Raw genomic sequence first — 72,089 nt, 5'->3', positions numbered from 1 at the left:
CCTTTTTGTACCTGTTGTTGTTGATTCTTAGGGTTTTCTCTCAAAATTAGATCACCAAGTTGGAAGCCACATGGCTTAAATTTCTTGTTGTAGCTTCTAGATATATGTTGCTAATAAGCTCGAAGATGATCACACACCACTTGTCAATGTTCATCTAATAACTCTAGCTCTTGAAGTTGAGATATTATGTACTCATCATCAGTAATGAGGCCCTTTAAGGAGATTCTCAAAGTAGGAATCTCAACCTCAATTAGAAGCACAACATTCACTCCATAAACCAAAGAGAAGAGCATTGTACCCATTGGAGTTTTGATGCTTGTTATGTAAGCCCATAAAGTCAAATTAATATCAAGGTGCTAGTCCCTTCAAGATTTGTTAATTGTGTGATACAAGATCTTTATGATCACCTTGTTGGATGCCTCCACTTGACCATTACCCTAGGGGTAATAGATAGAAGACCAATGTTGCATGATTTTGAACTTCTTGCACAACTCCTTAAGATCCTTTTTTTTAAAGTATCCTCCATTATCAGTAATGATGGAGGAAGGTACATCATACCTACATATTATGTAATTCATAATGAAAAAAGCTATGACTTTTCCATTTTCTATAGAGAGAGGGATTGCCTCTACCCACTTAGTGAAGTAGTATGTAGTTGTAATGATGAACTTGTATCCATTTGAAGAAGATGGGTGAATCTAACCCACAAGATCAAAGGACCATTTCTGGAATGGCCACAATTTGATAGATGGAATTAGCTCCTTGGCTAGAGCATGAATAAGATTTCTGTGGAGCTAGCATTTTTTTTGTAGGACTTGGCATATTCAATTACCTCTTTCTCCATATTCGACCAATAGTAACTAGCAATAATAATTTTACGAGCTAGTGTGAAGATATTAGAGTGAGATCTATAAATTCCCTTGTGTACATTCATTTAATGTGCTTTTGGACTCATTAGGTTCTAGACATCTAATTTATGTTCCATCGAGACCTCTCCTAAACAAGTTGTCAAAATAATAACATACCATGAAGCATTGTGGATAAGATGACATTTTTTATTCTTGGTTAGATTGTCCAAAATTGTTTGGTCACACAGATAAGAGTATATATGGTGGTAGTGGGATGAGTCGTGTCCTACAATAGAATAGATCATCCAAAACTCAGGGGAATTATAAGCAGGGTAAAGTAACATTTCCACCAAGAACTCATGTTGAATATCATTCTCTGGCATCTGTAACATGGAAGCAAGAGTAGCCATTGCATTAGCCACTTTGTTGCCTACCTAAGGAATTTATTGAAAAGTGACATGAGCAAAGTATTTCTTTAGGTCATCCGCCATACATTTATATTGGATCAATTTCTCATCTTTTTTCTAGTATACATCATTGACATGGTTGATTATGAGCTATGAATCACCAAAATTTTTAATTCATCCACTCTCCATTCAACTATGATCTTAATGCCATTAATTGGGGCTTCATATTCTACAATATTGTTTATACAAGGAAACAAAATCTTGTACACCTTAGGCAATAAATACCTCTATAGTGTTATGAATAAGAGCCTGACACTAGATCCCTATTGTGTGAAGGAACTATCAAAAAACATCACCCAAGTTTGGTGTGTGAGCATTAGAATTGATTCATTAGGGAAGTCGATGCTTAGTCAAAGAAGACTCTACATCAGTGCTTCTGCTAATTGATTAGTGATTGCTTGTCCTTTGATATCCTTTCTCTCAACATATTGAATGCCAAATTTTCTTAAGATCATGAACCACTTAGTTAACTTTCCTATTAGAGATACCTTGATGAGTAAGTACTTTAGTGGATCAATTTTAGCAACTAGATGTGTAGTATGAGCAAGCATGTAGTTTCTCATCTTTTCAAAAGCAAAGATGATTACCAAGTAAGCCTTCTCAATGATATCATAATTCATTTAATAAGAAATAAGTGTGCAACTCATATAGTAGATACCTCTTTCCTTGTTATCATTGTCTTCTTGAGTTAGCAATATACCAAGAGATGACTCTATTGCTGATATGTATCAAATAAGAGGCTTTTCATAGATAGTCTTGGCGCTCAAAATCAAGGCCCTAATTTTGAGCACCATAGTGAATTTGAGCCCTATAAATGCTTTTATATGCCTATGTACCCGACTGTCAGTATGAGGCCTAAGAGGTGTTTAATGTTTCTAACACATTCCATTCAGCCTATCTACCTGTTCCTTATGGTCAAATCATCATTCTGAGCTATTCGGCGAAATCCTATTTTGAACAGTTGTCAATCTTGCTTTTTTCACCCGTGTCAGACGGCGATAAGAGGCCTTGTTGGTGAGTGAATATCTCGCACCCAAAAATGTGTGATGACTTACCCCTTTGAGAGTGTCTAATATCCATGCCTGAGAACCTATATTTCAGATTTTGAGTCATTTCAAGTCCATTTGAATAGGTTTTGAATCCCTCAAAGTTGGTCAGTTACTGTTTTCATGCTTTTGCACTATGTACCTAATTCTGGGAAGCGTTGTTTGACATGCAATAACTTTTGACCAGTTGACCCAAATGAGAAAATTCCTTTTGCATTGTATTGTAGACATCAAAGACTTGTTATGTTCCAAGTTTCAGCTTTTGACGAATTTGTTTGGTCAGTTTTCAAGCATGATTCCAAACACAATTTATAAGTTTTGACTGGTGTCAGCATTTGCAGATTGTTTGGTACCCCTGTTCATGGCGTCATATCTCCTAGTCCGCGATAGGTGAGATCAAATGGATTGTACCATTGTATTGTCCTCTAAAAGTACTACAAGTGTACCAATTTTTAGAACTTGATGAATCTGTCTTCACACTTTACTAGGGTCATTCCATTCACAAAAAATGATATGTTACTGATGTCCTTTGTCCTGCAAATCCAGATAGCGTACTTTGAACATCCGCCATTTGTGCCCAGTTATTCGTCATGAGCCAAAATTGCATAGTCATACTCACCTCATGACAAAGCTCCAATTCCCCAGTTTTCGTCCTTCCAAATGTCAGTTTGCCCAGTTTTTGGAGCCAAATCCGAACCCAGTTTGTTGTTTTCTGACGTGTTTGCTTGCAGGTATTTCTGAGAAGACAATTTTAACAGTCAATATATTTTGACTGGGAATTCGTCATGAGATGAGATTTGGCAGGATGCAAGTATGCGGAACAAAGATTCAATGTGCCAATTTTCAGAGCATGATCAGTTGTTTGGGTCAGTTTTTAAGCCCAGTCCAAACACCTCCTGGCACAAAGTTGATAGTTTGTAGTCAGGTGTAAAAGTAAATTATAAATTTTTTTCTGTGGTACAAATTGACTTCATTCAATAACCTGAGTGCAGTGGATCAATTTGAAGAATCAGTTGTTTGAAAATGAAAATTTTTTAGCCGGACCCACTTTGGGGCCCGACTAATTCTGCCAGGATTGACAGGTTTTGAGGCGAATGGAGGATTTTCTTAAAAGAGAAAAGTTATGCACAATTACAAGAAGAGAAAGGTGCATATAATAAAAGAAGTAGTATTAAACATTCATACTTCGAATATCATGAAATTATGGGGGTGTAGACTCCGTCATTTGTTTTAAACAAAGGCAAACTATTACAAAGATCAGTCCATCATGGTTCTCTTTGATCAATGTGATCTTATCGAGCTTGCTTAAAAAAAAAAATTGATGGAGTCAATTCCAGACAGGTATTAATAGAGAAAATTCAGAATTCTGTCCGACTCCAGATTATCAAGACTTCCCAATCATATTTGAGGGAATTTGTTTCAATATGCGAGAAGCTACAACTTGTTCCCAAAGAAGGACGTGGTGCTCATATTGAGAAGCCTGTTATATGCTGTTATAATGTTAAGTTTCTCAACCATGAAGAAGATGCCTCCATTTTGTAATGAAATGATAACAGCAGGAGAGGACACCATGAGAAGTTGTGGCAATAGATAAGATCAACCTCCATCTACAATAACCCATGCATAAAATGTAGAAGGATGGCATTAGATAAGAGGCAGAGGATGACTAAGGAGGCAGGGAGTTCTAAAAGCTCAAGTTGACAATTTGAAGGTATGGAACGATCCTTGCAGGGAGCCAACAAAATTCCTTGGCCGCAACTTGTAGGGAAGACATTGTTTATAACAGTATAAGGCATGAAAAAAGAATAATCAACGTTTAAAAAGGACCCAGAGTTGCCGGCAAGAAAAAAGAGACTTCACACCAAACTTGGAGCCACAATCAATGCACTGGACAGAGAAACACCCTGCGTTTTGGAACAGAGAATCACGCCAAGAACATGCAGTAAAATTTTGCCTCTTGTTTTGAAGAAAGAGGGCTCACGCTATTTCCAAAAGAAATAGACAATACATTCCAGGGAAGGCAGCATGTTCAACTCGTAGCGCATTGGAAAGAAGCCGCCCACCACTTGCAAATACAAGCTCTTCACGCAGCATGAAAGAGGAGGGAGCCTCATGTTTTAAGTGAGAAAGCACATGGAGAGGGTGCTTCTACATGATCAACGAGGAATCTATTTTAAAAGAGATCAACGTGGATGAAGCCGCAGTGAGGTAGCCACAGGGGATAGTCTAAACGCTTAATCCCACATTCATCGTGAGTGGATATTTTAGAGGTTTTAAAAGCAAAAGCACTCAACATAGAGGTTGTCTTAAAGACAGGCGCCTTTTGGAAAGGCTACGGCTTGGGTGTGGGCCTTGGACGACCCGCTGGAGGTCGTGACGTCATAATTTTAAACAAATATTCTGCCGCACTAATGTGATCCAGGTGACAAGATGATGACATGTGGCGAATCGAGCAGCCCTCGTTACCTTGCCATGCGAAGATGCTCGCTAGTTAGCTATAGCGAGATAGCAAGGCTGACGTGGCATGAGTTTTGAGGTGGCAGAGGATGAAATGTGTCGTTTCGTCGCCATGTCGCCAATGACGTGGAGGTTGTTGAGTTAGATAGCAACATAGCAAGGGAGAATCAGGAAATGACATGTGGCAAGTGGTCCCAGAGCAGTTGGTGACATGGAAGATGATGCCGACCATGTGGGCCAATCAAATGTAGCCATGTGGCATGGGTCAACAGAGCTTTGACCTCGAAATTGAAGAGTTGGACAAAATAAAATAATTTGAAAATTTCTTTTTAAAATTATTTTCAAAATATGCACGTTTTAAAAATTATTTTAAAAGAGATCCATTCTAATGTTCAAACATTAGATATTTTAAATTTTGAAATTTAAAAAATTAAATGTGTAGATATGAGTTTCTAAGCAGAGGAGTCATTTTCAAAATGACTTTCAGGAGGTTTTCGAGAGGCCAAATAGACGATGTTATATATCATCGAAATCGAGAGAAGACGAACTTTCCGATTCTGGAGTTGGTTTTTTCACAGGTATCAATCAATTTGAGCTACACAAGGTTTTCCATCAGGTACCTGAATCACAACTATATTCAGACCAGGAAGTTTAGTTTTGATTTTTTGTCAAGATAAATGACCTGGATATGCATAAAAGATGGTAATAATGCAGTCGGGGTTGAATTGGTTACATTAAAATCAGAAAAAACTCATAATTTCACCAGAATTGCATAAGGTTTCAAATATTTTAGTTGCAAAAGAATTTCATCATTAGGCAGAGATATTTCAAAGTAGTTGCAATGTAATGATGAAACAGAAAATCAAATCAGATGGGATGAAAGAAGAAAGAGGTTATTCAGTTGCCAGAAGATTGATTTTCAAGTGGACACTTGTCATCTTCAGTTTCAATCCAGGAATTCATCTCCTTGCTATATCTTTCTTTCTTTCTTCATTTGTAATGGTTCCAATTTTTGTCACTGAGAAACCAGTTGGTTCCAATTTCTGGGAAGAAAAAAGTTCATTGCTGTGATACCATTTGGGATCCCAGTTTTTGCACTGTGAGACCATTGGTTCCAGTATTTTGACATGTTTCCATGACTGTGACACCATTTTCTTCAGCAGAACTCTCATGTGAATAGAATTGTAGAGATAATATAGATAGTTCTGAGATATTAGGTTGTTTCATGTTTTAATCTTATGCATCTGAATGTATAGTTTCAAGGAAATGAATACATATGAGCAATAATTTCACTAGTTTTGTTTTGGTTTTTGTCTCCTGTCTCAGCAATCTATAAGTCTTATGTGGTTTTGGAACAAAGATTTGAGACCCATTTGCATCCCTTTCAGGTTGTATGTTTGATGTATTTTGATGTTGGACCAAAGGGCCAAGTAAATGCTCAATATGTTTAAACAAGGTTATTGGTTGTTTGAGAAGAATATTTTGTGAGAATGAGACCTGAATGAACACTGATGTCTGAATCACAAGGTGGTTGGATAGATCTGATGTCTGGGTATATAAGATATGCCCTGATGTCACAGATGTATGTTTTGAATTCATGGAATTTCCCAATGGAGTAGGCACTGATCAGTTATAGGATCACTGGTTATATTGTTGCATTTTTGAGGTTTTGTTGAATCAACATCAAAAATCAAATGCTTTTTCCCTTTCATGTTGAAGAGCTATAAACAGAATGCCCTCACTCAGCCTATGAATTTCATTGTTTTGCATCTAGCTACTGTAGATATATGTTATTTCATAAGTTATTAGGAGAAATAAGGGTTTCTATCTGCTTTACATTAGATTCAGTGTATGCTTTGACAACTGGTACCATATAAGGAATCTAGAGGTTCACCCGCCTAGGTTTTGCAGAGCCTAAAGTGCAGAAGGAGTATAGCCTTATAGTTGGCCTAGTGTTTGAATGGATGTGTTGATAATGGGAGTTAGCTGCCCCTAGATGCATTTTGTTCTCATCAGGGTAATTGGAAATGGGTAATGTTTTCAAACTCCAACAAAATGGCGACTCTGTTGGGGAGTTGCATATAGAAAGAATAAAAATCTTTGCCATGAAACAGATTGGATATAGCAAATATGTAGCAAGATGTGTTCCTTTTCCTTGCTGAAGTTTCATGTTCCCCAGTTAAGCTTTATTCATGATCAGCAGTAGGTTGTAAAATTGGATGAAAATTGTGTTCTATGACTGTCATAGGTCTATCTTCAATCAGTCTAGTTTGCCAATACTGTTGAGAAAGTTTTAGAGTGAAGAATTTGTTTATAAAGTGTAAATTCTTTTCAGGATGTCAGTGATCTGCAAGTTTCTCCTACATTGAAGGTCTGGTTCAGATTTGTCAAGTGACAAATTATGTTTTATTTCTCACCAAGTGTGAGTGGTGACTCTCAAATCTCTATACTAGTTTGTTCCTAGTTGATTTCACTGAAAAATTTTGAAGGACTTTTAGTTGTATGTGCAGATCTGAAGCTTTTGGTAATTTCTTGAAAAGGAGTTTCAAATTCTTGATAAGTTTTTAAGTGCTGGTTGCAATCTTCTATTATAAATAATTGAAATGTAAAAGTAGATCACAACAGTGATTATTTTATTCCCCTTGCAAAGAGGTGGTGACTCTACAAAGTTTGATCAGTGGTGTGAAGGAATTCTAGTCTTGCACCTGTGCCAAATCAGCAGATCGAAGTTCAGCATCAGCATTGGAGGTATTTTGATTTTCATGCTTCTTTTCATGGAAGTCAAGTGTTTTCAAAAGTTCCCTCTATTCAGTGATTTTCAGCACTAGAAAGAAGAGGTAGAAATTTTTTTTTATAATGGAGTCAGATCTCAGATCTGAGATTAGGTTGCCAAATTCTAAGAGTCTAGAAACTGTGAATAATAACATTGCTATGTTGAATACAATGGTTTACAAAAGGATTATCAATATTATAAGAACTGAAGTAGGTAGTACTCAAGGTCTAAGTGTCGAACAATGTTATTTAAGGCTTAAATCAGTAATTAGTAAGATGCCTTTTCATTGTAGACCTGAGGAATCTTCACTGCCTAGTGTTTTCCTTGATGTTCTAGTACCCGATTCAATCAATTGGCCAGAACCTATAAGATTACAAAAGTTTTTACAAATTGAAAGATTCATTCAGGAGATGGAAGATGATGATTACAGATTTCACATTATGTCTCTTGATGATAATGAGTGTGCTGAAAGCCAAGGTAGTAATGAATACAATGAGTCAATAGAGCAAGATAATTTGTCTTCTGATTGTGAAGAGGTGGATTCAAATGTTAATGAATCAAGTAATAGTGATCAGCATGAAAAGGATGGATATAAAAGAGAAGATAAATTAAGTTACAGTACATATGAAGTTGAAGAAAGTTGTAACAACAGATGATGAATGCACATCATGAGTTGAATGTCAAGACATTGAGATCTTCACACTAAAGATGCAAAATGAACAACTGCAAAATGACCTAAGAAGAGAGAAGGAGATTGTAGAGAGCTTCACCAAATCTAGTGAAGCCATCAAGCACTTTGAATAGCTGCTAAAGTCACCAAGAACCAGCAATGACACTTTAGGACTAGGTTACACTAGCACTAAAGAAGGAGAGTCATCAAAGACTGCAAAAGAAAGAAGTGACAATGGTAAGAATACTAAACCCACTTATCATTTTTGTGGTAAAAATGGACATACTTGTAATGTATGCATGAGAAAGAATGCCAACTAGCATGACAAACCTAAGAACATGGGTCACTATCACAAATGCAACAAGCAAGATCATCAGGCACAAGACTATAGGACAAGAACCATAAGGACACCAAGATTTGAAGGTTACTACTACAATTGCAAGAAGTATGGAAATAGAGCCTTTGAAGGTAGGCCAAAGCCTATGTGGTCACCAAACCAACTAGAAAATACCAAAATTCATGGACATCACTACAATTGGGACTGCAACACTAGGCAAAGCTATCACCTACAATAGGTGGTTGAGTTAAACCACTTGCTTCAGTTGTCTAACGATAGGACACTTTAGTAAGTATTTCCCAACTAAGTCAAAAGCACCCAACTTTGAGTTCAACAAAGGGAAACAAAAATTTGATGTTGAACACATCAGAGGAGACACGAATAGGACATGGAAGAGAAGAGATGGAGGCAACACATCTAATGGATGGATCACTTCACTCAAAAGGTCAAGTGGTCACACTTCATCCAACTAAGCAAGAAAAGGTATGTGGGACTGATATTCAATGCTTTATCATACATCAAGCCCCATAATAAATAAGTATTACGAAGGATAGCTTAGCATGAATGTACCAATGCTCTGTTCTACTTTAACTAATTCATCTCTTCCCCTGTTTCTCTACGTCACCCTTCTACTCTTTTTCTCTTCTAAACTCTTTCAACAATATCAACAACATGAATCATAAGGCTTTGTCCTTATTTTAAATGTTTTGTGACTTAGGGTTTGTTATGAATCTACGACTGAGATTCATTTGCTTTTCATCTTTAGCCTTAGAATTATTTCATTGATTGCATGAAGGGACTCTAAAATATTTGATCTTATCTTCTAGAACTCAAAATTTGTCTCTTAGCTAGCATGCAACATCATTTGCAACTGAGTTTGTGAAGGCACAAACTCATATGTTAAAATAGTGTCACTTGGCACTTACTATTTCCTGATGCTTGACACATATTGATTATTGGTGCTCAGAACATATAGGATTTTTGTCTTGCTTGGAACCTATACCTCACTTAGCACATGTACTGACTCAACACATATAGTTCCCTCGGCATCTATAGTCACTTGACACTTGATACTTGCTTGACACCTGTATTATACTTAGCATCAACTAAGAGAATTTGTTAAGTGTGTTGACACTCAATTTTAAAAACCAATCTGAGACCAACATTTACTCAATATATTTTTCATGTAATTCTCTCCCCCATTGACATCAATTTCAAAGGTTTCAATCACAAGACCAATTGTTACATACCAAATGCTAGTCAACTGCTCAAATCATGAACTAGCTCGAGTGTCCAAAGTCATTGTTCAATACCAAATACTTAGAGTCTTCTATGATTCAGTACATATCAAATACTCCCCTATACATGAAGCATGAAAATTTAGTCGAATCTAACCATAGTGCTCTCCACCACTAGACTGATGCACTCCTTGCATCAACTACTCTAAGGTAGGTAGGGGCATAACTCCTAGCATACCTCTTAGGTACTCAAAAGTATCTTTAGGAAAAGGATTCATAAAGATATCTTCAATCTAATATTTAGTACTTACATACTATAGCCTTATCTCTTTCTCTATTAGCTTCTCTCTCAAAATGTGACACTTTATGGATATGTGCTTTGTCTTAGAATGTAATACTAGATTCTTAGACATACTTACTGTACTTGTTTTATCATAGTAAATGATAACAAGTTCTATAAACTCAATTCTAATATCCTTCAACATTTTTTTCATCAAGATAAATTGATTACAATTAGATTCTATTGCATCATACTTTGCCTTAGCTATACTCTGAGATATATAGTCCTATTTCTTGCTCAACCAAGAAACCAATCTTCCTGCAAGAAACAATGCTCCACCACCAGTTTTATTTCTATCCTATATAATCTACATCAATATATGTGCATGAGGTGAAATCACTTGATCTATCATATCATATTCCATAATTAGATGTACCCTTCAAGTATTTGAATATCCTCTTTACCATTGCATAATGATACTCTTTTGGATCAGCATAAAATCTTGCTATAATCCCAACTACATTTTCTATATCTAGTTTGGTGTGAGTGAAATATTGCAATCCTCTAATTATAGATCTGTACTTCTTCTGCTCAATTGTAGGTGTCCCATCTTTATTGGATAACTTGTAACCATTTATCATGGGAGTACCAATAGGCTTGCAACTTTCCAAACCAAATCTTTTCAAAAAATCTTTCAAAAAATCTAATTTCTGAATAAATATCCCATCTTTGTTGTACGTAATCTACAATCCTAGGGAAAACTTCATTTCTCCTATCATTCTCATTTCAAATTCATTTTGCATCGCTCCACCAAACTTGTCACTTTCTTCATCATTTCCTCAAAATATTATATCTGTAGACACCTAAAAACTTTCAAAAAATAAAGTATTTTTATTTTCTGAAAAATTCCTAATGACATCATCATTTATTAATTATTTATTTAATTTATTTATTTATTTATTTTTATGCCATTAAATCCCTTTATCTTAATTTAAAATATTTAATTAAGGAATCCCTCCCAAAAATGTTTAAATCTTATTTAAACATTATTTCCTTATTTATTAATTATTTAATTAATAAATTGACCAAAAAACCCAAAATAAATAAAAATTTAATTTTTGCCCAAAACTTGGCCAATTTCTTTAAGACTACTAACCTCTTCCAAAATCTTCTAATCCTTCTTTAATTTTGATTAAAGGCTAATCCCATCATTTCCTACCCCTAATCCCAACTCAAAATATTTAATTAAGATTAAATATTAATCCTCATGTTTATTAAAAAAGTTTTTATAAATATCTCCTCAACCCAAACCCTTGAAATAAATAAAACTTTATTTATTTCCTAAAATCTAATTTATCCTCATCCTAAGAAGTTCTAGACTCTTCTAGAAAGTCTTCATCCTCATCCTAGGAAGTTCTAGACTATTCTAGAAAGTCTTTATCCTCATCCAAAGTCTAGACTCTTCTAGAAGATATCTTTAAACCTAATCCTAATCCCCTCCTAACCTTGTCACATTCTCTAAACATGGGTTAAGACTTACTAACCCAAGCCAAAGTTAACAAATATCTCCTCCTTAACCCACCCTCATTAACTGTCATCCACTTGCCTATCCCTAAGCTAATCCTAAACCATCCTAATCCATCCTCTAATCATTTGCAAAATCCTAAGCGAGCTTAAAACCTTCCTAATCAAGCCCAAGTCGAAATTCCTCTCATCTCTTTCAAAATATCCCAACCATAAAACTTTATGAAGCTCACTAGGCCATAAATGACTCTTCCAAGCCCTTTTATTGCTCTTACAAGCCATTATGAGGGTCTTTATGAAGATTTATCCCTTGAGCCTCCTTTGTTGACTCATCCTTCCCCTTTTCTCCATCCTCTCACCCTGTGACATGTGTCACTCCCTGATTGGCTGTAAGGAAGCACAATCCATGTGCTCTCCTCTCATACAATCTGAGCCCTCCATGAGCTTTTTTCCATCCTTGCATCTTAGCCCTCAATCCATCAAACCTCTTGCCTATAAATTGGATCCTTCCCCTTTGCAAAATAACACAATCCATGAAGTAAAGTCATAATGCCATTTTAAGAAGCCATTTTACATCAAAACCATACACTCACACCCAAATTCCAACTCCATTTGAAGCCCTTTTTGAAGCATAAGCTTGAGCATACATCCTATCTATTTAGACAAAGCCACTCAACAAGAGAGATTCTTATTGAGAGAGCCCATTAATGGCTTATATTCTTAATTGAGAGCTCATCTTAGTCTATCTTGAAGTTTATGAATTTTGTTTAGTTTGTAGAAGCTTTATTTAAATTTGGTTTCTATTAGCATACTAGCATTGCTCATATACATTTTGGCACGCCCGATGGAACCTCGCATGGGTCATCTTCATTAGCTTTTTTAGTCAAATTTTGTATGTCATTTGCTAATTGTGGCTAATTTTTCTTGTTTTTGTGATTGGTAGGATTGTATAAATTGGTTTTGTAGGTCCACATGAGCATGAAGAAGACAAAGGAACTCATAGTCTATCTCATAGTGTTTGCAGATTTTTCAAGCTTATAGGTGGAGAAAGCACTTGGAATTCTTCTTCCTCTTCTTGTCTATATTCTTCTTATTCCATCTACTTCTTCTTCTTCTTCTTGTGGGAGATCTTGGCCATTTTTTTTTTTTAAGGAAACAAAATCATACACACTTCTTTTTAGTGCTTAAAATGAACCCCTAAATCATACTTAAATCCATTAAAAACAAAAAATTTGCAAAAAAAAAAAAAAGCCTTTTAACAAGTGAAACTAAACCAATCCAATCATTTGCATCCTTGCAACATCAAAGTTTTAGATGCATTCATGCAAAGTTAGGAACACTTCATTTTTGGGAATTTAAAAAGAACTTCAAGTTTCCATTTCAAAAGGTTCAAAATCAACACTAAGTGCACACTAAAATCTAAACCAAACTCAAAGCATCAATCAAGGATAAAATGAACCTCATTTGCAAATATATTAAAGTTCTTTTAAAAATCTCATGAAAACTAAGAGTCCTAAATGATTGCCAAAATTGTCCTAAAAGCTTTGTTATTTTTTCCAAACAAATGTCTTGTTGCAAAATCTTGAATGTTTCTTAGGTTTTTCATGCATCAAAACAATCTAGGAATATCATTTTTAGGCTTAAAACATGCAAACTAGAACACAAAATCTTGAATGAAAAAAAAAGTCCAAAGAGTCATTTTAACTTTTGAGTCCAAAAGCAATCTTGAATGATCTAAGGTTAAAACAAAGCACTTCAAATTTCTTAAAACAACACACAAAATCTCAATCTTGAATGCTCAAAGAAAAAAAAACTTGAATGTTTAATCACTTGTCTTTGAATGCATGTTGCTAAAATCACTCTTGAGTGCCATGGATTAAAATCAAGTTTGTTTTTTTTATGAATGCATGGTTAAAACAAAAAATCCAATCTTGAATGCAAAAGGTCAATTAACCATTGCAATATCAAACACTTCATTTGGAGCTTTTAAAATTGAACAAAACAAATCTCTTTTCCACATGCAATTTAGGAAAAGTTTGATTTTTGGACATTTAAAAAACTTTGTTAAGTTAAATACAAATTTGCAAAAATCAATTTGAGTAGTTCCTTGGACTCACCTCTTTTCTAATCACCCATCAATTCAACCATTGGTTGCAATCTCAGCACCATTTATGGGGATGGATCTACTTGAAAAAGGTGTTAAATGTTCCACAATCTAACTCACTCACTTGGTCTTTGAACGTTTTCTTTAACTTTATCGAAATTCTTAAATGACCAAAACTCTAGATTAAATTGATCACACTTCAAGTTTGGGCACTAAAATTGAACAACTATTGACGTGGAGGGCCTCCGGGCACGCGCTTGACAATCGAGTTTCACAAATCTTTGTTTTGGGCTTAAAACAAAATCACACCAACTCTTGAATGCTTTAAAGGAAATTAATCGATACTTGACATGGAGGGTGTCCGGGCACGCAGGTTTACTTTTTGGTTGACCCTAACTCTTCTTCTTGTATTCATTCTTCGATCGATTTTTCTTTGTTGGCACATTTCAAAGTTGGAATTGTACATTGTCTCTTAAACATGAGTGCTTGCAAAGTCTAGATCAACACACGTAAGAGTCAGTTGGAAAAGGAACAAGCGTGTTTTTTAGCCCAAGGTCATCCAAGTCTTCTCTCCCCTTGTCATCTTTTGAGGTCATCTTGGGTGCATAAGATTAGGATCCAAAACCTTGTTTCTCTTTTTAGGAGGCCTGCTTGGGGATTTCATCACCCCTTGGGACGACCTCAACTCTAGCATTTCGACAAAGTATAAAGATCGAGAGGTGAATCGAAAGACACCTCTCTTTGGATCAAGATTTTGTCACTCAGGCTAAGCCTCAAGGAACTTTATACCCTTGAGAAGTGAAAGAGGAGAAGTGGGTTACCGCTCCTCTCGGCTGTGTGACATCTTTTTGGTTTCATCTACAGATTTGAGCCTCACGTACCTTGGGTATATTGAGGACTCCCTAGCTAAACCAATTGTCAGCCTTGTAGAAAACCATCTAGGGTGTTAATGTGTTTGAAGTGACTAATTGAAATATTTGTAAAACATACACACTCCTCGGTGCAAGTATCACATTCTGAGAATCAAAAACTTCTATCTGGTTGTTCCTATCTATTGCTTGACTTTTTATTTGTTGAATGAATGTTTTCCAAACTTGGTCAATACTAGCTTAGGGCACACTTAGCGTAGTCACTTCCTATTCCAGAAGTTGAACAAGTTGAAGCAAAATAACTAAGGTCTCTCAAAGCCAAGAAGATTCAAGAATTCATGTCAAAACAACCCAAACCCAAGAAAAAGTTCCACAAAGTTAAACTCAAACCATCTCAGGCATACCAAGAACTTTCAGCCAAGAGAAAGGAACTAACACCAAGTCCTCAAATTGCTAAACTCCAAAAAGTAGAGGACAAAGCTGCTGACGAAGCCCTTCAAGATGCCTAGTCAGATCGCACCATCCAATTTAACCAACATCCAGGAGTTAACAATGCTTATGCCCTACCAACTAGGCATGATTTCTATGATTAGACCCCCTTGTTTCTCCACATCTTCTTGCATAAACTTCACTTTTGCATTAGAGTCATCTTTGTAGGAAAGCTAGCCATCTTTAGTCTTCCCCTTAAGAATTTTAGCTCATCCATCTCATTTAGAATCAAACCATCTAGCCAGCAATCAAAATCTTCACATCCCAGCCTTCAAAATTGTTGTCACCTTGCCAAAAGTTTTCCATTCCTAACATCTTCCAAATCCACCAATCTCACCTAGGTTATCCCTTTGACAGAGCTTTCTCTAGGGTAATTTAGCTTTGTCACTTGTTATCCCTCATCACCTTGAGCTAAAGGTTGGGATCCACAAGTGGTCAATCTCGTGTTCTTCCTAAAGGATCATCAGTCTATCCTTAAGTTGACACAATCACCACCAAGCTTGCACATAGGAAAGAAGACCCTTCATAATTTGGCAACATATCTTTGAAGTTAGAATCCTCAACCCAATCCTCCTTAGGTTTTGTCATACAACTTTTCCTCAACCTAGGAAATCATTTGCATAGAAAAGCCTTCCTCTTTTTCCTCCATCAGCATTGTTGCATCTCATCCCTAGGAAACATTCTGCATTTTCATGCCACTCGTCACTCGCTTAGGCAAGAAGAAGAAGGAAACAATGGAGCCCTATCATTTGGATCCAATAGCATCACTCCCCTTGAGCACTCAACCATCCTTTAGCCTAGAGAATGTTATACCATCACCTACTGACATTGAAGCTTTCATGAACCAACCAGGAAATGCAGTATTGGTGAATGCCATTATAGACAAAAACAAGGAAACAATCATGGCTAACTTTCGAAGGGACAACATTAGAGCCTTTGACTTTGGAAGACCTCCCCCTTTATCAGATCCATCTCACCCCTTGTTTGAGCAACTCCCAGCACCCATAGGCTCTTATGATTCGAATTATCCTCAATATGTGCCAAAAGAAGAGCCTCAACCCACCCCATATGATCCAACAGACCCAAACATACCAGCCTCCACTCAAGTTGAAATCTCCCTTCCACAAGACAACCTAGCCACCACCACTCCAGCATTGGTCCATACCACTCCATCCCAAACCCCCTTTGCCCAAAAATACCTCACTATTCACTCCCTTCACTCTTGCTGCTGTTGCTTTCCAACCCAGCCTTCCAAATCCACCCATCTCCCAAATCAGTGCTAGCATCTTTAGCCAACCTCAACAATATACAACAGGGATGCCACCCATGGGGCCAAGTAATCAACCCTTCATCACCCCCAGCTTGTTTACCTCAGCTCAGAACACAATTCCATCATTTCCACTAGGTCCTTGGAGCTCAGTTCCATCAGCCACAAATCCACAAGCTACTACCCTCACTCCACAAAGCTATCAAACCCCACCAGCTACTACCAATGTTCTGTCCAGCTCTCAAGTGACCCAAGCTCCTGCCACCACTCTACCAAGCTTTCAATTCCAGCCACCAAGCTATCAAACCCCATCAGTTCCATTTCCAAGCTTTCAATTCCCACCACCTCCACCACCAACTAATCCATTACCTCCTATTACCAACTATTTTTCTATGCAACTTCTAGGAGGAAATCCACCACCACCAACTACCAATTACTTGGCCTCTTTTTCCATGCAGACACCTTCCCAAATGGGGGCACAACCCACATATATTGGTCAAACTCCTCAAATCCAAAGTCAAGTTCCACAAGCTCCCCAAGCTTCACACCCATCTTATACCTTACCTCCACAAAGCAATCCATTTATCCCACAACCAGCTTATGTTCCTTAATCCCAACCTCAAATCCAATATTAGCAGCAAGGCTCACAACACATGCAGCAATATGTGCCACCTCCACCTCAACAACCCATCATCCACCATTCAGTTGCCCAAGCCATGTACAATCCCTACCAGCCCATATCTCAAAGCCATCCATATTCCATTGCCCCATCTAGCACATACCTACCTCAGGGCACTCCTACATTGGGGGCACCCCAGATGTCACCCATTAATTTAGAATGGGAAGCCATGAAAACAAGTTTAAAGAACATCCAAGAGGGAAATGATCCAAAAACCTTCAAGTTTGAGAATGTGTGTCCTTACCCATTTGATAGAGCCATTACCATGACACCATTTTCCAAGCATTTTGAGACACCCAAATTTGACAAATTTAGAGGAAAAGGAGACCCTGTTACACATATCAAAGAATTTTACATGCACTACCAAGAAGTGGCATACGATGATGTCTTCCTCTTGCATCTCTTTCCCAAAAGTTTGGCTGGACCAGCTCTTGAATGGTTTTATAGAATACCATATGGCACAATTAAAAATTTTGCTGAATTATCTGAGGCATTTGTAGCCCAATATGCCCATCTTGTTGAAACAGAGCTATCAGTAGTTGATCTTGTCCACAGTAAGCAAAAAGGTGGAGAAAGCCTTCCCGAATATCTACAAAGATGGAAAATCCTTACCACTCGCATATCTTGCACCTTGCCAGAGCTCCATTTGGTGAAAATGTTTATTGATAATGCCCATCCTAGCTTGGCTCACCACATGACCATGAACTATTTATAGACCTACAAAGACATCAAAGAGAAAGGAATCATCCTTGAACAAGGACTCATTAAAGATGGTGTGGTCAAGATTTACAAGGAAGCCAACCAAAATCAATCACATTCCAATGACAAGTCTAGGTATTGGAACAAAAACAAGCAGTTTGCAATAGATAACGTCACTAACACCAGACATGTGAATATTGTTGGTCCTTCTCAAAAACAGTCCAACCCACCATATCAACCAAACAATCAACAAGCTATCAACTACCAACAACAGAACCACCAAAGCTATCAAAACCACAATCCAAGACCCAACTTTCCAGGGTCTAGCAATCAAGCTAATGCCATCAATGTAGCTGTAGGGGAAAATCCCAGATTCCATCCTACGCCTAGAAATTATACACCCCTTGGTGAACCTTTGGATGTCATTTTTAAAAAATTAGTTGAGGAAAATCTCATCAAATTTCCTCCTACCCATTAAATCGACCCAAGCCAATCCAAAGTTGCATGGTACAAAGACAATGAGTACTGCAAATTTCATAGGGTAAAAGGTCACACCACCCTCAGATGCATGAAAATAAAATATTATGTGCAGGACCTCATTGATCGGAAAGAAATCACCGTTGGTACCTAAACCTCTCCCAATGCAAGCTTACAAATCTATCAAAATGCTTTTCCTCCTCACAACAACCAAAATCCTGGAAAAGCACCTATCCAAGCCAACAACAACAACACCAACAATCGCCAACCAAACCAACAACATGGGAAGAACAATGACCACACTTCATCCTATATAGACTATGGTAGCCTCATAGGTTGTATATCTGAGAAAGAGCCTTCTGTCAATGTTATCAAAATCCAAGGACCAAACAATGAGTGTGTAGTCACCACTCGAAGAGCACGATTTAACATTGCAGGCCCACTAGTTTCACCAGCACCATCAGCTCCATCAAAAAGCTAGTACAATATCTTGGAACACCTTGGGAACATGCCAGCCCAAATCTCCATTTTAGACCTTCTTTGCACTAGTCCTGTGCACTAGTCCTGTGTACAATAACATCCTTGACAGTGCTGTTATAGAATCTAGTGTCCCTTCAGATATCAACGCTACTGATTTTCATAATCTTTTTGGACACCTATCCTCCCCATGTGCCCTATCATTCAAACCCACCGACATACCTGTGGTCGAGCCAGATCACACCCTTCCGCTTCGCATAGCCATCATGGTATCCAATTTTGCTGTAAAAAGAGTAATGATAGATAATGGATCAGCCTTGAATATTTGCACCCTAATATTCATAAAACAAGCTGGGTATACTGAGGCAAATATCATCAGTGAGGTTATCACCATCAAAGCTTATGACAACTTGGAAAGAACCACAGAAGGAACTATTTTGCTGCCAATCAAGGTTGGACCAATCATCCAAGAAACACTCTACCATGTTATTGATCTAAACCTACCATTTAACATCCTCCTCGGTCGCCCCTGGATTCATGCCATGAAAGCCGTTCCATCCACTTACCATCAGTGCATGAAATTTCCACATCAAGGCACTGAGGTAACCATCCATGTTGATCTAGAACCCTTTGCTTACTGCAATGCGGTTGAAGCTTCATATACAAACCATTGCCTTGGAATTGATATCGGCACATCCATCGCCAACTCATCCCACATTTGTAATGACCCAAAAACCATCCTCGCCTCCACCCTGTCGACCATGAAGATCAATAATAAAGGCTGTGGAGAGTATAGTCTGTCAGATGCATTTGCTATCAAGGCACTCCCACTTGATCCACATGCCCATGGACGACTGACATATCACAAAGCTAAGGAGATTCCACCTCCTCGATACAAACAACTTGGCCCAACAACCTTTGTATCCTCAAAAATCCCTCTTCATGAGGAGCTCACTCTGGATATCAACAATTGGTTACATAAGGATGCACCTCAAAGAAATCAGGCATGCCTTGATCACTTTACCCAAAAGTATCCCCAAGAACATAAGCTCATCACTGAAAAATGGAACTATCAAGGTGGTGGTCTAGGACTAGAAGAAAGAGGCATGCAGTGCCCCATCGATGCACACAAGTGGGAATCGAAGTCAAGTCTTGGCTTTGGCATACCCACAACTGGGGGCACCAATACGGATGGTCATGCTTTTTTGAACATTCACTGCAACCTTGTCGAAATCGAAGACATTCCTAAGGAAGTTGAAAAGAGAGCCTATGATGATATCCTAGACCAAATCTCCCTCAGAGACTCTGTTCTCCAAGAACTATCCATCCACCTCATTGACCTACCACTTGCCCATCCACAACTCATATATTGGGACCAACCAAGCGTCATACACATTGGTGAGTTCACATCAGAGGAAGCACTTTTGAGATTCATGGGAGCTGAAACACCTCACAAGAAAAAAAAGCCAGATTCTGCCTATATCTATAAGCTAGATCCCAAGGGGTATTTTGGAGAAAATCCCCAACCTAGTTTCGATACACCCAAAACTGGAACTAAGGTGAATCTGAGACTAGCTATGGCAGCGAAGAGAACCCCTAAGTAAGAAAATCCAGAGCCACAAGTAGAACATGAAGATTTAGCATTTCCTCCTCAAGATAATAGACTAGAGGTGTCTTCTATTCTAATTGAGGATACTCAAGAAGTCAACATTGGTTCTTGAGAGATCCCTAGACTTGTTCACATTGTTGCATCCCTATCACAAGACCAAGCTAATCTCCTCTTTGAGGTCTTAAGAGAGAACATTGGCCAATTTGCATGGTCATATTAGGACATGCCAGGACTTGATCCAAAGCTTGTAGTTCATCATCTTGCAGTTGATCCAAAGATCAAGCCCGTTAGACAAAAGCTTAGAAAAATGCACCCCAAGGTGGCATTATTGGTCAAATTTTGAATTAGAAAGAATGTTAGCTGCTAAGGTTATTCGACCTATCAACTACTCAGAGTGGATCTCCAACATGGTCCCCATCACTAAACCTTTCGATGACATCAGAATAAGCACTGATTTCAGAGATCTTAACAAAGCTTGTCCAAAAGATGATTTTCCCTTGCCCAACATAGATATGATTGTAGATCTTACAGTTGGACATGAAATTTTGTCCCTAATGGATGGATTTTCTAGGTATAATAAAATCAAGATTACAGAAGAGGATCAACATAAGACAACATTCACTACCCCTTGGGGAACCTTTTGCTACAACATGATGTCTTTTGGCCTAAAGAATGCTACGGCTACCTATCAAAGAGCTATGACAGCCATTTTTCATGATCTCATCCATAGAATTTTGGAGGATTATGTGGATGATATCTTGGTCAAGTCTCATACCTTCATGGATCATCTTGTTGACCTGGAGAAAGTCTTTGATAGGTTAGCCAAATATCATCTCATGCTGAATCCCAAGAAATGTGTCTTTGGGGTCACATTTGGCAAGCTTCTAGGCTTTATAGTTTCTAAACAAGGTATAGAGATCGACCCCAAGAAGGTCAAAGCTATCTTAGACATGCCTCCTCCACAGACACTATGACAACTTTGTTCTCTTCAGGGAAAGCTTCAATCTATTTGGCGCTTCATCTCCCAGCTTGCAGATAAGTGTACACCATTTTCACATTTACTGAAGAAGGATGAGAACTTCAAGTGGGATCCTTTATGTCAGCACAGCTTTGACCATCTCAAGCAGTATCTCATCAATCCCCCTATCTTGGTTCCACCAGTTCCTAGTCATCCCCTGATTCTGTACATATCAACAACACCTACTTCTCTAGGGGCACTTCTAGCATAGCTCGATGACTATAGAAAAGAAAGAGCCATATACTACATCAGTAGAACCCTAGTTGGTTATGAACTCAATTACACTCCTATGGAAAAAGCTTGTTTGGCAGTTGTTTTTTCAACTCAAAAGATTCACCACTACATGCTAAGTCATACAATCCAACTAGTCTCCAAGATTGACCCTCTCAAGTATATGCTCTCCAGAACAACACTTATAGGCCATTTCGCCAAATGGATTATGCTCCTTAGCAAATTTGACATCCAGTATGTGGACAAAAAGGCAATCAAAGGGCAAGCTATAGCAGATCACCTAGCTGATGCACCTCTAATAGATGCTTATTTGTTGATCACAGAATTCCCAGACGAGCATATCTGTCTAATTGAAGAATGACCCCCATGGAAACTTTATTTTGATGGCTCATACACATCTCATGGATCAGGGGCAGGAATATTGTTGGTCACACCTCAAGGAGATTACATTCCAAAAGCCTTCAAGCTACAATTCCCTAGCACCAACAATATAGCTGAATATGAGGCCCTCATAGTAGGATTAAAGACAGCTACAGAATGGAACATTGCTGAGTTACAAATCTTTGGCGATTCTTAGCTCATCATCAAGCAAGCCCTAAATGAATATCAAACCAAAGATGAAAAGCTATTACCCTACAAAGAGCTAGTTGATCAACTAACCCAACATTTTACAAGGCTTCAGTTTACACAAGTGCCTCGAATATAGAACAAAGCAGCAGATGCTATGGCTACTATAGGCTTGCTCTTGGAAATTCCCCAAGTAGCTACATAGTATGAGTTTTTAGTGGAGCAGCTCCTCACACCCACCTATGCGAATGAGGATTCAAAACGTGTTTGTATCTTGGTTGGTCCCTAATCCCCTTGGTACCATGAGATTCATGCTTACCTTAACGATGGTATCATATCCCCTCACTTCACACGTACCCAACGCCAGAACCTCATCTGAAAATCCTCCCGCTATGTTATCATAGCCAATACCCTATATCGTCAGGGTTATCACAATACTCTCTCTTGATGTTTAGACCAAAACGAGGTCGTGATGGTGTTAAAAGAAGTACACTCTAGACTTTGTGGTGCCCACACGAGTGGTATTGTCCTAGCACAACAAATCCTTAGAGCAGGCTACTATTGGCCTACCATTGAAGAAGACTCCTGTGACTTTGTCAAAAAGTGTCTCCCATGTCAGCAGCATGCAAATCTTGTGCATGCTCCAGCACAAGATCTACAGTGTATTGCACCACCTTGGCCTTTCACTTGTTGGGGCCTTGATCTAGTTGGAACTATCACACCTCTCTCATCTGATGGACATAAATGGATAATAACAGCTACAAACTATTTCAATAAGTGGGTGGAAGCAGTCCCCCTCATCTCAGCTACAGGATTTTAGGTCTCCAAGTTCATCTTATACCACATTGTTTGCCACTTCGGCATCCCATCCACCATCCTCACCGACCATGGAGTTAACTTTGAAAATCTCAACATGGAAGAATTATGCACCTCCCTTCGCATCCATAATCGCTTTTCTAGCCCATATTTCCCACAAGGTAATGGCCAGGAAGAGGGAACTAACAAAACCCTCCTCAAAATCCTAAAGAAAGTTGTTAATGATTTCGGTCATGATTGGAATCTACAAATAAATCCAGCCCTATGGGCCTATCAAACTTCCTTCCATACATCTACAGGCACAACTCCATACTCCCTAGTCTATGGTGCTGAAGCGGTACTACCTATAGAGGTTGAAATTCCCTCCTTGTGCATATCTTTATGTTGAACCTACATGGCTTGGTCCTTATGTTGTCACTGCATCCTTTGGCTCTGGAGCCTATCAGCTATATACACCTGAAGGAGAACTCTTGAATGATCCTACTAACATCATTCATCTCAAGAAGTTCCATGCTTGAAAATCCTTGGTATACCCAACTTTTGAAAAAATAAAAAAATAAAATAGTAAAGAGAAATAAGCGCCCAATGGTGCAAACTTGGCAATTCAAGCACCTTGGATAGGTACCTTGGTGAAAACTTGGTAATTCAAGAACCTTGTGTACTAAGTCTAATCCATTATCTATCACTATCCTATCCCTCATCCATTCACCCACCATCCCATAAAACACCTGCTTGTTCCCTTGGTGTTCCAACCAAATATCCAAAATCTATTGGAGCTTGTAAATACCTCCTGTACAACTTGTAAATGTTGTACCTCAGCTTGTAAATCTTGTATCATCCCTTGTATCATACCTTGTATATCTGAATCTTGTCCAAAGCTTATACCATATTCCAGCTTGTAAATAGTCTTGTATCCTAGCTTGTATCCTATCACATGCACACAAAGAATCCCATTTTCCTTAAGCTTTTTGCAAACCATCTACCTATCCGCCTATCAACTATTGTAGATATCCCACCCTTCACAAACATTTCCATCTCACAAAGCCCAAACATGAACAACCTTGTACATTTGTAACATATCTTGGTCCATCAGCTTGTACAGCCTCCTTAGCTTAGTACCATTGTATCTATCCAGTTTTCGTATCTGATCATCTTTGCTCAACATCTTGCACACATTGCACAACCCTTGGTTAGCTATCCCAATGCATCCTTTAGCTAGATCTCCTGTCACCAAAGTGTTATCCTTCTTAGTTCAGCTTGCCAGACGCATCACTCATCTAGATCCACCAGCTTAGGTGCTCTTCGATAGATCCTTGTAGGATATAGCTTTCCTCATGTCTGATCTTGGTCCGTTAGTACCTCGTCCTACCCATCTCGTTGGCAAATGTTTCTCTTTTGGATTTTCACTTTCTTTTGATTTGGAATCTTCCCTTTTGGGTCTTGAAGTATCTTTTCCAAACAATCTTTTTGTTCCCTCCTCAAAGTTGCCACGATCTTCCATATCATAGTATACTGCGAATGGGGCAATCTAGGCGTAAGGTCTTGATCAAGTCTTTTGTTTGTTTTTCTTTTCTACTTGTGGGTTACCCAGTGTTAGTTCCACTCTGATTCTTTTGAGATTCATGTGTGATGCTGGGGAAATCCTTGCGTGTTTGTTTTGAGTCAGTCCGTTAGTCCTCTAGACAGTTGGTGAAAAGGCCTTGATGTTCTTGGTAACCTTGGCAATTAACCAACAGTCCTATAGCAAATCTAGCGCTCAACTACATGGTGGTACTTCTCTTTGAAGTATCCCCCCACTCAAAAAGCTTCAATGGTTTTCCTTCATCTCCATTATCCCCCATCCATATCCAGCATCCGTCTCTCCTACCCCAGCTTATGCATTAGTATATCTTTGAATCACTCCTCACCTTTAGCTTTAGGGATCCACAATCCTAGTCTTAGGGATCCACCAATCCAAATCAATCCACCAAGCCTCATCTTTCGAAATCCACAATCCTAGTCCTAGGGATCTCTGAAACCCATCTGCTACCAATTTGACTCTTTGAAATCCTATTGCATTAGCTTTTTAATCCCCTCATCCATCTCCCCATCCTGGATTCCTTTTATAGCGCTTCGCTCCTTCATCCTCTGCAATCCCTGAGATCTTAAGCTTGCTTCCTCTTGTGCCTCTGATTCTCCCTTTATCATTCTCTCGTAGTGAGAGTTTGAGCCAACTAAACCTCTTCTCTTAAGCCAATCTGAGTCTTCTTTCTCATCTCGGATTCTTGTAATTTTCAAGAAGTTGTCGAGCCTCACTTTCTCTCCCCGCCACCTTCTTGAGGGGGCATCTTGCTATCCATTCTCTCCTCTTCTGCTCTAGCCTTGGGCATCTTATTTTCTTATCTTTGATGCCATGCCACTTGCAGCATCACATCAAAGAGAGGCAAAATGTAGACACCTAAAAACTTTTAGAAAATAAAATATTTTTATTTTTTGAAAAAATTTTGATGACATCATCATTTATTAATTAATTAATTTATTTTTATGCCATTAAATCCCTTTATCTTAATTTAAAATATTTAATTAAGGAATCCCTCCCAAAAATGTTTAAATCTTATTTAAACATTATTTCCTTATTTATTAATTATTTAATTAATAAATTGACCAAAAAACCCAAAATAAATAAAAAATTTAATTTTTGCCCAAAACTTGGCCAATTTCCTTAAGACCACTAAACTCTTCCAAAATCTTCTAATCCTTCTTTAATTTTGATTAAAGGCTAATCCCATCATTTCCTACCCCTAATCCCAACTCAAAATATTTAATTAAGATTAAATATTAATCCTCATGTTTATTAAAAAAGTTTTAATAAATATCTCCTCAACCCAAACCCTTGAAATAAATAAAACTTTATTTATTTCCTAAAATCTAATTTATCCTCATCCTAAGAAGTTCTAGACTCTTCTAGAAAGTCTTCATCCTCATCCTAGGATGTTCTAGACTATTCTAGAAAGTCTTTATCATCATCCAAAGTCTAGACTCTTCTAGAAGATATCTTTAAACCTAATCCTAATCCCCTCCTAACCTTGTCACATTCTCTAAACATGGGTTAAGACTTACTAACCCAAGCCAAAGTTAACAAATATCTCCTCCTTCACCCACCCTCATTAAATGCCATCCACTTGCCTATCCCTAAGCTAATCCTAAACCATCCTAATCCATCCTCTAATCATTTGCACAATCCTAAGCAAGCTTAAAACCTTCCTAATCAATCCCAAGTCGAAATTCCTCTCATCTCCTTCAAAATATCCCAACCATAAAACTTTATGAAGCCCACTAGGCCATAAATGACTCTTCCAAGCCTTTTTATTGCTCTTACAAGCCATTATGAGGGTCTTTATGAAGATTTTATCCCTTGAGCCTCCTTTGTTGACTCATCCTTCCCCTTTCCTCCATCCTCTCACCCTGTGACATGTGTCACTCCCTGATTGGCTGTAAGGAAGCACAATCCATGTGCTCTCCTCTCATGCAATCTGAGTCCTCCATGAGCTTTTTCTCATCCTTGCATCTTAGCCCTCAATCCCTCAAGCCTCTTGCCTATAAATTGTATCATTCCCCTTTGCAAAACAACACAATCCATGAAGTAAAGTCATAATGCCATTTTAAGAAGCAATTTTACATCAAAACCATACACTCACACCCAAATTCCAACTCCATTTGAAGCCCTTTTTGAAGCATAAGCTTGAGCATACATCCTATCTATTTAGACAAAACCACTCAACAAGAGAGCTTCTTATTGAGAGAGCCCATTAATGGCTCATATTCTTAATTGAGAGCTCATCTTAGTCTATCTTGAAGTTTATGAATTTTGTTTAGTTTGTAGAAGCTTTCTTAGTCTATCCACAAATATTTCAACGATAAATAGACCATCATCAATTTTTCTCAAATTAAAATTACCATTTGTTGTACCTTTGATAAATCCAAGCTTTGATAAATACTTGTCCAACCTTGCATACCAGGTTCTAGGTGCTTGCTTCAAACCATACAAAAAAGTTGACTTGACATCCATTTGATAAACCTTGAAATTCTTGCTTGTTGCATAAGCCAAGAACATCCTCATTGCTTCCATTCTTGCCATCAGTGCATAGGTTTCTTTATAATCTATGCCTTCTTGTTGTGATTATCCTTTTCAAACAAGTTTGGCCTTGTTTCTCACAACTTCTCCTTGCTCATTCATCTTATTTCTGAATACCCATTTGGTTCCTATCACATTCTTATCTTTAGGTCTAGGAACTATTTCCCATGTTTTGTTCTTCACAATCTGATCTAATCCTTCTTTCATAGCTTGCATCCAAAGATCATCTTGTAGGAAGATCTCCTACTATACATCCAATGATCCCTTGGATCACTTTTATGCATTGTACTCCTTCTTGCACTACCCACTAATACTTCACATTTCACTTGATCCTCTTGATCCAAGTCTCACATCTTAAATAAAGAAAACAACTTTCCTTTATACCATATATTCATAATACTTTCTAGTGTCAGCCTTGAGGCTTTCCCCATTAATTAAAATAAGATAATTAATTAGTTCACAATTATAACAATACTGTTGGCTCATAATCTATACAAAACTTTATATGTGTGAAACCATGTCTTGCACACATACTAGCATCACCACACGATCATCCTTAATCACTATTATCTATGCATTACCTTCATTACATCTCAGATGAAAGATAATGATAGATCATCATAACTCTATTTTCTAATGCTTTTCTTCTATACAACATCAAATCAAACTTAGTCCTTTAGACCACTTCATTAGGACAGCCTCAGGAACATGTCCTCTATTGTGCATCATTTGAAACTTCCTCATATTTTGTGCATCATCTGATACTTCCTTTGCATCTGCACATCTTAAGATTACTGGCTGCTATTCTTCTAGTCTTGGTAAAATTACTACTATGTTGACATCAATGACAAATACATTCATGAATGCAACATATCAATACTCTTCAATTCTTAGGATACTCCTGCAATGTAGTATCATCAATATTCATGCTAACACAACTGTCTCCCACAACTCTTAACAAGGTTGTCACAACTCCTAATAGGTTGGAATCTCCTAATAGGGACTCATATGTACTAAATGTATTCATAGGCTCCTAACAGGGTCCATCCTCTAACAAGGAACAATTATATTAGTACATCATCTTGTGAGTACCATCCCCACCAGACTTTTACCTCTGATCAAGGGTTTCCCTAGTTAACATATCTGGTGTTATTCTGTATGAGTATCTTTTTGTCATTTCAATTTATATTACTCATATGGTTAAGTTTGTTTAAGGTTGATAATTGTGATAATAGTTGGGTAATTGGTGGTTTTTGTGGCTATGGACCTTTGGGTATAATGGTGGTAGAAGAATATATCATCTTTGCATGTGTATGATGGTGAAAGAAGAATGAGCTATCAATTGCCTGGCTATGCTGGTAAAAGAAGAACATGCTATCTATTGTTTGAGATTGATTACTAGGTCTTTTGAGGATGAGATTGTTTCTCCCTCTTCTTCTTTTTTTGTTATGTGATAGATGGTTGTTGTTTGTTTTAAAGGACTCTTTTGGGGCCTTTGTTCAAGATTATTTTTGGTTTAAGAATGTTGCTAGTATGGGGGCATGGGGGCTTATCCCATGCTAATCCTTAGTAATGTGGACCATGGTTGGTGGGTTTTCCACATTCAAACCTTTATTTTATAGAGGTAGACTTTATCTGAGATTCTTTGTTTCTGGTTGTTTGGCACCAGGTTTTGTTATTTCTAACATTATCTAGTGTCTACTATTTGTCCCACGGGTCAGCACCCTTTTGCTACTTTTTATATTAAAAGACAATCCAATAGTTTGAAAAAAGTTGAACAATATTGATGATGGTTTATATTTAAACATGTTTCATGTTAACATCCCTTCAATATGTCAAGTGAGTTACATAAGCCTATTATACTTTTAATTTGACTATGATTTAGAAATACAATTTTAAGCATGCGGGGTGAATTTCCATAAAATTTGTAGAAAATTATAGGTTATATATGACCATTTTTCATGTAAAAAAATATATGTATAAAGATAATAAGAGATAGAGTGACATGGAGAGAGATATAGAAGAAGATGGATATGGATGTGGAGGTAAAGATAAAGATAGAAGAGAGAGAGAGAGAGAGAGAGAGAGAGAGAGAGAGAGAGAGAGAGAGAGAGAGAGAGAGAGAGGGAAATATAAATATGCGGAGAAAGAGAGATGAACATACATGGAGATATATAGAGATAGAGATAATAAGTGTTATATATGTTTTTCTAGATACATCTCTCCCCATCTCTACCTTTATTTCTCCGTGTATTTAAATAGAGTATACTAGATATGAAGTCAAAATATATCGAAATAAACACATTTATAAAAGATGTATAAAGATAGAGATAATAAGTGTTGTATATGCCTTTCTAGATATATCTCTCCCCATCTCTACCCCTTATTTCTCTTTGTATTTAAATAAAATATAAAGTAAATGTGAAGTCAAAATATGTTGAAACATACACACATTAATAAAACTATTATTTTTAATAAATTAAGAATAAATATGTTCAATGGATTTAGCTTAGCTAAAGCAATGTGTTCTTATTATGGAGACTAGTTCAAATCTCATGAGGGATGACTTTTTGGAATTCCAAGTTGTGACTTTTAGTCTTCCAATTGTTGTTTCTAGTGTGGGGATCAAATACAATAATTTAAACTCAACTAAGTAGAAACCCATTTAATACAACTTAATCAAATTTCGTAGTACATGATATACATCGTGAAAAACTATTAGAATATTTTCTACTAAATTAACTATAGCCCATTTCTTTACAAATCATCATAGTAGCTAAACTATTTTTAAAAATAAATAATTTCTAAACTACATATAAAACAAACCTTAGTAAATAAAATCTAATGCTTAATATATCATGTTCAATTAATACATTTCTTACCAAACAAACTATATATGAAATCAAGTACTAATTAATAATTACTAAAGAACAACCTAACTACCCTTCATGTAACATGTAATTAAAATCAAATATATAATAACAATTTATATTTCTCTAAATTTGCTAAACATAATTACATTTTAATTATTCTTTCTAACCAATGAAAAATAGTCCTACTCTATAGTTCTACTCTATTTAATGATACACTTTCATAGAATCAAACAAAATGTAAGATATTTTAAATCACAAAAGATTAAAACAAATAAACATATGAAGTACTAAATAATGTCTCAAATTTAATAATATCTCACTAATCTTCAGTAACTCTTTGCATTACAATATACTATAATGACAATATACTGAATTTTAAATATTTCTAATACTTATTATAAATTTAAATTTAAATTTTTCTTTTCACAAAATTGTCAAGCCAATGGAGAGTTCCGACTGCCCTAAAGGAAAAAATAACAACGGTATAAACACAAAAATTGTAATTAAAAAGTGGAGATAAACTTTACTGGAAAGAAAGGAGCGTAAGCATAGTTCCTGAAGCTGAGTCATATTGGCCATATTCTATTCTATAAACCATGGGACCATAGCGTTCTTTCCTGAAGAACAAAATGAATAGCTTGTTTTTTCTAAATTTTGAGGACAGAAATATGTCGTCCAAACAAAACTTAAAATTTATATATTAAAAACAACATATGCTTGAAAAATAAATAAACTGACCTGAATATATTCAGCAAGTCAACATTATATCATAATGAAACTATTGTCGCTAAAATCTAATGGAAAAGAAAGCTTACAGATTAGCTTACATACTTCTACCAGATCTATGGAAGACAAAAAAAAACCAACTATTTTCTGAATCTCTCGAAAAGATAAAAGATAATGTTGTCCATGGTTTGAAAGCATTTTCTGCTCCAGGTTGTGGTGAGACACAAGACTCCAATGACAATAGAAAACCCAACTGCAAAGCTCAATCCCAGCCCAACTCCCCACCATATATCATCCTCCTCTTCTTCATCCATCTTATCAACATTTTTCTTTGATGAAGGACAGGACTGATTTCCGCAACAGGTTGTATTGAGTTGGAGGCCGCACAGATCTGAATTGTTTGAAAAGGATGATAACTCAAATGTGTGGAATTGGCTCCCTTGTGGTATCTGTCCTGAAAGATTATTGTGCGACAAGGCCAAGTATTCCAAGAATGTCAGCAATTGGAGCTCCAAAGGAATATTTCCAGACAGCTGGTTATGAGACAGATCAAGAGACTGCAACTGTACCATTTCCCCCAAACTCTTTGGGATTTCACCAGCAATATCGTTTCTTGAAACATTCAGAATAACTAAACCCTCTAGCAATCCCATGTTTGAAGGAATTCCACCTCCCAAGTTGTTTTTTGATAAATCAATACATTTAACCAGTGCCAATGATCTTACAAACTTCATCTCCTGTCCTTTGTTAATGATTGTTACTCGATCTACATACACATAATATACATCATAACTGACATCAAATATTTCAGCAGTCACTGTTTCGTTTCTCATGGCCTGCAAATTTGAGATGGTAGCTGGAATTATTCCTGAAAATTTGTTCGACGAAAGATCCAAGATTTGAAGAAGTGGTAATGTTGTAACTTCTGAAGGTATTCCGCCTCCAAATCTATTTGATATCAGGATCAAAATCTTGAGATTTGAAAGTTTCCCTATCCAATTTGGAATGATCCCTCTCATTTTGTTGTTATTCAAATCAAGTATCTCCAACTGCTTACAGTTTGCAAGAGAGGATGGGAGAAAAGAATTTAACCGATTTCTACCCAATTTTAAGCTTGTTATTTGAGATATCCACAATCTGTATCTGGCATATAGAAGGAGGAACGCTACCACTGAGATGGTTCCCAGAGAGAGACAGATAATTAAGATCAGACTCACCGATGTTTGATTCTCTGATACGTCCAACACCGACAGTCCATGAGAAGGAAGAGGCGGAAGCTGACCTTGTAAATTATTGCTATGCAAATCCAGAGTATGCAATCGACTAGCTATCAAAGAATGAGGTAGAACTCCTGCAAAGTAATTATGAGAAAGATTGAGGTGCTCAAGAGAATTGAGATCCCATATCCACTCGCGAATGTTTCCCGCAAGACTGCAGTTGGACAATTCCAACCCCCCAATCGCATATTGAGTAATTAGGAATGTTGGAAACTTGCCTTCCATGTTACATGAACTTAATCCCAGTGATCCCAAAGAGAATTTCGGAATCCATGTTGTGCTGAACTTACACGTCAAAAGATTATCGGAAATGTCTACCTCGAAAAGTTTCCTGAGATTATCAAGGTGAGACTCTGAAAATTCCCCACTTAACCGGTTCGAGCGCAGGTAAAGCAAGTTCAGTTTTGAAAGACTAGACATGTTGAGAGGGATGGCACCTTCTAGTTTGTTGTTACTTAGATCGAGCATTTCAAGTGAAGTTAGTTGGCCAACGGAAGCGGGGATGGCACCTTCTAGTTTGTTGTAACTTAGATGAAGCTGTTCAAGTGAAGTTAGTTGGCCAACGGAAGCGGGGATTTTACCCGTCAATTGATTGTTGCCCAAGTCAACATTCGGGAGATTAGGAAATGCAGTGAAGAGCATTGAGGGAATGGGACCGTAGAATTCATTACTAGACAGGTCTAGGTCGGTGAGATTGGTGAGTTTGGCAAGGTAAGGCGGAATTTTTCCAGACAGGTCACAGCGGTCCATTTTAAGACTGGTAAGAGAATACATGGTGGAAAGAACATTGCCCAAGTCATTTCTCTCCACTCTCGACATATTCACCCAGCCAAGGTGAAGATCCTTCAAATCTTTCATGTTTCCCGTCCACGTGCGCATATCCACCATTCTTAAGTAAAGGTTGAAAGAGAGATCCAAGTAGTTCAAAGTAGAGATGTTCCCTACCTCCCTGGGAATATCTCCACTGAGCCCATTACCCGATAAGTCCAAGTAGCGCAATCTTTTGAGTCTGTCCAATCCTGGAGGGATGCGAACTCTATAGAAGTTATTCCAGCTTAGATCGAGGTGCTCCAAGTGTTGGAGATTGAACAATGGGGAAAGAACATCCCCTGTTGCATTATTCAGATCATAAGCACCCCCGAAACTGCTGTGGAGATCGAGACGAATGACATGGTGTGTGCGAGGATGGCATTGGATTCCATACCACTCACAACAGTTGAAACCATGCCATGGTTTGAGCACTTGATTGGAGGGATCGAGGACAGATGCCTTGAAATGCAAAAGGGAATCTCTTTCATGCCCTGAACAACACAAAACACCATTAACGTGCAAGAGCAGAACAAGAATGTGTAGAGCTGCCCAAAACATTTTGATTAGACGCTACACGGACCAGTTGCTTCTTTTCTGTAACTAAATCTATCAAATTTCCATATGCTTATTGCTAAATTAATATTTTTTCTTTATCATTACATTAAAATGCTTGCTAGTTGTTAGTGCAATGTGAATTCAATGCCCACCTATTTTTGTCACACTGTATTTCTTGTAGATTATTTTCTGGCAAAATTATTTTGAGGGATTCTCAAGATAAGTAGTTTGTAGATGAAACATCTCAAAAAATAATGAAAACTCTCTCTCTAGGAGACACACACACTTATAGTTTTGCTATTTCACAAGTTATATATATCTTGTCTCCCATTTATGACCCTAATTTTTCATTTTTGCATCCCTATATATATCCATATCTCCCTCTTTAGATCCCTATCTCAACCTTCTACTCCCATCAATCCCCCTCTTTAGATCCCTATCTCAACCTTCTACTCCCATCAATCCCTCTTTTATAGTTACACACTTCTCCTCTATCTCTCTCTCTCTCTCTCTCACACACACACACAGAGTATGTTTCTTCCCGCCTATCTCAAACTCCTCGTGTCTATCTTTCCCCTTCCTTTAATTGGTTATATCAATCTCCCTCCATTTCTCTATTTCTTTCTTTCTTTATATCCACATCTTTCCCTCCCTTTATCTGTGTCCCTCTCTTCATCCCCCCCTTCCTTAGTGCTCCTTTTTTTTTTCTTCCCATCCCCGCACTCTCTCCCCCTCTCAGTCACTTCCAATAGATCTCTCTCCCTTGCTCCCTCCCTCCATCTTTTCTTCTTATTTGTCTTTTCATTATTTTTTCTTTACTCTTTTATACATCTTTATCTCTTTCCTTCTCTCTATTTATTACATAATACATATCTCCATGTTATCTTCATTCCCTCTCCTTAATAGATCTCTCTATTAATTCTTATATGCTTCCAAATCTCTAGACAAAATGCACCAAAGACAAAAAAAAAAAATGTCCAACATGATTTTTGTTCAGATTCACAAAAACACAATGAAATTTTTTCAAATTTTTTGTTATTTTCGATCATAAAATATACAGATCATAAAGATCAAATGTTGAAAATTTCAAAAAAATTCATTGTGTTTTTGTTTTTTTGAAATTTAGTCAATAGTACAATTTGTGGAAAGGATAGCCACACCCCTCTTAAACATCATACTAAGAAAGAAATTAAGTTTGGAAAAATAAGTCAACTTTGACTATTTAACACTTTTAGCCTAAGCCTTAGTATGTGATATTTAAGCCGTCCAATCAACGACTACGTTGTCACCATTTCCTACGCTGAAATAAACCCGGACGCCATTAACGCTAATGTTGTCATGACATCGTTTGTTCACGTTCGTTTCAACGACGCCATAAGATGGCCATTTTGAAGAATAATTATGCCAAAACAAACCCAAGCGGGTTATGGTTGGTTGGCCCACACCATCTAATGAGAAATGTCAAAGTTAACATTTTGGCTTATTCTTAACAGAAACACTCGACGATATAGTAGCCAGGTGTGTGGTTTCTTTAGAAAGTAACAGATAAATTCCACACCGTTTCATCATCAAATGTGGGAAAATGTTTTTGTTTCTATGTCACCTTACAATTGACTGCGTATGTAGACGACTCTGATTCTTTCAATGACATTGCAACAACTATCTCTTGCATTTTCAACCATAGATCTCAAACAGCAAAGAGCAAGGAAAAGTCGGTTAATCTTGACAAATAATTGCATTTAATATCTCTACTTCAGCATTGACTTTTTCTTTTAAACGTACATATAGGCTGCAAACTTGAGGAGACCGGCGGATGCTTAAAAAAACAAGGAAAAATATCGGGGATGAAATGAACGGCCACAAAGTCTTCCATGTTCGTCCAGGCCGTTGGATGGACAAAATCAACCCCTCAGTCTCATATAAGGAAACGCCTTTGGCGTAAATATAACATAATTCTCTTAAACACAGGAATAAATAATCGATTAATCAATCACAATGAAGAACAAAATGAATAGTTTTTTTTTTAATTTTTAAATAGAAGACAGAAATGATGATATCAAAACAAAACTTAAAATTTATATACTAAAAACAGCATATGCTTGAAATATAAATAAACTAACTGACCTGAATATATTCAGGAGGTCAACATTATGTCTAATGAAACTATTGTCCCCTAAAATCTAATGGAAAAGAGAGCTTACAGATTAGCTTACATTACCAAATCTATGGAAGACCAAAAAACAAACTATTTTCTGAATCTCTCGAAAAGATAAAAGATAATGTCGTCCATTGTCTGAAAGCATTTTCTGCTCCAGTTTGTGGTGAGACACAACACTCCAATGACAATGGAAAACCCAACTGCAAAGCTCAATCCCACCCCAACTCCCCACCATATATCATCCTCCTCTTCTTCATCCATCTTGTCAACATTTCTCTTTGGCGAAGGACAGGACTGATTTCCGCAACAGGTTGTATTGAGTTGGAGGCCGCACAGGTCTGAATTGTTTGAAAAGGATGATGACTGAAATGTGTAGAATTGCCCCCCTTGTGGTATCTTTCCTGAAAGATTATTTTGGGACACGTCCAAGTATGCCAAGAATGTGAGCGATTGCAGCTCCAAAGGAATATGTCCAGACAGCTGGTTATGTGACAGATCAAGAGACTCCAGGTTTACCATTTCCCCCAAACTCTTTGGGATTTCACCAGCAATATCGTTTCTTGAAACATTTAGAATAATTAAACCTTTTAGCAATCCCATGTTTGAAGGAATTCCACCTCCCAAGTTGTTGTTTGATAAATCAAGACATTTAACCAGTGCCAATGATCTTACAAACTCCATCTCCTGTGCTTTGTTAATGATTGTTACTCTGTCTACATACATATCAGTGACATTAAATATTGCAGTAGTCACTGTTTCGCAGTTTCTCATGGCCTGCAAACTTGAAATGGTAGCTGGAATTATTCCTGAAAATTTGTTGGACGAAAGATCCAAGATTTGAAGAAGTGGTAATGTTGTAACTTCTGAAGGTATTCCGCCTCCAAATCTATTTGACCTCAGGATCAAAATCTTGAGATTTGAAAGTTTCCCAATCCAATTTGGAATGATCCCTCTCATTTTGTTGTTATTCAAATCAAGTATCTCCAACCGCCTACAGTTTGCAAGAGAGGATGGGAGAAACGAATTTAGCCGATTTCTACCCAATTTTAACGTTTGAAGGTAGAACATGTCTCCAAGCTGTTGTGGCAACTTGCCCTCCAACAAATTGTTCTCTAAGTTCAGCATCTCAATATGATATGTGATGTTTTTGAAACAAACAGGGATGTTACCAGTAAGGCTGTTATTTGAGAGATCCACAATCACTATCTGGCATATAGAAGGAGGAACGCTACCACTGAGATGGTTCCCAGAGAGGGACAGATATTCAAGACTTTCAGACTCGCCGATTTTTGCTGCAATGGATCCACTGAGGTGATTCTCTGACACGTCCAAGACCGACAGGAAGCTAGAAAGAACCGCCGGAGGCTGACCTTGTAAATTATTGCTATGCAAATCCAGAATCGCCAATCGACTAGCCATCAAAGAATGAGGTAGAACTCCTACAAAGTAATTATGAGAAAGATTGAGGGTCTGAAGAGAATTGAGACCCCATATCCACTCGGGAATATTTCCTGCAAGACTGCAGTTGGACAATTCCACCCCTTGAATCGCATATTGAGTAATTAGGAACGTTGGAAACTTGCCTTCCATTTTACATGAACTTAATGCCAGCCATTCCAAAGACAATTTCGGAATCCATGTTGGGCTGAACTTACACGTCAAAAGATTATCGGAAATGTCTACCTTGACAAGTTTGCTGAGATGATCAAGGTGAGACTCTGAAAATTCTCCACTTAACCGGTTCGAGCTCAGGTAAAGGACGCCCAGTTTTGAAAGACTAGACATGTTGAGAGGGATGGCACCTTCTAGTTTGTTGTTACTTAGATCAAGCGCTTCAAGTGAAGTTAGTTGGCCAACGGAAGCGGGGATGGCACCTTCTAGCTTGTTGCAACTTAGATGAAGCTCTTCAAGTGAAGTTAGTTGGCCAACGAAAGCGGGGATTTTACCCGTCAATTGATTAACAGACAGGTCTAGGTCGGTGAGATTGGTGAGTTTGGCAAGGCAAGGCGGAATTTTTCCAGACAGGTCACAGCCGGACATTTTAAGACTGGTGAGAGAATACATGGTGGAGAGAACATTGCCCAAGTCATTTCTCTCCACTCTCGACATATTCACCTCGCCAAGGTTAAGATACTTCAAATCTTTCATGTTTCCCGTCCACGTGCGCATGTCCACCATTCTTAACAATGGAGAGTAGTCAACGCGGTCAAAGTTGGCAGAGAGATCCAAGTAGTTCAAAGTAGAGATGTTCCCCACCTCCCTGGGGATATCTCCACTGAGCCCATTATATGACAAGTCCAAGTGTTGTAAATTAGACATGTTCCCCACCTCCCTGGGAATATCTCCACTGATCTCAGTATATGATAAGTCCAAGTAGCGCAATCTTTTGAGTCTGTCCAATCCAGGAGGGATGTGAACTCCATAGAAGTCATTCGAGCTTAGATCGAGGTGCTCCAAGTGTTCGAGATTGAACAATGGGGAAAGAAAATCTTCCGTTACATTATAAAGATAAGCATCCCTGGGGATATCTCCACTGAGCCCATTATATGACAAGTCCAAGTGTTGTAAATTAGACATGTTCCCCAGCTCCCTGGGGATATCTCCACTGATCTCAGTATGTGATAAGTCCAAGTAGCGCAATCTTTTGAGTCTGTCCAATCCAGGAGGGATGCGAACTCCATAGAAGAAATTCGAGCTTAGATCGAGGTGCTCCAAGTGTTCGAGATTGAACAATGGGGAAAGAACATCTCCCGTTACATTATAAAGATCCTCGAGATCGAGGCGAATGACATGGTGTGTGCGAGGATGGCATTGGATTCCATTCCACTCACAACAGTTCAAACCATGCCATGATTTGGACACTTGATTGGAGAGATCGTAAACAGATGCGTTGAAATGCAAAAGGGAATCTATTTCATGCCCTGAACAACACCAAACACCATTAACGTGCAAGAGCAGAACAAGAATGTGTAGAGCTGCCCAAAACATTTTGATTAGACGCTACACGCACCGGTTGCTTCTTTTCTGTGACTTAGAGTACCTCTATAACTCAATAAATAATGAGGAATGAGTTGAAGCATATCTCCAATTCTTTGGTCAAATAAATTCTTGGACATCGAAGAAAATTAATGGAAAATCTGTCATTTGAACGTGTTGGAGGGACTGACAGCCAAATAATGCCTCGTCCCACTATGAGGTGTGAATCCAAATCTTTGTGGGAGAGAGAAATATAACAAAGTCAAGTCAAGAAGACTAGACGACAGACAGCTCGAATAACATTGAAATCGACGGTCTGTTTGTCCACTTCTTGTTTTCTCCTTACCTAAAAATTATATTTATAACACATATTGGTAGATAATTATTAATTCATTTTATAAAACATTTTTGGACAAGCAAACAATTTATTATATCAAGCTATTATTATTTTCCTTGTAAGTTGGAAATTTTTTGATGATACAAAAAAAATTAATTTTCAATATTAAAATTTAAAAAAACTTATTAAATCAATATAAATACTTTAATTAATAAATATAATAGTTAAAACTATAATTCTTTGTTTTAATTAATTAATTAATTTATTTTTATTTTTTTATAGATAAATAGTCTTTAGTCAAATAAGTTTTCTTTTAATCACTAAAATCAGCTCTATGGAAAACAGTCAATCAAAGAAAACTTTTGACGTTGCTCCAAAAAGAAAAAAAATGGACATTTAATTTTCTTACAAACATCCCATATATATGTTACTAGGTATAGATGATTGAATAGAGTTCATCACTTACAAACTTTTTCTTGAAGCATTCTAGTTAAACAATACATTGTATTCACTTTACACCACCTTTTATATTGGGGATCAATAAGCATTACATTTATTTCTTTGTAGAATTAAGAACATTTTTTTATCGCACATTTCATTCCTAAGTTGTTTGCAAAGTAGTCCATCTCTTTGTGTGACACAGCTAGACTATTATATGAATTCTTCCATTTGTTTAAAGTCCTTTCAATATCTCTTTATTCTTCTGTTGTATTCCTTCCTAAAACATTATTACATCTTCTAGAGAAAACTTATTGATTTGTTATTTATTATTAGTTTGTATCATACTATTAAACTTCCTCAAATAAAAATGACACCTATCAATAAGTGTTTACTTCTCATTGCCTTCCATCTACAAAGAAAATGTTGTATTTACTTACTTGATTATGTAAAGAAGGTGGAATGATTAAACAAAATATGCATGCCTATTACTCAAGAGTATCCCAGAGTTTCATCGAGAATTAAAATAGAGACATTTCTTATCTGAAAATAATTTGTTTCCATGACACAAACCTTGATCAGTACTACCTAGAACATTCTTTCTACATCTAATTTATATATAACCATCATGCCTTGGAAGCTTGAAATCAGGAGACAAGAATCAAGCATGCCAACCAAGCTAATAGATAACAACATGTATATGTAACTAAGCATGCCCTTCTCATTAGAACATCTCTCATTATATTCTTCATAACTTATCTATCTTATAGGAACATGCAATAATAAATTAGAGCCATTCATCTTGTTTTAAGTGTGTTTAACCTTTTTCCTAAATAATCATCATACTATTTGTATGATTAATTCCAAATCACCATAAAGTATTAATTTCTATGGAGAGAATAGAGACTATCTTTATCAAAGTAGCCATTATATGTAAATTTAATAGAACAACAAACAAATACATTGCAAATTACTATGCATTGAGCTAATATACTGATGAAGTAGAACTTGTCAATGAAAAAATTGATTTACTCACCCTAAGCAAACCAATCTAATGTCAAAGAAATATTAACAAGAGATAACAGTTATGCGTAGGATCATGGCGTGCCAAAAAGTAGCGATGTGAAAAAAATAGAGTTTGAAGACATCTAAAAGCACTTCAAAATCCGCTCTGACTTTTTTCACCTATCCAGTTACCAAACTTGGAAAGTAAGGCCGAGCCTTATCATATATCCGATTTGATATCAAATATCTGATTTTATCATATATCTGATCTCATATTGGATATCTGATAATTAACATAATAATATTATCATAATATAATAATTATAATTATTATACTATACTATAATATTGTTGGAATAATGATACATTTTTCATTAGTTACAACACTTATTTGATTCTGAATGCTTACCGAGTTCATCACTCAATTTACAGTTCATACCGAGCATTCGTTGGTTACCAAGTATGTTTAGTAGTGTTTACCGAGTCAAGAAGGTAAACAAAGGTTTTAGTGTTTACCGAGTCAGGAAGGTAAACGAAGGATTTAGTGTTTACCGAGTCAGGAAGGTAAACAAAGGATTTAGTGTTTATCGAGTCAGAAAGGTAAATGAAGGTTTCAGTGATTACCAAGACAGAAAGGTAAAAGAAGTATTCAGTGCTTACCAAGTGAATCGAAGGAGTTAGTTTCTACTGAGTGACACAATGTTTACCGAGTCACCAGTGGTTACCAAGTTCCAAGCTACTTAGAGTGATTAGTATGGACCAAGCCCCTACCTCTACCGAGTGCATGACGATGCCGTGTAATGTAGTGGATGCCGAGTGTCAGAAGGTCACTGAGTGAGTTTGAGGAACCTGAGTTTTCTACTATCTGGCTGACTCAGTAATGTTTTGTCCACTTGTGTTTGGCCGACCTTGTTGCTGTAAATATTGGAATGGTATATATGTAATGTATTGTGCCATTTGCAATAGAGAGAAGTGAAAAAAAAAGGGGCGAAGTAAGAATGTAATTGAACGAATTGAAAGAGAATCAACAGCGGAGTATCCAGCAAGGTTATCTAGGAGCAGCAAAGATATATCCATCATATCAAGTGATCAGTACATAAGATCTAATCAACAAACTAGTTGCAAGCAAATCCACTGCTTCATCCTAACAGGTGAATCAATTTTGTAAATCCTTTAATAGGGTAGACTTAACAGTCTTTTGTAAATCTCCTAACAGAGTGCATACTTCATTGTATGTTTGTAAATCCTCTAACAAGGTGGATCTAGCAGTCCTACTTGCTCCTAATAGGGCAGATCACCAGAAGTGATCATTGTAAGCCTTAATCGGCCAACTTTATACTGCAGTATTGAAGTTTCGTGGGCATCATCCCCACTCCAGTTTTACTTTCAAATTGAAAGGTTTTTGGGTCACCAAATCAGTGTGTTAATCTTTTCATGCGTACAATAAAGTAGATGAATGAATGGTGAATTTGTTATTATGCTGAATTGGTTTAAATTTTAAAGTTTACTGATTCATGCCTCCCCTCTCAGTAACCTTGTTAGTCCTGAATATTTCCAACAATTGGTATCAGAGCTTTGTGGTTCTCAGGACAGAGCTTGACAGCTTGAGCAAAGATCAAGGATAATGGAGATATTCAGACTTGACAAAGCTATTGAGAATGAGAAGCTAGATTTGGAGATGGCCATGGTTCAACTCAAAAAAGAAAAGGAAAATCTTTTTCAATCCCTAAAAAGAAGAAAGGAACTTGCAAGACAAATAAATGACCATTTTTATGTTGAAGAAAGGATTGAAGATTTGTTACCATCAAGTAATTTAGAAGGAGCTAACAAAGCAATCAAAGAACTTTTAGAAAAGAATGGATCTCTGCAAAAAGAGGTAAGAAAGCTTAAAAGAGAGCAAGAAATACAATCAATCAGGCTATGTGAAGTTTTGGAGCAAAGAAACAAAGCACAAGAAGAATTGGAAGATAGAATTCATGAAACTCAAAATCAATCCCTTGAACATGAAGATCTAGCAGATCAACTATCCAATGCAAAAGAAGAAATCAGGATTCTCAAAGCACAAAATGAAAGTCTACAGAATGACTTAAGAACTGAGAGACAAATCAATGAAATCTTGGAAAATGATCTAAATATTGAAAAACAAGTTAATGAAAGGATGATGAAATCTCAAGCAAACACGAATCAATTGAATCAGCAAAATGAGCAAAATTTTTATAAGCAAAAAGGTAAAGCTGGTCTTGGATACAAGGAAGAAGGTGAATCTTCTGAACAAGGTACCCAAAGGAATCAAAAACCCACTTGTAATCATTGTGGCAAGATAGGTCATAAATCTAACAAATGTTGGAGTAATGGTAAAGGTAAATTCAATGTCAAATGTTTCAATTGCAATTAGCATGGTGACAAAGCCAATGAATGCAAGGAAAAACCAAAGTTTGAAGGCAAATGTCACAAATCCAAGAAACAAGGACACAAAGCATCTGAATGTAGATCAAAATCATTCAATCCTGCATAACAAATTATCAAAGCAATATTTGGTTGGGATTACAATACTTGGTGTAGATGTCACTATTGTGGAGAATATGGACACATAGGAACAAACTGTAGAAGGCATCACCTAAGGAAGAAAGATACAACCATAAGATGCTATACTTGTACTGAACTTGGTCATATAGCCAAGAATTGCATGAATATAGGAAAGGTTGAAGATGAAAAGAAAACTAGAGCTGATAATATTCAAAAGCAAATGAAACAACAATGGATTCCTAAGTCTACCGAGCAAGAAAATTCAAATGATGGAAATGTCACTCTAGAAATGGGTGACTCCACCATTCCTAATTAGACTTATCAAGAAGGATAAGGGACTACATCTTCAAGCCATATCCTAGGCAGTTCTAGAAAGAAGGAGTGGAAATCATAAATCAGTATTGCAGATACAAGTCATAATTCACAGTGTTGCATCTACCGAGTAAGGTTGGTTTTTAGACTTTACCGAGCTTGGTCTAGAAAATAAGAAAAGTTTTGTGTGTTCACCGAGTTGCAAGGTATACCGAGTAAGTCGGTGACTATTTATAAAACCCTAATTCTTAGCTACCTTCGTACCTAAGCATTAATGATAGGATTTCGATCAAAAAGGCAGAATTGATCTCATTTTTCACCGCGAATTCAGAGTTCACAAAGAAAATATATTTTCAAGTGCATTCAAGCGAGTTCAAGTGATTTGAAGTGATTTTCCAGCAAAGAATTTGTGTTACGAAATCGTTCTCTCACCGAGCAGCAATGGCATCCGCAAGCACCAGTGGCAGTAAGGCGAAGAGAGGTTCTGAAATGCTTGTGAAAGGAGTCGAATGGAAGGCGCCCAATTTCAAAATTGTTCTTGCCATCGCTGAGTCACTCGACCCGCATGGAGCTCAATTGTAGATCCCTCCAAAGGTACTTCTTTTCAATGATATTCATACTCATTTCAAGTGTACTATGAAAGAAATAGGGACACTAGATATGGATAGTACCCTAGCCGAGTTATGCGTGGATGGAACCCTAAAACCTGAGTTTAAACATTTGGAAACCAAAGGCTTAACCCATATCCCGCATCTGCCAAGGAGTTTCCAAGTGAAATGGGTGAGGTATATCTTAAGCCGTGTGCATAATGGACAATTATGGTTAGAGCAACCCATCCTCATAACAAAGAAGATGATCCACAAGATCACGGGCTTACCAATGTTGACCAAAGCCAAAACCACCAAAACCCTAAGTCGAGATGAATTTCAAAAATTAACCCAAGCTGAATGGGATGGCAAAGGCTTAAAGCTTAACAATGTTTCAGATATAGAACTGAAATTTGGTATTTGTGTTATTACATACAAACTATATAGTTCTAGCAGGCTGAATAGTGTACCGTGTGAGGTTGTAGATTTGGCATATAAGATTGTAAAGAAAAATATGGAGTTTGACCTAGCTGATGTGCTATTAAAACAATTGAATAAAAAAATGGATAGCATAAGGACTGCAAAGACAAACCCCTATAAATTTGGTTCTTTGCTAGTTTATTTATTTTTCTATGTACATAAATTCTTTCCATCTAAGGGTGCAGTTGTATGGAGGAAAGATACTCCAATTTTGTATCAAATAAACAAATTCATAGCAGAAATGGGTATGAATTTTGACAAGGTAATGGATAATTATTTTGAAGATTTCAAGGAAAGGATGAGCAACAGGTTCAAGGTACCTCCGAAACTTGTTGAAGATTATAAGGATGATGTCTGTTTCATGGTTGACTATGACAGAGTCTACATCCAGGCAGTCAAACCCCGAGTGGCATGGGTAAAACCATTTCCCTATGAGCTAAATATTGATGATGCCAGATATATCATTGAGGCACTGGTAAATGAACTAGTGGATCCCAAGTTGCTTGCATTTGGAACCTATGAAGAGGCAAAGGTTAGAATAGAGCTTGAAATCAAGCTTCCTCAAGAAATCTCTAAAGGCAAGAGAAAGATAGAAAAGCTGAAAGCTGATACTAGACCTCTCATGATAATTGAAGAGAGAGGAGAAAATAAAGAAGAGGAGGAAGCTGAGTCTGAAAAAGAAGAAGAGCCTCAATGAAAGAAAGGTAAGGTGACTATCACCAAACCTACAAAGCAAACCACTGCAGTGTTCTCCAGGAGAACAAGACAGGGAAAGAAGGAACCTATACTTGTTAAGCCTCCACTCACCTTTGAAGCAAGACTAAAGCAATTAGATGAAGGAGCTAGCTTCACAAACTTTAAAGCATTAAAGTTTGAAACCAGAACAGAACAGGAGAAAATGCAGATGGAGGAACTGGTATTGAACAAAATGGGTAAATGGAAATACTCCCTGAACCAGATAGCCTCTCAGATCTCCAAAGAGCTATTAGAAATATTGCAACCAAGATGGGAAGCTACAACCAAGACTGTCAAAGACATTTATGAGCAAACCCTGAGGAATCTCCTGCCGAGTCTCACTAATGCTGAAGTGAAGAAATCACTGAAAGACCATGAAGGTAATATGATGATTAGATTCCACACTTGTTTGATACTTGTCAAAGACATTGAGCATGTAGTAAATGATGCAACAAACATGTGGAAAAATATCTATCATCTACACAAACCCAGTGAGGATACTGTTGAAATCACGGACAATGACAGGAGTGGTGATAATAATGATGATGATGATGGTGATGACATTGAAGACATTCCAGAAGACTTGCAATCATTAATGTTAGAAATTGAGGAAGAAGCTGAAAGAGAAATGAAGAAAGAAGCAAAACAAGCTAAGGAAGAAGAAGCTGAAAGAGAAATGGAGGAAGAAGTAGCTTCTACTGGTGAGATTGTGAGCTCAATAGCCTCATCAATTTATCAATCTCCACCTGTCTCCTCTTAGCTCTAGGTTTCTGCAATGCAAGTGCCAAGCACTTCATCTACCGAGCTGGCAGTCACTTCTTCGGTTACCGAGCTTCAATGCACATCATCAGCCACCAAGTCATCCACTGCAGCAGTGACTTCACCGAGTATATCTCTTCCACCTGCAGCTTGTACAGTAAGTCTTCCAAGTTTCTTACCAATTTTGTCTTCCTGAGCCACATTGGCCCCAATTTTTGCTCCAGTCAGTTCTCCAATTGTAAATATACCAGTATGTACATCATTTTTGACTTGTACATCATTTTTGGGAAGTATATCAAGTTTTGATACAGCCAGCACTTCTCTTAGTTTACCTTTAGTTGGTCCCATTTCAGTTTTGACTGCTAGTCCTACATCATCGACCATTGTATCTACTTCAAAAGGAAAAGAGGTAAGCATTGCAGATAAACCAAAGACACCCTTGAGACTGCTACTTACAGGAAAAGTATTAGATAGTGATATAGATTTGGATGAAGAAATTGTCAATCCATAGATAAGTCTAGAAACTGTTATAGTTAATGAACTGAGATTGGCTAGTCAGCATCTAGAACAAAAGGCACAACAAATGCAGCTAAGGAATGAAAGGGACAGAGAATTCAACATAATTGAGAGTGCTAAAAACATAATAACTGAGGCTATAAGTGTTGATGTGGATTCATCTCAACACATTTTGTTACAGCTAGAAGAAGCAGTGAATAAATTTAATGAAGATATCTCAGGACAAGAAAAGTTAATAGAGAAAGCAAAAAGGAAATTTGAAAATAAGGTGCTTGAGCACATTGCTCAGCACTTAGCAATAAAATAGGTTGAATTAACCTCAATTTTGTCTGACATTGAAAATTCTTTTAATAATGTAACCTCACTTTTTGCAAAACTTTGTGATGTTACCGAGTATACAAAGGAAATAAAAGAAAAGTTAAATAAAATTGATGTGGATATGAAGGTCAGTGCCCAAATGCTGCAATCTGACCACAGTGCTAGTTCATCCCATCATCTGAGAATCAAATTTTTGTCAGAGAAACAGGCAAAATTGCTGAGAGAGGAAGCAAGGATCAGGTCTACTCTGATTGACATCCAGAATATGATCCTTCTTGTCATGAACACAATGCAAAAGCACATTGCATATTCAAAAACATTGATCCATGACAATAACTTCTCTGTTGCAGACCATGTGATTGAACTTTCTGCAGAAGTTCAAGTAGCTCTCTCCACATGTAAAATCCTGCAAGACAATTGGGATAAAACTCTGCAACTAATTCTTCAGGTACATTATGAGTTTATCACACATTTTTCTGTCTCCATGTAAATACATTCTTTATTCTTTGGCATTATTGTCAAAAAGGGGGAGAAAGTAATATATAGAGAAATCAGACACAAAAGGGGAGAAGGAAATAAAGTAATAAAGAATAAAGTCATATAACTCATGTAAAAACCTTGTGTATATTGTATGGGGGAGTTATATGTAAGGTAGCCCATGTATATTCAGCACAACACAATCAAATCAGTTTTGTCAGATCTTGTATATAAGTTTTGGCTCATAAGTGTTTTTGTCACTAATGCCAAAGCGGGAGATTGTTGGAATAATGATACATTTGTCATTAGTTACAACACTTATTTTATTTTGAATGCTTACTGAGTTCATCACTCAGTTTACAGTTCATACCGAGCATTCGTTGGTTACCAAGTATGTTCAGTAGTGTTTACCGAGTCAGGAAGGTAAACGAAAGTTTTAGTGTTTAGCGAGTAGAAAGGTAAACGAAGGATTTAGTGTTTACCTAGTCAAGACGGTAAACGAAGGATTTAGTGTTTACCGAGTCAGGAAGATAAACAAAGGATTTAGTGTTTACCGAGTCAAAAAGGTAAATGAAGGTTTCGGTGATTACCAAGACAGAAAGGTAAAAGAAGTATTCAGTGCTTACCAAGTGAATCGAAGGAGTTAGTTCCTACCGAGTGACACAATGTTTACCGAGTCACCAGTGGTTACCAAGTTCCAAGCTACTCAGAGTGAGTTTGAGGAACCTGAGTTTTCTACTATCTGGCCGTCTTAGTAATGTTTTGTCCACTTGTGTTTGGCCGACCTTGTTGGTGTAAATATTGGAATGGTATATATGTAATGTATTGTGCCATTTGCAATAGAGAGAAGTGTAAAAAAAAGGGGCGAAGTAAGAATGTAATTGAGCGAATTGAAAGAGAATCAGCAGCGGAGTATTCAACAAGGTTATCTAGGAGTAGTAAAGATATATCCATCACATCAAGTGATCAGTACATAAGATCTAATCAACAAACCAATTGCAAGAAAATCCACTGCTTCATCCTAACAGGTGAATCAGTTTTGTAAATCCTTTAACAGGGTAGACTTAACAGTCTTTTGTAAATCTCCTAACAGATTGCATACTTCATTGTATGTTTGTAAATCCTCTAACAAGGTGGATCTAGTAGTCCTACTTGCTCCTAACAGGGCAGATCACCAGAAGTGATCATTGTAACCCTTAACCGGCCAACTTTATACTGCAGTATTGAAGTTTCGTGGGCATCATCCCCACCCCAGTTTTACTTTCAAATTGAAAGGTTTTTGGGTCACCAAATCAGCGTGTTAATCTTTTTATGCGTACAGTAAAGTAGATGAATGAATGGTGAATTTGTTATTACGCTGAATTGGTTTAAATTTTAAAGTTTATTGATTCACCCCTCCCCTCTCAGTAACCTTGTTAGTCCTGAATATTTCCAACAAATATTATTATTATTATATTATAATAATATAAAAATATTATATTATAATAGTATAATATATTATATGTAATATTATATAATATAATATTATAATAATAATAATTATACTATACTATAATATTATTATTATATTATAATCGTATAATATTATACTATAATAATTATATTATATTATAATAATATAATATAATAATAATATTATATTATAATAATATAATAATATATTATGATATAATAATATAATATAATATTTTATAAAATAAAATATAATGTAATATAATATATATAAAATATAGTATGATAATAAAAATGTAATATATTATAATATAATATATAATAAAAAGTAGTATATTATATAATATATGCGATGAATATCGAATATTCAATATAATATTAGATATCTGATATTATATCGGATATCCGATACCTGTGACATTACATAAAAAAAATCACAGACCCGCAAGCCCTTATTTCACAAATTTGGTGGCCAGTATTTGCACCGTGATCGGATATCACATATACAATCTAATATCGGATATCAAGGCATATTTTTTTTTCATTTTTTAACTCATTTTTCACCTAAGTTCAATAGATTTTAGCATGATTTTGGTTGTTTTAGTTGAATCTAGGGTTTTTTTGAAAAAAAATGTTAAAATTAAGGTTTTTTTAAAAATATATATTATGTTTTGCAATTCAATAAGAATGGCTGATCAAAATGATGACACTGAGGCTAGGAATAATATTCCTCATAACCCCCTTCCAAATGATCTAGTACCCCCACAAAATCATCCACCAAATGATCCTCTACCCCCTCAAAACCCTCCTCTAATCGAGGATTTGATAAATGAAAATCTCACTGAATTCAGAGGTTTGCATAGAACATATAATAATGTACCTGCATTGGCTCCTATGTTATCCATGTTAAACACCATAGTGGATAACATTGAAACCCTTACGAACCAATAAAATGTCGCTCTTCGTTGGCATGATGAAATGCACAAGATGTTTGATGATGGTTTGGACAATGACAAGGTTTCGGCCCTCAATATAACCAAAGAGGATTTGGCTAGCCTTTTTGCGAACCCGAAAATAGGTTTACCAGTTGACCCAAAAAAATCCAAACTATCGATTAAATGGTGCACAAATGATGCCATACGTGCAAACTTTTGGGATTGTTGGTGGATAGTCTTTGATATCCCTCCACATGGCAATTTAGACATACCATTTTATTTCCTTAGAAAATTATATGCAAAATTTGTTTTGAAACTTAAAGGTGAACTATTGGAGCATGAAGCCCAACACAGGCTTAGGACTAGGAGCTCCTTAGGATAGACCCTCTTCCCAATGGAAGAAAGCTAGCACTTTTGTCCCCCCCACTGATATCTCCCCCTCCTCCTTGAGTGCAACATCCAGATATTATGGCTGAGGGTAGCTCTCAAACCATCAAAGCCATTCATAGGCTAAGTAGCCTAATGATATATTAGGCTAGGTCAGTCCTACGTCCTCATGTTGATGATGCTGGTGCCAGTTCATTATCAGCTAGCTTTTCACACATTTGTGTGCCTCACACTTGCATTACGTGCAATAATATTTTCCTGGGTCCCATAGGTGATCTTCCTAAGTATCATTTTGTATTAGATGAGGATACAACAGACACACATGCAGAGGCTATAGACCCTAATAAGAGAGAGGAGGGGAATGTACAGGCATAGACTCCTTCAGTGTCAGTACATGTATACATTATTTTGTTATGACATATGCAATTCAAAGTTAATTTTTATAATAGAGTAATTTTAATTTTTAAGCCATACTGACTTTTACATATATGTGATCTTCATTCATGTTTAGTTGATGACCGAGGAGGAGCTCAAACAAATTGATGATGCCATGCTGTCGGCCATTTCATTTGGCCTTGAGACATCTATGGTACATTATGTTGTGTTTGCATTTTTTTTTCTATTTGATATTGTAGCATATATGATTGCTAATCTTTCTTTTATCTTGCAGGTACCACCTATCTTGGGGGGACAAAGTGCAGGGGTTGAGCCAACACACATTGACAAAAGAAAGGTAATTAGGTGTTTTCTATTTGATTAAATATTAGTGCATTCTTGTAAACTGTTTGTGGTAATCCCATTTAATTACATTCTTTATTGTATATAGGGCATGCCTACTAGTGATGAGCCTATACAGATTTTGCCTCATAGACCATCAAGGATTTCCATTTGCACTGAGAGCCCCATTGTATGTATAAGTATCATTTATTTTTTATTTTCCTTATCTTTATAAATAAATTCAAAACTGATTTCCATGATATTAAAAACTACTATTTTGTATCTCATAGGAGACTCCTAGTGCACATGAGGTCTGACAGGAGAGTTATCAATTTTATATATATATATATATATATATATATATATATATATATATGATAGCGTAACGTAAAGATATAACATATAATCTATTAATATATAATAATATAATATGTTATTCTTATTATAATCTATAAATATAATATATATTATTATTATTGTGATGACCTATGTTATTAATATATAATAATATATTATGTTATTAGTATTATAATCTGTAAATATAAACCCCTAGGGACATTTCACAATCGTTCATATGGATCAAAGGGGGTCATAGGTCACCCTATGACCCCCTTCGACCCATTACATGACGACATATGTCCCTAGGGGTCCCAAGACCCCTAAGGACATATCACAATCATTCATATGGGTTGAAGGGGGTCATAGGATGACCTATGACCCCCTTCAATATAGTACATGATGACATATGTCCCTAGGGGTCTTAGGACCCCTAGGGACATATCACAATCCTTCATATGGGTTGAAGGGGGTCATAGGGTGATCTATAACCCCTTTTGACTCATTACATGATGACATATGTCCCTAGGGGTCCTATGACCCCTAGGGACATATCATAATCCATCATATGGGTCGAAGGGGGTCATAGGGTGACCTATGACCCCCTTCGACCCATTACATGATGACATATGTCCCTAGGGGTCCTAGGACCCCTAGGTCATAGGGTGACCTATGACCCCCTTCAACCCATTACATGATGACATATGTCCTTAGTGGTCCTAGGACCCTTAGGGACATATCACAATCTTTCATATGGGTTGAAGGGGGTCATAGGTCATAGGGTGACCTATGACCCCCTTCAACCTATTACATGATGACATAAGGACATATTAGAATCGTTCATATGGGTTGAAAGGGGTCATAGGGTGACCTATGACCCTCGAACCCATAGGGACATATCACAATCTTTCATATGGGTCAAAGGGAGTCATAGGGTAACCTATAACCCCCTTTAACCCATTACATGATGAGATATGTCCCTAGGGGCCTAGGACCCCTAGAGACATATCACAATCCTTCATATGGGTTGAAGGGGGTCATAGGTCACCTCAACCCATTACATATATATCAAAATTGTTCATATGGGTCGAAGTGGGTCATAGGGTGACCTATGACCCCCTTCGACCCATTACATGATGACATATGTCCCTAGGGGTCCTAGGACCCCTAAGGACATATCACAATCCTTCATATGGGTCAAAGGGTGTCATAGGGTGACCTATGACCCCCTTCAACCCATTATATGATGACATATGTCCCTAGGGGTCCTACGACCCTTAGGAACATATCACAATCCTTGATATGGGTGGAAGGGGGTCATAGGGTGACCTATGACCCCCTTTGACCCATTACATGACAACATATGTCCCTAGGGGTCCTAAGACCCCTAGGGACATATCACAATCCTTCCTATGGGTTGAAGGGGGTCATAGGGTGACTTATGACCCCCTTCAACCCATTACATGACAACATATGACCCCTAGAGACATATCACAATTGTTCATATGGGTCGGAGGGGGTCATAGGGTGACCTATGACCCCCTTCAACCCATTATATGGCAACATATGTCCCTAGAGGTCCTAGGACCACTAGGGACATATCACAATCCCTCATATGGGTCTCACCCTATGACCCCTTTCGACCCATTACATGAAGACATATGTCCCTAAGGGGCCTAGAACCCCTAGGGAAATATCAGGGTGATCCCACAATAATGGATTCCCTTTTTTGACCAATTTTGACACTGAAATTAATATTTTTGCAACAAACGTCACGTTCAAGTGACTATATCTCCAAAACTATAAATAATTTCAAGATGACATAAACTAGTGATTTTGAGTACTTTGTTCCTAATTTGTAACCATATTTTTAATCTAAAAAAAAATTATTTATGTCAAAAAATATTATCTCCTTCAAAAAGTGGTACATAGTAAAATTCAATATTTTAAAGAGTGACAGTCTGTTTGACACACATAACTTTTTTTCTAGAAATGATAATAAAGTAATTCTTTTGACATTAGATTTGTAACATCAATATCTAGAGGATGCATTTGGTTTGATTTATTTTGGTTGAATATTGTATAGTTTATGAAATTTTGAAGTGACATGAACTGTAATTCAAACATAAATTCCGTTTGACATAGATAATTTGAAGTCATTTTATCATAAACCTTTTTTGTTTTTTTAATAGAAAGGTATCTCAATAAGCTAGTTCCTGCATATTTTTCAAAAAAAATTGACCTAATTTACTAATTTTTCTGAGGTGTCAAAGTTGGTTGATGTTCAATCGGTAATGAACCTATAATGAGTTAAACTCATATTTGAAACTCTTAATGATTAAAATATGTATTACAATTATAGTCATTGGAAAGCTTGCTCTGAGCAACACATTTTGACATTTTTAATTTTATAGTAGGAGATCATTCTCCTGCAATTATGGAAGTCAGAAGAGTAAAAAAAAATTTAAAAAATTTTAAATATATATATATGAAAAAAAGGTTTTTTTTTTCTAAGTTTGCATGTTTGCGCTAACATAACCTTAAAAAATTTGTAGCTGCCAAAAAAAATTAGGCGTATGTTTGGGTGAACACGTCTATAGTCAACTTGTTCGTACAAACAGTCTAAAAAACTTGAAAAAGTTGCCATTTGTAAAGCTATTTGCCATCAACCCGACCAGTAGTGCATTGGTTGTCTTTGCCATGAATTTCATTTACAAAATTGAAGGCATCAATTTGGTAAAAAAATTGTACATCTAAATTATTTATTTCTTTCTTTCATTAGTGAAGTTGTTTAGCAGATACATTGAAGTTAAATTAAAAATTAGTAACACATTAATGGTGTTAAGAAATGTATTTTCTTATTGTGTTACTAATGGTCTCCTTGTAAGATGTGGCAATCATGGGATGAAGACATGATCATAACAAACTACTAATGCTTGCTTTGCAGGACATTGTCAAAGACCATTGTGTGTTTGTCAAAACAATGTGTGTAGATTTATTAGATTAAATAACACTTCGTTTGGTGCTTAAAATGAACTTTTTATTTTCTTTCTAGCGTGTCTACAGTGTTTAAATCCCTAATAATTGCATTGGACGTATCCTCTCCCCTTTCCATTTGTGGATCTTGAGTGTAAGAGAAATCCACGTAACTTCTATAGGAGGCCTACCTTGGACCAAGATACTCGATATTGGGCATGCCAAGGGATGAGCTCATAGAGGTAATAGACCAAAAGCCAGGTCAACATTCTAGCCGCTATATAAAACTTGATTATGGTGAAAGTCATGTCAGCGGTATTGCTGAGTGATAGATCTCCTCCAGTACCCTTATGGTGCATCAAACCCTGATACTCAAGGGTGGGAGACCTTTTGAGGAAGTTTATTACTCACTTGCTGAACGAAATGCCCTTACTAAAAACTATGTTTTAGTGGCCAAAATATTTTCTATCCACTGGCTCAAGGGGTCACCGATGCCCATGAAGATATCTTACATTCTCACAGTCCTTAGTAGAGAAAATAGTCCCTTGGGAAGTTGTGCCCCTTGAAACGTGGATCTTGGTAGCCTTGAGAAGTGAGCACTGTAAGGGGGAGCCTATGGTGCCAAGGTCCTAAGTTGTCCACTCTGGATAAGCGCAGTTGAACTTTGGTTCAAGTAGAAATTCAGTGGATATAGTCCTAAAGCCTAGGTTGTGGTGTGATTGTTCACTTTTAACAATAGCTATTCTTGTCTTAATGTGTCTTGCGTGTGTCTAAAACATAATCAAGATAAAAGCCAACATTCAAATTTACACCTTGGAAACTTGCAAAACCTTGTCAAAACATCAAACATTGTCAAAACCTTGTCAAGATTTCACCTAAGTTCAAAAAACCTTACGTATACCTCTATCATTAACATAATCATATTCCTAAATGTCATTTTTGACTTACCCTACTGGTATATCCCCCTCATATTGCATTGTTCAAACCCTAGCATCATTTTCACTATCAAACCCTATCAAATTGTCCATCAACCAACTTGTATTCTTGATCACCTATCCTCATTTTGCATAGCCTAAACATCATTATCAACCCTAGGAAACCATCCCTTGCATAGTCCACTTTGCTGTACACACAATTTTTTATTTTTAACATCAAAAATTATACACATGTAATTGAACATACATCACACATCATGGACCTAGATAATCTGTAACACATCCAGACCTAGATTAATTTGCATATAAGTATAAGATAACTTTAAAGTTGAGAGTTTGGTTATGATTAGAGTTAATTTATTGTTCTAGGATTTTATTATACTTTGGGGGGTATTATTAGAGAATTCAATTAAAGGGTAATAAATTATTTATATTACTCTTAAATGATAATGTTTTGAGGTTTAGGTTTCAAGTTGGGTTACATATATATCATTTAAAACAAGGGTGAATACTTCATGTATGTACATGTGTTTGAATGTATGTGCATGTATCTCAAATATAATTTTTAACAATTTAGGATTAGGGTCAACTTGTTTTAATTTTATGTAAGTTAGGCCTCAATTAGGTTTTGAAATAGGGTTTTAGTGTAATTAGGCTCAATTTTAGGGTAAGATTTAAGACCGTATGACATTGTTAGGGTTTACACGAACTTACATAACTTATAGCATTAAATTTAGGGGTTAATATTAAGGTCCATGTTTAAGAATTTAGGGTAAGGGAACTTAGCATATGAAGTTTATGATTTAGGGTATTTATTATCATTTATAATCTTGGTTTAGAAATTAAATTTTAAGATCAAGGTTACAGTTAGGGTTTGGTTTGGTCAGGGTTAGGGTTTGGATGTACATGTATGTTATATTTATACCTAGATATGCAAATTAATCTACATTATTATATATGTATAATTTAGGATCTCCCCTTAAGACATGTCATTGAATTATATAGTTAATTATATACTTCTAATTATTAAGACATTAAAAAAACAACATATGTATATTTAAACATGAATATTGAAAACATATGTATGCATGTCTATATCTAACACATGAACATATTTACATGTACATTTATGAAATAAAATATACATTTTAATCTACATTGTTATGTATAATTTAGGATCTCCCCTTAAGGCATGTGTTATTAAATATAGTTAATTACACTTAGTTATAAGATAAATTAAGATCAGTAGTTAACATATACACAAATTATACATATAAAAATGTGAATTTATTAAAAACATGTACATACATCTACTTTTAACCACAAACAAATATACATGTACATCTATGTTCAAAATAAAAAATTATACATTCTAATCTATATTTTTACATGTACAATTTAGGATCTAGACCCTTAAGATATGTCATTTAATTAAACTTGTAAGATTAAGACATTAAAGTGAATTTGACATATATGCATAAACATTAATATCGAATCTTCAATCATGGAGGCTAAAGCCTGGAAAATGATTTTACATAATTATGAAGAAAGCTCAGGGCAACGGGTGAACTACCATAAAAGAAAGATTTATTTCTTTAACACTGATCCTTCACTTCAAAGAAGGATTAGGAAAATCTTGGATTGCCAATCCGGTTGCCTCCCAGACACTTATTTAGGCCTCCCCCTCACTACCAAGGAGGTGTCTAATGAATTTTGGAATTCGATAGTGGAGAGAATTCAAAAAAAGCTTTCAGGGTGGAAAGGGAAGATATTAAGCAATGTCGAAAAACTTCAACTGATTGTTGCTGCCCTTCAAGGAATCCCTGTTTATTTCTTATCCATATTTAAGATTAATCTTAATATGGCTGAGAAAATTGAGAGAATTCAAAGGAATTTCCTGTGGTTAGGGACTGAAGAGAAAAATAAATTGAATTTGGTCAACTGGGAGGAGGTGTGTAAACCAAAAGCTAAGGGGGGGCTTGGGATTAGAAGAATGAAAGACCTTAATAAAGCTCTCCTTACAAAAATTGGATGGAGACTGGCAAAAGGAAACCTAGGGTGGAGAAATATTATGAAAGCTAAATATTTGTCTAATACATCCTTTCGGTGGAACCTGTATAATAATGACCTCCCGAGTGGTTCAAAGATCTAGTAGAACATTATTAGAAATAAAGGACTACTAAGAGAAGGATTGAGGTGGATTATGGGAAATGGCTTCAATATAAGATTTTGGAAAGACAGGTGGATGAAGGGGAAACCGCTAGCTTTAAGTCTATATAGTAGTTTAATGGAACTCCTTAAGGAGGACATAGGGGTTAGAGTGGGAGACTACATTGATCAGGGGAGGAGATGGAAGAAGCTATTGAAGGAGGATTATCCGTGGGAGATAGGTATTCTCGTAGAGGAACTGGAAGAACTAATAAAGGAATAGGGGATCCCAATGCTACCACAGGAAGATGTCTTAGCTTGGGATTTAACTCCAACTAGGAACTTCACTGTCAAATCTACTTATACCCTAATATTTAGTAAGGAACTATGCCCAACTACATGGAGTAAGGTATGGATCAGTAACCTTATACTAAAGATTAATTTCTTTTGGTGGATGGTTCAACATGGAAAAATCCTAACAATCGATAATTTGAAAAAAAGGGGATTCTACATAACAAACCATTGCTGCCTTTGTGAACAAAAGGAAGAAAGTATTTACCACCTTTTCATTGAATGTCAATTTGTAGTTGACATTTGGACTAAGGTTTGGGAAAGATTGGGGGTGGTATGGGTCATGAAAGATAACTTGGGATAGTTTGTGGATAATTGGGATTACCCATTCCATCATCCAAGACTAATCCTCTTATGGAAGTTTCTCCCACCATATGTATGCTGGCACATATGGAAAGAAAGGAATAACAGGATATTCAGGGGAGAAAATAGGATGGTTGAAGTGGTTTTTGGAGTGATGAAAAAATTGTTGAAGGAAAATATAAGAGTAGTTAAATACAAGATGCCAAAGGAGGAACCTAGAAGACTTGAAGGCATTATGGCTGGGAATTGGGGTTGTCAAGAGGACTTCATCCTTTTTAATAGCTCTGCTAGGAGAAGGAGACAACAGACAATATGGAGACCACATATCATCACATAGTATAAACTAAATTTTGATGGAGCTACGAAAGGAGGACAGGGAGCGGCTGATGGTGTGCTGAGAGACAAGAATGGTGATGTTCTATTGGTTTATGCAGGCCAAGTGGGGATTGGTAGCAATAATGTGGCAGAAGCTATGGTGTTATTATGGGGTCTTCAACTCTCTAGGGAAAGAAAATTTTTAGAGTTAACTATAGAAGGGGACTCCAAACTGGTGATCAATTGGGTAAAGGGGGAGGCAAAATTGGGATGGAAGATTAGAAATATCATCTTGGATATTAAAAATATATTGGAGGAAATGAGAATGACCCACCTATAGCATATCTACTGGGAGGGTAATCAAGTGGAAGACACTGCAGCTGCCATGGGGTTTAATGTTAGGGCAATCACGTGCTGGGAAAATTTAGTTGATATCAATGAAAATCTAAGGATGTTGATATTCAAGGAAAAAGGCGGTAGAATTCAAAATGATGATCACTAAATTTAAAAGGCCAATTTTGGTGAGATGAAGAACTTTGTTGCTAAATTTAACTTTAGCATTTTGGAAATAAGAGATAGACATGGCCGTACAAATGACAAGGAAATTGCCTTTTCGCAATTATGGTAACTCAGAGCAAGCTTCACATCGCTTCCCAAATGGAAGTACGATAGATATTATGGATTGGGATGTCAGAAATCGACGGGGAGAGAAAATTAGGTTTTTTAATACCCACGAATCTCATAATAAGATGTTATGGGATTCTGGTGCACATCATACGTGGGTCTATAATTTTGATCCCTATTGCCCCAAAGGATTAAAGCAAGAGAGCAGCCATAGAGAATTGGAAAGCGATAAAGTTCTGAGCATATTTCTGAGGAAGAGAGGCAGGATAGTGGTGAAATTGATATGGGAGGTGATCTGAATCAGTTGGAACCAATGAGACTTGAGAACTTCAAGGACAAGATGGCGACCTGGTATCTCCTGAAAGAACGGGTTTTTTTTCCATATATGTTGTCCATGGCTAGGAACGATGAAAATTGTGCATTACAATTTGTGAATAATTGGGATGATAAGAAGGTCACAATCAACGACATTACTTTTCAATTCACAGAGGAGGTTATTGTGATGGCAACAAGACTCATAGTGAAGGGAAAAAAGTGGAAGAAAGTCACCAAAGTCTCGGATGAGAATAGCATGAAAAACTTCTTTGCGAAGAATGAGGAGCCGATTCACTACAAAGGAGGGTTTAAAAGGGATAAGCTACCTGAGCCCTGGGATGATGTGTGTCTAGTCCTGATGAAGTATCTCACCCTAGAAGGCAGGTTTGGAGTGTGCTATTACCATCATTTTCCCTTGTTGAATCATTTTAGAAATAGGGATTTCATTTCCGTTCCATTTTTTCTTCTACATTCGCTTGAGGATATGATTAAGGATATTAAGGAAAAAAAAAGTATAGGCCTAAACTTCACCATTATTCATCACGGGTTAATTTTTCGTCTGTATTAGTTCCACTTAACTTTATGTCCCCCCAGAGAGGTTATTGTGGAAAACCCCCACCATAGTAGGATTTCCCCCTCGAGCTCTAATACAGGGACAAAAATCCATACTCCTAGGCCATCTCCTAGTAAGGATACTAAGAAAAAGAAAAAACTTGACATAGCCATAGAACAAAAGGGAAACAAGAAATTAAAAGTTGATAAGGTGGTAGAGGTTGTTGGAGAGGATTCTGGTGAAGATATTGGGGGAAAAACAAGAAGAAGGTCTAGTAGGCTAGCTCAGTTCCAGGCTAGGGGTAAGCAAAAGTCAATCAAATACCTTGTTGAGGAAGTTGAAGAAGATAGCTCAGACAATAATAGCGATAGAAGGGAGGAGGAAAGCATTTCCAACTCTAAAAAGGATGATGGTAATGAGGAGGGGGAAAAAAAGTTTCAATTCTGAGAAAATTTTGATGGATGACACTCAAACTCAAGTGTTGGACAGCAAAGAAAGGAATACTGAAACAACCCATGTTTCAGCTAGCTTCTCACTTAAACCCTTTACTTTTTGTGATGAGACGAGCAAAAAGGATAATTCCCCAATTACCATTTCTTCCCTTGTTAAGGAAAATTCGAAGATTTCTTCTAACCCATGGGTGCTACAGGATAAACCAAAGGGATAGAAAATGAAGGAGGTTGTTGCTAAGAAGGTTGAGGAGCATAAAGAGGAGACTGTGATGGTGGAGGAGCATTACATAAACTTGGAGGAAAGAGTCAAAGCTTTGGAGGAGGGGTTTTTCACCTTCTCCAAGTTTGGACTTAAAGTTATTCATGCTACTACAACTACCCTCCAATTGCTGGCACAGGAGAAGGAGGAAGCTGGCCTGGACATGGAGGACAATAAATTACTCTTTAAGTTCCTTGCTGACAACTGGGCCCAAATTCTTCTTCATGCAAGAGGAAAAGCGAAAAAAGAAATCTAAGTCTTTTTTTTTTTTTTTCTGTTCAATTATGGGGTCCGTGGATCCAAAGAATTTATATACTGTTAGGACTGTTATAGTTTTGCTGGTTATCAGCTGTAATTAAGTGTTATTAGGCCTGGGTGCCTCGTTGGACTTTGGTTAGTTGCTAGGGTTCCTTTCTGGTTCTAGCTCTCTGGGTTTAGGTTTCTGTCTCTGACTGCTGCTTCTCCTGTTCTTTTTGTCTGTTCTTGTTACTAGTTGGTAATGTGCTGGTTACCAGCCTTTTGACTGTTAAGGGTAGACCCCATTGCTTTTGGTCGCTTTTAATTTCAAAAACATTAATATAGAAAACATGCATGTCTACATTTAACATTAACACACACACACACACACACACACACACACACACACACACACACACACACACACACACACACACACACACACACACACACACACACACACACACACACACACACATATATATATATATTTTATAAAAAAAAATTTAAATTTTTTTCTAATATTTATATTATTATAAATTTTTTAATGTTTTTCTAATGTTTTTTTAAATAGTTTTTCTAATGTTTTTCTAAATTTTATATTATTATTAATTTTCTAATATTTTTCTAATGTTTTTAAAAATTTGTTTTCTAAAATTTATACTATTATAAATTTTCTAACGTTTTTCTAATGTTTTTCTAAATTTATTTTCTAAAATTTATATTAAATTATAAATTTTCTAATGTTTTTGTAATGTTTTTTTTGTTTTCTAAATTTTATATTAAATTCTAAATTATCTAATGTTTTTGCAATGTTTTTTTTTTAAAATTGTTTTCTAAGTTTTATATTAAATTATAAATTTTCTAATATTTTTTCTAATGTTTTTCTAATTTTCTTTTAAAAATAGTTTTTTAAATATTTTTTCTAAATTTTATATTACATTATAAATTCTCTAATACTTTTGTAATGTTTTCTCTAAATTTTTTTTCTAAATTTTCTAATGTTTTTGTAATATTTTTTTTTTCTGAATTTTATAATTTTTTTTAATGTTTTTTCTAAATTTTATATTTAATTATAAATTTTTAATGTTTTTGTAATATTTTTTCTAAATTTTCTAATATTTTTGTTATATTTTTCCTAAATTTTCTAATATTTATTTAATGTTTTTTTACTTCTTTTTTCTAAATTTATTTTCTAAATTTTATATTAAATTATAAATTCTCTAATGTTTTCGTAATGATTTTTCTTTAAAAAAATTCTAATGTTTTTCCTAAATTTTATATTATAAATTTTCTACTATTTTTCCTAATTTTTTCTAAAATTGTTTTCTAATGTTTTCTATATAATATTTTTCTGTTTTCTAAATTTATATAAATAAACAATAAAAATATTAAATTAATATTTAGATATGCTTTTAAAATCATTAAAAACGTAAATAACATTCAAATATGCTTTAAAATCATTTTAAAAATGCATTGAAAACATTAAAATCTACTTTCATAACATAAAAATATACTTTAAAAATATTGAAAATAATAAATTAATAATATTTTGACATTCCCAATGATGAGAATCAGAACGAAAGCGACAGGATGATGCTAACGGAGGTAGCACAAATCATACGTTCGCCCGAATGCCCAAAATGAATAGTACTTGCCGTGAGAATGAATTGGGAAATGTTGGAAAAGCATTTTTAATTGCCAGAATTCCATGCACTACATGTTCGCGCGTACATACCACAATATGTTCATGTGAACATGTGTCGCTTATAGGTTCGCGGGAACATATTAGTGGGGTTCACACGAACGGTCGGTGTTTTGAATTCTAAAAATTTTGCATTTTTTCTAAGTTTGTTCATCCCACTAAAGTGGAACCCATTATTGTGGGTTCACCCATCACAATCGTTCATATGGATCGAAGGGGGTCATAGGGTGACCTATGACCCCCTTTGACCCATTACATGATGACAGATGTCCCTAGGGATTCTAGGACCCCTAGGGACATATCACAATTGTTCATATACCCTATGACACCCTTCGACCCATTACATGATGACAAATGTCCCTAGGGGTCCTAGGACCCCTAGGGACATATCACAATCCTTCATATGGATCAAAGGACGTCATAGGTCCCCTTTGATCCATTACATGATGACATATGTCCCTAGGGGTCCTAGGACCCCTAGGGACATATTAAAATCGTTCATATGGGTCGAAAGAGGTCATAGAGTGACCTATGACCCCCTTCGACCCATTACATACATATCATAATCATTCATATGGGTCAAAGGGGGTCATAGGGTGACCTATGACCCCGTTTGACCCATTACATGATGACATATGTCCCTAGGGGTCATAAGACTCCTAAGGACATATCAAAATCCTTCACATGAGTCAAAGGGGGTCATAAGGTGACCTATGACCCCCTTCGACCCATTACATGATGACATATGTCCCTATGGGTCCTAGTACCACTAGGGACATATCACAATCCTTCATATGAGTCAAAGGGGGTCGTAGGGTGACCTATGACCCCCTTCAACCCATTACATGATGACATATGTCACTATGGGTCCTAGAACCCCTAGGGACATATCACAATCCTTCATATGGGTCGAAGGGGGTCATAGGTCACCCTATGACCCCCTTCAACCCATTACATGACTACATTTGTTCCTATGGGACCTAGGACCCCTAGGGACATATCACAATCCTTCATATGGGTCGAAGGGGGTCATCCGGTCACCCTATGATCCCTTTTGACCCATTACATGGTGACATATGTCCCTAAGGGTCCTAGGACCCCTAGGGACACATCACAATCTTTCATATGGGTCAAAGGGGGTCATAGAGTGACCTATGACCCCCTTCGACCCATTACATGATGACATATGTCCCTATGGGTCTTAGGACCCCTAGGGACATATCACAATCCTTCATATGGGTTGAAGGGGGTCATAGGTCATGTCATAGGTGACCTATGACCCCCTTCGACCCATTACATGATGACATATGTCCCTACAGGTCCTAGGACCCTAGGGACATATCACAATCCTTCATATGGATCAAAGGGGGTCATAAGTCTTCGACCCATTACATGACGACATATGTTCCTAGGGGTCCTAGGGCACCTAGAGATATGGGTTGAAGAGGATCATAGGGTGACCTATGACCTCCTTCGACCCATTACATGATGACATATGTCCCTGGGGGTCCTAGGACCCCTAGGGACATATTACAATCCTTCATATGGGTCGAAGGGGGTCATAGGGTGACCTATGAGCCCCTTCAACCCATTACATGACAACATATGTCCCTAGGGATCTTAGGACCCCTAGGGACATAGTACAGTCCTTCATATGGGTCGAAGGGGGTCATAAGGTGACCTATGACCCCCTTCGACCCATTACATGATGGCATATGTCCTTAAGGGTCCTAGGATCCCTAGGGACATATCAGAATTGTTTATATGGATCGAAAGGGGTCATAAGGTGACCTATGACCCCCTTGGACACATTACATGATGACATATGTCCCTAGAGGACATATTATAATCATTCATATGGGTCGAAGGGGGTCACAGGGTGACCTATGACCCCCTTCAACCCATTACATGATGACATATGTCCCTAGGGGTCTTAGGACCCCTAGGGACATATTAGAATCCTTCATATGGGTTGAAGGGACAATATTATATTTAATAATTATATTATACTGTATATTTTAATATAATAATATTATATTATTAGATTATATAACAATAATAATCATATATGTTACTAGATTATAGATTTCATAATAATAATAACCATATTTTACTAATTTTTAATTTAATTTCAATGCATCTGTTAAACAACTTCACTAATGAAAGAAAGAAATAAATAATTTAGATGTACAATTTTTTACAAAATTGATGCCTTTGATTTTGCGAACAAAATTCATGGCAAATAAAAACAATGCACTACTGCTCAGGTTGATGGCAAATAGCTTTACAAATGGCAACTTTTTCTAGTTTTTTAGACTATTCGCACAAACACGTTGACTACAGACATGTTCGCCCAAACATATGCCTAAATTTTCCTGGCGGTCACAAATTTTTGGAGGGTATGTTAGCGGGAACATGATCTTCGCACGAACCTACAAAATTAGAAGAAATTTAACCTTTTTTTCGTTTTTATTTTTTTGCTCTTTTGACTGCCATAATTGCAGGAGAATGATCTCCTACTATAAAATAAAAAAATGTCAAAATGTGCTACTCGGAGCAAGCTTTCCAATGACTATAATTTTATTACATGATTTAATCATTAAGACTTTCAAATATGAGTTTAACTCATTATAGGTTCATTACCGATTGAATATCAACTGACTTTGACACCTCAAAAAAATTAGTAAATTAGGTCAAATTTTTTTTGAAAAATATGGAGGCACTAGCTTATTGAGATACCTTTCTATTCAAAAAAAATTAAAATGGTTTATGATAAATTGACTTCAAATTATCTATGTCAAACGGAATGTATGTTTGCATTACAGTTCATGTCAATTCAAAACTTCATAAACTATACAATATTCAACCAAAATAAATCAAACCAAATGCATCCTCTGGATATTGATGTTACAAATCTAACATCAAAATTATTACTTCATTATCATTTTTAGAAAAAAAATTATGTGTGTCAAACAGACTGTCACTTTTTAAAATATTGAATTTTATTATGTAGCACTTTTCGGAGGAGATAAAAAAAATTGACATAAATAATTTTTTTTTCTAGATTAAAAAATATGGTTACAAAGTAGGAACAAAGTACTCAAAATCACTAGTTTATGTCATCTTGAAATTATTTATAGTTTTGGAGATATAGTCACTTGAACGCGACGTTTGTTGCAAAAATATTGATTTCAGTGTCAAAATTGGTCAAAAAGTGGAACCCATTATTGTGGGATCACCAAAATTATATTAAAAAAATATTATCATTGGATTTTGATTAAGGTGGTCAGACATACACCTACTCTCTTTTTTTGCCCTGAAATTTTCATAGTACTACATTAAAATCCAAACTTTTGACCAATCAATTAATTTTTTCTCTAGATAAGGCCTAGTAGTTTAGAATCTACATTCAATTTCCTATAGATTATTTTCTTACAAATTTTTTATATAAAGTCCATAACCACTTTTAAATTATGTGTCAAGTTGACATAACCCTAATTTGCTAATTTTTCAGTGCCACTAAAGGCCATAGTTTGGTACACCATGATCCTTCACATACCCTAACATAAGATTGATCAAAGATACTTTTATAAGAGCTAGTGTCCATACTATTTAACATTAGAAGAAGGTATCAACATGACATGGGAAGAAAATCTCATTAATCTACCTCATATAAAAAGGTCTTCTTATAAACTTATACAAAACATTAATTGATGGTACAAATTATCTCCATAAGTTTATAAAGAGTATATATTTTTATATACCTATATCTCTATATACTCACATGTATTCATAATGGAAGATAAATGTATGTGTGAGAGAGCTCAAGGCCATCAAGATTTCACTACTTTTGTGGATTTTAGTTTGCATGTTCAAGATATTTCTCACATGGATTTCATGTTTGAGGATGTTATTATTATTGGTTGTGATTAGTTGTAGAAATTTTGGGTGAAGCATTATGCTATTCAGTTTGCTTCTATGGGTGAGGATTTTGATTAGCTAGTTGTGGTACAATTTTTTTTGGTGTTTAAATGGATGAAATAGAGATGTTGGATTTTTAGATTTGTTCTCTTGTCATCGATGGATTGAAAGCCTTTGGTGAATATGAAGATTGGTGCAGATATTTAATTTAGCATCAAAGTGTGGGATATATCATACATTTTTTTATTTACCTCTACAGTCTGATGCATGAGTATCAAGCTTGGCTTTTGTGGACCCTATGTTCTATGAGCTTGGGTTATATTCGAGGCACATCTATGGACCTTTTTTTATGTTTGTATAATGATTAGAATGATCTTATTGGAGTTAAAACACTTTTTGTGGCTCTTGGTAAAGTGTTCTTTATTTCCTGGGCACAATTTGGAGATTATTTCTACATGATTCAACACATGGGAGGTATTTTATGTGATCTCTTTTTCTATTAAGTTATAGTTTCCATTAGTGACAATACTTATTCATATCTATGAAGACACCGATCTCATCACTCAAATTCCAACATCTACCAAGCTTTCATAGTGTTAACCAAGTTTTGCAATCTTAACCAAGCATTACAGAGGCTTCTGAGTGAATATAAGCAATGTGAAGATCAGCAGTTACTACCGAGCTTCACAGTGTCTATTGAGCAGTCAGTTAGTGTGATGGAAATTTAGTGTCAATCGAGTGTTGGATGAAGTAATGTTTACTGAGTGAAGCAAGGTAAACATAGCATCCAGTATCTACCGAGTGACACTTCATCTATCGAGTCACCAATGGTCACCGAGTTCAGAACTATGTCATGTGATTAGTATGGACTAACCTTCACTTCTACTAAGTGCATGACGATGCCAAGTAATGTAGTGGATGCCAAGTATCAAAAGGTCATTGAGTCAGCTTAGTGAACCTGAGTTATTTTGTATTGGGCCAACTTTGTAATGATTTGTTCAATTATGTTTTGGGCGAACTTGTAGTTGTGTAAATTGGAATGGTATATATATATGAGGTATTTTGTATCACACCATTTGTATCATCAAGTTATTATGTAATGAATGTAAGTTTGTAAGAAGTGCATGCGAAAGTGTATCAACAGTAGTACAAGGAATGCAACAAGGTCATCACAAGAGCAAAAAATTTGTATTTATCACACAAGGTGATTAGTGCTTAAAGGATCTAATCTAAAATCAGTTGTAAGTAAGAACCCCTAATTCATCTTAATAGGTGAATCAGTACTAAATCCTTTCAACAATGTAGACTTAATAATAAATCTCCTAACAAAGTGCATACTTCATTGTATGTTTGTAAATCCTCTAACAAGGTGGACCTAGCAATCATATTTTCTCATAATAGGGAAAATCACTACAAGTGGTCAATGTTAGCCTTAATAGGCCAACTTTATGCTATAGTAGTGAAGTTTTTTGGGAATCGTCCCCAACCCAATTTTACTTTCTACTTGGAAGGTTTCTAGGTCACCAAATTATGTGTTCTTTGTGTCATGAATATTTATCTTTCAGTTCTTATGCATGCAGTAATAGAGATTGATTTGTGATGATTGATTTATATTGTTAAATGTTGAATTAATTAAAAAATTTGAAGTTTCTAATTCACCTCTTGTAACATCCCGCCAAAAGATCCAAAAGAATTAACCTAAAGTTTTACTAAGTTTTTTAGAATTTTTTTTAATATAATTGATTCCAACATTAAGCTGATTGAAAAATTACAACCAACCCCTCAAATTTTCAACATAGAACTTTCACTTATAATTTCAAACCTTTCCTGAATTTAATTCTCAATTCTATTTTAATTCGAGCCCAAACCTGAATTAATTTCTAAATTTAGATTCTACTAAGAGAGGATTGTAAAAGTGTTTTAATTCCCATAACTAGATGAAACAAGGGTTTTTAATTGTCAAGAATTCCTTAGAAAGCATTCAGAAGACACGATGAAGACATGAAGTAACAAAAGCAAAATAACATATGTGAAAATCACGAGTGCCTACTTGGACACTGATGCTAATTTGCTACACCTCACAAATCCATAAAAAAGTCCCATCCTTCTCCAACATTCGCAATCCTCCAAGAACTGAAGCCCCAAGCTACTAAGAGTGCCTGAAGATAAGGACCTCTTAGGAAGCACCTAGAATTTCTCTAGAAACAACTAGGAGATAAGATAAGCATTGACAATTAAGTACAAGCCTTATCCAACCTTCTAGATGAATGGATAAGAATGATAAGGTTGTATACACCATGTGCTTAAATTAGTGTGCTAACTCCAGTGTTGTAGACAACACGTGCATAAAAGAGGTGCGCATACTCCTAGGTGAATAAGTATTAAAATATTGCACATTAATTTATTTAATATTCACTTGACTCTTTTTAAATTAATTTATTAATTTTAAATCTCATGCAACTATCATGCGATCATGAAATTTTTAATAAATTAATTTCTTTTCCACTTTAAAATTTATTTTCGAAACTTAATTGATAAAAATATTTATTAATTTAAATAATAATAATATTTAGCATTTATTTAAAAATGAACTCTAAATATATTATTATTAAATTAAATAAATATTATCACGTTCCCACTTTAAACATATAATTTGTACCTTCAAATTTAATTCTCTTTATTTAATTAATTTCCCAATTAATAAAATAAAATAAAATATCAGAATATCATATTAATTTTCCATTAAATTAAATCCTTAATTAAATCTTTTAATTAGACTTAATTAATAGAAAATATACCAAAGCCTTATAAAATAAAATATGAAAACCCATCATAGCAAAGCACATACCAAATCAAACAAAAGTGGTATAATCACAAATTAATATCATTCGACACATTCAAAGGGTACTCGACTCAGGTACTTGTCCTAATTTTCAATTAGAGCAAATGGCTTAAAGGTTTAGGATTTGGACTCAAGAATTTATGTCCCCTCTCTTACCATTGAGATAATGTGATAGGGTACACTCATCCTGAAAATTTAGGGAAGTCGATACTCAGTTTTTGCAACCTGCATAAAATCCATGCATGTACATACACAATATATTCTAAGCTAAACAAGCAATCATAGGAAGTGGTGCATTGTGTAGATTTCAACTAGCAAGTGACTATGACTCCCTTCCTTAACCACATTAGAAATGCCATACATAAAGAAAACAAGCACGCAAACCATACACATGCAGTATGGGGTAAGTATCCATAAGAAAACACATATGATAATAAACTAGCTAACTAATCATAATCAATAACTAAAATCATTGAATAATCATCATGCATACATGAAATATAGAGTTCCAAATGATCTTATCATATAATAAACTGAATTTGAAACAATATTTGATAAACTTAAAATAATGTCACTAATAATCATCAACATAAACTTGACCTAAAAGAGTTCAACAATGATAGCAAAATGTAACTTAGGGGCGGGCACTACATCAATCTTAAATAAATTTCTTTAATAATAATTTAAATCACTACAACATATGCATAAAGAAATCTAATATGCAAGAATAACGCATAAGATGATCCTACAAAGTAGATAACATCATCTATCACATACTAATCATCAATATAAAGAAACGTATCAGTAAACAACATCCATCATAAGATATAACATCTATCATAATGATCCATGAATAGAATGAAGGTAAATATATACCAAAAATTCTCCAGCCATGGTATCTACGAGTAGATCTCAAATGGTAAGAGTGAAAAAACACTACCACCCGACCATGTGGAACCTAAATAGCCCACTCCCACCATGTTGAGGAGATAGTCTCAAGTCCCAAACAAGATATCAAATCACAAAATCACAAGTACTCGCTAGGTCCAGGAATCCTATAAAGTATATTAACTCAAAGGGTTCCAACACATAAATCGACATCTAGACCTAGAGGCACCACAAAGACATGTAGAAAACCTACTATGCAAGTAGGAAAGTGTCATCACAAAGTCTTGTGGAAGTTACCCTGGTAGTTAGCTTAGGACTCTAGGGTCCCTAGTGATCCTTGCAGCCACACATTCTCTCCACCCTAGTCTGTATTAGCACTCAAGGCATGGGTGAGAACATACAATTATCTTGTTAGGTTCATTTAATCTCCATTTAGTGTAAATGTTTTCACTTATTAATACAACTTACAATGAGTTATCCCTAGAGCCTCTTTAGGGATCCCGATGCCCATTGCAAGCCACTTCCTAACACTACACATAGATAACTTACCTTAAGCTCATGGAATCATAAATCACAAAATCACCTTAGTCCTATACAAGTGACTAGAAAGCACCAAAAGATAATCCACAATAATCACATAAATTCTCCATGAGCAACTAAAAAGCATCAAATGATAATCATAATAATCACAATAGTTCTCTATTAGCAACTGAAGCCATCAATGATAAATCACAATATCCATCAGTTCTCAATGAGCAACCATAAAGTATCCCAAAATAAATCACAATATCCATTGATTCTCAATGAGCAAGAAAAAAGCATCTCAAAATAATACTAATTGAAGACTCCAAAATGGTCAAGTCAAACATGTCACAACATGACATCATCAAGAATAAATCTACACTTTAGTCCCATCAAGGTGACTGGAAAGTAATCCAAGTATAACTGATCGATGAGTCAAAAATGGTTAGGTCAAGTGTCTCATACACATATATCTTAGCTTCACATAAGAAGACTAATGAGCATCAATGAACAACAAATACAAACATCTCATAGAACATACTATCACATTAACATGGTTAGGTTTAGAAAGATCGAGGTCAAATAACATCAGCATGACATCACATCTCATATCCCCCAAGCCCCTGGTAGATGTCCTAACTGGTCAACACTCTAAGACCACCTAATCCCTAAACACATGTAGCATAGAGAAACAAAATACAAACACATATAGAAACAAAATACAAAATGCAATCCCATGGTTAAACCAACTATGAGGTTTCAGTCTCAGTTTCATGTTTTTTTCAAGTGTATAAATTCTTTTGTTTAATCTCCAAGTCAACCCATTTATCCCCTTGATTAAGACACATAAGTATCCCTCCATTATTTTAAACAAATTTCTAGAATAATAAGAAGATAACTATTTACTTATTTAAATCATTCGCATTATTTTACTAAAATCAATGTTACTAATGATTAGATAAAACTTCCTCAACTCTAAGAAGTGTCTCCCATTTGTTGAATCAATTTTCTCAAACTAGTCAAAGGATGAATAAATAAAATAATACTTGCTGGTCTTCAAGAATAAAAATTAATATTAAATAAATTTAATACTTATCTGAACATCTTTCAATTATTAACTAATTCCAATTAAATTACATTTAATTAAATTAATTAATATATATAATGTTCATATCAATCTTAAATGAATTGCTTTAATAATAATTTAAATCAAAGTTTAAATTATTATTAATAATGATAGTTCATTAACAATTTATAAATTAAAATTGAATATTTAATACAATTTAAATAACATATATTATTATTAACAAAACTATATTACCAAGTACAAGCGATTTATCACATTTATAATATTAAAACTTAATAACGTTGATTTCGCATTAAGAAAATATATAATAATTCATAATAATTATTAATATTAATTAAATATACAATAATTAATATCTAAAAATTATTAATATTTAATAACATTAATATTAACAAATCATAATATTCTTAATCGATTGATACATACCATAATCATAAAAATAAATTAAACATAACATAATTTAAACCTACCTAAGCATTCAAGCCGATGACTTTTATAGCCATGCAGTAGTAACAGCAGACTATGCGGCCATTAAAATCGTCAGTGTAGGTACCCTGTGTAGTGTGACACCTTGCCAACGTGAGACAATAGTGGGGGGTAGGGATTGGTAAATCCGCCCACATATTATATTATTTTTATTTTTAAATCATCCTCTATTGCATGAAGGGTATGGGGGTACGGTCTATCCCTCCCCAATTTGATTTTAATGTATATATAATTTTTAAAAAAAAATTAGAACTTACAAACATCTTCCCAAATTTATAATATTTATATATTCTTTTTTTTTAAAGAAATTCATTCCACAATTAATTTATTAACAACTTTAGACCTATATATATATATATAAATTTTTATTTTATTTTTAATATAATTGATTCCAACATTAAGCTGATTGAAAAATTACAACT

The 72,089-nt window shown here is 35.9% G+C and overlaps 1 protein-coding gene and 1 pseudogene across 1 annotated transcript; both read right to left on the bottom strand.

The window, feature by feature from the left end:
- Nucleotides 1-30,598: 30,598 nt before the first annotated feature.
- LOC149559949 (receptor-like protein EIX2) lies at nucleotides 30,599-33,326 on the bottom strand (annotated as a pseudogene).
- A 2,022-nt stretch (nucleotides 33,327-35,348) lies between these two features.
- Nucleotides 35,349-38,602, bottom strand: LOC149559948 (uncharacterized). The gene is made up of 2 exons (XM_089824373.1): nucleotides 37,784-38,602; nucleotides 35,349-37,711 (listed from the first exon to the last, which is right to left on the bottom strand). The coding sequence occupies exons 1-2, from the start codon at nucleotides 38,441-38,443 to the stop codon at nucleotides 35,543-35,545; spliced, it is 2,829 nt and encodes a 942-aa protein (XP_089680499.1). The 5' UTR covers nucleotides 38,444-38,602; the 3' UTR covers nucleotides 35,349-35,542.
- Nucleotides 38,603-72,089: the final 33,487 nt, after the last annotated feature.

Source organism: Cupressus sempervirens, chromosome 4 (genome assembly GCF_028749045.1).
Source record: "Cupressus sempervirens isolate cs-2001-9-10 chromosome 4, ASM2874904v1, whole genome shotgun sequence".
NCBI lineage: Eukaryota > Viridiplantae > Streptophyta > Pinopsida > Cupressales > Cupressaceae > Cupressus > Cupressus sempervirens.
This window is presented reverse-complemented; position numbering and strand designations above follow the sequence as displayed.

Bases quoted from the DNA above. Each gene is read 5' to 3' on its own strand.
- LOC149559948 (XM_089824373.1), bottom strand. From the start codon at position 38,443: ATGTTTTGGGCAGCTCTACACATTCTTGTTCTGCTCTTGCACGTTAAT. The intron at 37,712-37,783 runs GTGGGGAACATG...ATCCCCAGGGAG, and splicing joins GTGGAGATATTCCCAGGGAG to GTGGGGAACATCTCTACTTT.